This window comes from Arachis hypogaea, chromosome 3 (genome assembly GCF_003086295.3).
Source record: "Arachis hypogaea cultivar Tifrunner chromosome 3, arahy.Tifrunner.gnm2.J5K5, whole genome shotgun sequence".
Lineage (NCBI taxonomy): Eukaryota > Viridiplantae > Streptophyta > Magnoliopsida > Fabales > Fabaceae > Arachis > Arachis hypogaea.
In genome coordinates this window covers 105384262-105456350 of record NC_092038.1, presented here as the reverse complement: position 1 = coordinate 105456350, position 72089 = coordinate 105384262, and the positions used below count along the sequence as shown (strand labels likewise).

Sequence of the window (72089 nt, the reverse complement as noted above, 5' to 3'; positions counted from 1 at the left end):
AAATAGAAAATAAAGATAATTAAAATAGGATAGAAATACTTATGTAAATTAATGGTGGGAATTTCAGATAAGTGTATGGAGATACTGTGCCCTTTCTTTTTCTACTTTCCTACTTCTTCCTTCAATCCTTCTTACTCCTTTCCATGGCAAGGTGTATGTAGGGCATCACCATTGTCAATGGCTACATCCCATCCTCTCAGTGAAAAAGGTCCAAATGCTCTGTCACAGCATGGCTAATCATCTGTCGGTTCTCAATCAGGTTGGAATAGAATCCCTTGATTCTTTTGCGTCTGTCACTAACGCCCAGCCTGCAGGAGTTTGAAGCTCGTCACAGTCATTCAATCCCGGAATCCTACTCGGAATACCACAGACAAGGTTAGACTTTCCGGATTCCCATGAATGCCGCCATCAATTCTAGCTTATACCACGAGGATTCTGATTAAGGAATCCAAGAGATATGCGCCCGGTCTAAGGTAGAACGGAAATGGTTGTCAATCACGCACGTTCATAGGTGAGAATGATGATGAGTGTCACGGATCATCACATTCATCAAGTTGAAGTGCAACGAATATCTTAGAACAGGAATAAAGAGAATTGAATAGAAACAATAGTAATTGTATTAAAACTTGAGGTACAGCAGAGCTCCACACCCTTAATCTATGGTGTGTAGAAACTCCACCGTTGAAAATACATAAGTGAAAGGTTCAGGCATGGCCGAATGGCCAGCCCCCAAAATGTGATCAATAGCCTCCTAAGATGAAGAATAAAACAAAACTGAGACCAAAGATGTCTAATACAATAGTAAATTATCCTATTTATACTAGACTAGCTACTAGGGTTTACATGAGTAAGTAATTGATGCATAAATCCACTTTCGGGGCCCACTTGGTGTGTGTTTGGGCTGAGCTTGATCTATCCACGAGCTGAGACTTCTTTTGGAGTTGAACGCCAAGTTGTAACGTGTACAACCTGGCGTTCAACTCCAGAAACAGCCCAAGCACGTGAGAGGCTTAAGTCTCAGCCCCAGCACACACCAAGTGGGCCCCAGAAGTGGATTTCTACACTAATTATCTTAGTCTACTCATTTTCTATAAACCTAGGTTACTAGTTTAGTATTTAAACAATTTTTAGAGGCTTGTTTTGTATCTCATGACATTTTTAGATCTGAATTTTATACTCTTTGATGGCATGAGTCTCTAAACTCCATTGTTGGGGGTGAGGAGCTCTGCAGCGTCTCGATGAATTAATGCCATTACTTCTGTTTTCCATTCAAACACGCTTGTTCTTATCTAAGATGTTCATTCGCGCTTAACTATGAAGAAGGTGATGATCCGTGATGCTCATCACCTTCCTCAATCCATGAACGTGTGCCTGACAAACCACCTCCGTTCTACATCAGATTGAATGAGTATCTCTTAGATTCCTTAATCAGAATCTTCGTGGTATAAGCTGGAATTGATGGCGGCATTCATGAGAATCCAGAAAGTCTAAACCTTGTCTGTGGTATTCCGAGTAGGATTCTGGGATTGGATGACTGTGACGAGCTTCAAACTCACGAGTGTTGGGCGTGATGACAAACGCAAAAGAATCAATGGATTCTATTCCGACATGATCGAGAACCAACAGCTGATTAGCCGTGCTGTGACAGAGCATTTGGACCATTTTCACTGAGAGGATGGGAAGTAGCCATTGACAACGGTGACACCCTACATATAACTTTCCATGGAAGGAGCCTTGCGTGTGGGAAGAGGAATACAAGAGGAAAGCTTAAATGAGAAGGACAAAGCATCTCCAAAACTCCAAAATATTCTCCATTATTGCATAATAAGTAATTATTTCTCGCTCTTTTATTTTTCTAATAATTCAAACTGATAATTATAATTGATATCCTGACTAAGAATAATAAAATAAACATAGCTTGATTCAAACCAATAATCTCCGTGGGATCGACCCTTACTCACGTAAGGTATTACTTGGACGACCCAGTGCACTTGCTGGTTAGTTGTGCGAAGTTGTGTTAAATAGTCCATTAATATTGGCATACACAATTTCGTGCACCAACTCCCTACAGTGCCTACAACTCCTTATTCAATCAAAAATCATACAATTCCCAAAAATGCAACTTGATTTTAGGATTTATTCATCTACTAATAAGCACAACATACATGTCAAAATGCTAACAATCAATTTATTAAGGCGACTAAAAATGAAATGGAAAACTACCTACAATGGTAACTCAATTCACTTATTAATGAAATATACATGAGGGTGGAAAGAGTATACCATGGTGGGGTGTCTCCCACCTAGCATTTTTAGTTTAAGTCCTTAAGTTGGACATTTGGGAAGCTCATTGTCATGGCGGCTTATGCTTGTACTCATCCTTGAATCTCTAAGGATCTTTACTTCTCAATTGGTTGATAGAATTTCCAACCATCTTCGCCAATCTAGGATAGAGTTCTACCCAAGATATGAGTCCCCATAGTTGGTCTTCACATAGCGAATCAGGATCCCATATCTTATCTTCACACCCATTTGCAAGTTGAATTTCGTGATTTTTCCGTACGGGTGGTTGACATAAGGGCGGTCGACACATAGAATTCTCTTTAGTCCACCAATTCTTCCTTCTAGACCCATACAAAGTGGTTCTTGTCCCATCATAATTCCTATACCTTAAAGCTTTGACCTTAGTGAGCTTTATACCAAATTTCCAACCACTACACAGCTCGTTCTTACTTTTAATTCCACAAAGAGCTCTAAGTTGTTCATCCATTTCAATCAAACCATATTCAAGTGAGAGGGTGAAGCTTAGGGGTAAGGATTTTACCCACTTGAATATTGTGTTGGATGGTGTCTTAAGGAAGGGAGCCTCCCCACACTTAGACAATGCAAGGTTGACTTCCTCATGCTCTTTTTTGGATATCCCCACCTCTTGACAAGTTTCTTCACTTTCAACCTTTTCCCCTTTGTCATTTAGCTTGGTGTTGTCTTCAAGAATTTCGAATTCTTGCTCAATGGGAGGTGATTCAATTTTGGATAGGAATTCATTGATGAAGAAATCCATCTTTTGATCAACCTCTTCATATTCTTCAATTTCGATATACACCATGCCAAATTTTCCTCCTTGGTAGCTCTCTTTCGGTTCATTCTCTTCTTCATTGTTCACCCAGGGTATGGGAGGTTGTGCACACTCTTCTATTATTCTAACTCCATGTCCAATAGGGAGAGATTCAATTGTAGATAGAAACTCATCCATAATTGAATCTATTTCTTGATCAACCTTCTCATATTCTTCAATCTTGATATGCTCCAGAGGTTGTTGAGAATCACATGGTAGTTTCGCATCTCCTAAATCTTGGACCACTTCCTCCTTTGTTTCAATAACCGTAGGCTTCTCCAATTGCTCCACTACTACTACCGATTCTTCCTTTTTCACCGGATTTTCCGATATCTTCTCCATGCTTTGCTCTTCCTTTGGCTTTTCACGTGGGGCTATGGAAACAACTTGAGTATTCAAACATTGGTGGGCTAAAGCGTGCACCACCTTGGTCAACTTGGTCATAAACTCAAGTGTATCCCGCTTCATGGCTTCTTGTCCTTGAAGTAACAAAGTGAGAGAATCATCTATTGGGGCTTGGGGTGAATAGGAAGGTTCATTATTTTGGAGAGAGGGTTTATGGTAGGAAGGTGGCTCCTCTTGGTAAAATTGTGGAGAAGATGTGCATTGAGGTGGTTCTTGGTAGTATCTTGATAGGGTTGTGGTGGTTCTAAGGGTTCTTGCTCATAATGATCACAAGGATGTGGTACGAGTGATTGGTTATATGATGGATAAGGGTCACATAAAGGTACATGGTGGAAAGGAGCTTGTGAGTATGGTTGAGCATCATGTTGAGGATAAGATTCATAGGCATATGGTGGTGGTTGATTATCACAAAAGGAGTCACCATAGCCATTGAATTGGCATGCATTAGGATGGAAATTATACCTATAAGTGTCAGAGGGTTGTTGCCAATAGGAGTGATTAATTCCTTGAGGCTCCTCCCATCTTTGTTGATTCCATCCTTGGTACATGTTATCATTGAAGTTCACATTTCCTACAACACAATTAGAGCCAAACTCATAGCCAAAGTGAGAATTCATTATGAAAGGACAAAATAAAACTAACTAAACTAGTAATCAAACAAAAGCAACCTATTCACAATATTCACATATGTACAATAACCAATAACATAACACCATTGCAAATCCCCGGCAACGGCGCCATTTTGATGATTGGATTTTTGACGATTTAGAATTTCACCAATGAAGTCTCGTTGTAAAGTATAGTCTCTAAACCAACAATAATCCTTTCATACAAAAATTTGTTTGTCACATGTACAAACCCCTAAAATCTATAAACCGAAGTATTTAAACCTCGGGTCGTCTCTCAAATGACTTGCAGGGTAGTGTTCTTATTATTGGTTACGGACTTGTTTATTTTGGGGTTTTAGGTGAGAAACATGAATAGTAAATGGTAATGAAATTCTATTAACAAAATGGTTTTGGCAAGGTTTGGTGGTCAAGGATCTCTATCATTATTACTAGCCACAATTATGATAGTTGCAAGGATCAATCCCACTAAATCATCCTCTAACAAGTAGCAAAGGAAAGTCAAATGAGTTATATCAATCCAAATCCATAAATCCTAGCTTTCCAATAATTGAATTAATGAAGGCTAGAGTCAATGGCTATCAACTATCAATCACTTGGATATTAGTAACTCAAGAGTTCCTAAGTTACCTTTCCAAGCCAAGAACATAAAATTCTACTCTAAAATCCAACCAAGCATTTCATCAAACACTTGGAAGGTACAAAAGAAAAGTATAGTAAATCACAACAAGAATGAATTCTAACAACAATTGAATGCATAGAATTAACAACAACAATAAAGGAAATCACAATTATCATGAATTACCTCAAATTGCATTATTAAAAGAAAACAAAAGAACAAAGAATAGATCCACAACAAAGTAAAGAATTACAAGAATTAAAGTACAAAACTAGAAAGAGGGAGAGTAGAGGAGTAAGAATTGATAAAGGACTAGTAAATCAAAGTATGAATTAAACCTAGATCTAAGAGGAGAGATTAACCTAAACCTAATCCTAATCCTAGAGAGAAGTGAGAGCTTCTCTCTCTAGAAACTAACTAATCCTAATGAGTGTGAATTAACTAAAGATGCTAGAATGATAGAATGATGATGCCTTCCCCTTTAATTCTTGGTCCTTTAAAGCACTTTGGCGCCAAAATTGGTTGTAACTAGGCCCCACAGTTTCCCAGAAATTGCTGGGCATGTTTTCTATTTAAAAATCACGTGCGGCCATCGTGCGCGTGCGCGTCCATGAGTTAGTTGCAATCCGTGCGGAGCCGTACAGTGCGCGCGCGCGCCCATGGCGTTTTTCAATTCTTTGGCTTTTCATGATTTCTCCACTTTGCATGCTTTCCTCTCCACTCTTTTGGTCCATTTCTTGCCTTTCAATTCTAAGATCACTAACAAACACATCACGGCATCCAGTGGAATCAAAGGAAGATAGAATTCATCAAGTTAAGGGCCTAAAAAGCATGTTTTCACATTCAAGAACAAATAGGGAGATAATCACAAAACTATGCTAATTCATTGAATAAATGTAAGAAAAGGTTATCAAAATGCTCTAAATTCAACACAAGATAAACCCTAAAAACGGGGTTTATCAAGTAGCATTATTCAAATCTCAAAAATCGATGCATACTCGTAACTTCCCATTCTTCTTCGTAACATGGACAATATTCGACACCCATTCAACATAACCTGCAATTCGAATAAATTTTGCTTTGATCAAGCGTTCTATTTCTTCTTTAATCTTTGTATTAATTTCAGGAGCAAAACGTCTTGGAGTTTGTTTCACAGTTCGAGCATTGGGTTTCAATGCTAATCGATGTTCCACTAACGAACGATTGAGACCAGGCATCTCATGATAATCCCAAGCAAAACAATCTTTAAACTTATGTAAAAGATTAAAGAGTTCAGTTCGAAAAGGATCAACAAGATCTTTATAAATATATGTAATTCGACATCATCAGGAGTCCCCAGATTAATTTCTTCTAAGGGATTTTGAGATTCAAACCCTTTATAATAATCATCATCTTTTATTGAATGTTTTTCAAAACCCAATGGTTCTAAATCATAGATGCAATCAAAAGTGAAATCAATAGAATCATCAGAAACAGAAAAAACTTGATCATTGATTAAATCTTCATTACTTCTATTTTCTACACAATGAGCCTTTGCTATTAAATCGGCAGACCGGCTTGCATCATTATTTTCATTACAAGAAATAGGGAAATCATAACTAAATTCGACTGAGGATGTCGAATCGAACATATTACAACTAACAAGATTATCAACCCTATCTGATTCAACTTCATCAGAAGAATCATCTTTATTTTCTAAAAACTGAAAATTATTTAAATAATTATGCAATGTTACCAGGTAATCAAAAACCTCCTCAACCTGGTCCATAGAGCAGTTTCTTCAAGATCTTCAAGAAAGACAATCCCAACCAGTTGGCTCGAAACCCAAGTCTGGGTAACATAACTTCACCGAAAGGCCTTCCGAAGTCAAATAGCACCCTTCACAATTATAAGGATTCAGTGGTTGATCAACATTTAAGGCCTTTAACTTACGATTATATATCCTAAAATCGACATGCATTTGTTCGACATACAAACTCGAATCTGCTTTGACAATTTCAGGTTTACCCTCTTTAGTCCACAGAAGCACGCTCTGATGCATAGTAGAAGGTACGGCTCCCACACCGTGGATCCAATCTCTCTCCAACAAGGCATTGTAGCTGGCCTTCAATGGTACCACCACAAACACGGAATGTCTTTCCGATGACCCCACCTTTACAGTCAAGGTGACCAGCCCTTTCACTGGTGTAGAAGTTCCACTAAAATCAATCACATCAATGTTTGTAGGAACCAGATCATCGTGATACTTTCCTACTTTTCCCAACATTCTCTCAGGCAGAAGACTAATTGCTGTCCCACCATCAATCAATACCTTGTTTATCTTAAACCCATTTAGAATGGCGATAATATGAAGTGGGCGAAAATGAGACATTTGTCTTTCAGTGGGCCGAGGAAAGTACCCTGGCTCATCTTCAATTTGGATAAAGGAGAAAGCCCTCTCATCTTCCTGATCATAGTCCTCATTTTGACTACTTTCACATTCTCCAAGATATTCAGTTGGAATGATTGAAATCGTCCCTATCATATCATCATCCCTTTCATCAAAATACTCCTCATCGACATCGTCATCTTTATTTTTGTCGATTCCTGAGGATTGAGCCACTGCTTTGCCTTTTTCGATCTTTGCAGGTGATGGAATTTCTTTGGGATAAGTCTCTACATCAGAAGGAAAGACAATTCGAGAGTGAACAGAAGGCGTTGCCCCCTTGCTTATCTCTTTGCTCGTCTCTATTTGAAGTTTCCTACTCTGATTGAAACTTCTCCTTCTACCTCTTCCTCTTGGATATCCCCTGGCCCGGCCTCGATAGTAGGCATATTGATTTCGGGAAGGTGTTCGATGCCCCCCATTGAGGATTACATCGATATAGATGATTGCGCCTCTAAAATTCCTAACAATTTATAATCCACTGAACACCTATAGCCTGAGATCTGCTTAAAGGTGCAGTCACCTCATGTTGAAATATCTTTGAACTAGAACCCTCCACTCGTCAAATTGGCTGCCTCTGGCATGCTTGCTCTTCCCTATGAGCCAATTCTTTCTTCATTCTTTCCTTTTCAAAGATGGCTGCCGCTTTAGCATCAAAAATAGCATTGTACCTTGGACACAGAGATACGTCCCAGTCTTTGATCTTTTGATGAACCAAGAAATCCAACAAGCCATCCCCTGTTCTAGGGTATACAGATCTCACTTGTGACTCGAAATTATCAAGAGCCACATCAAAATCATAGGACATGCCAACCATATTCACCCCTAGGCAAGGTTCGACATAACTGGCATCAACTTCAAAGGGATCTACATCAACCTTCATCTCTTTATTGCCATCGTCGAATTTCAACCGTCCTTCCACGATTGCTTTTTGAATAAAGTCCCTGAATAGACACAACTGTTAGTCAAATGACTTGTTGCTTGATGAAATTTACAATAAGGCTTTCCTTTTAAATCTTTCACGGAAAGTAAAGTTCTACCCTCAAGCAAAACTAATTGTTTATCTTTAAGCAACACATTGAAAATCTGATCAGATTTCAAAATATCAAAAATATACTTCTTTCCACTTTTTAGTTTTGAATCATTCGACTTTTCACTACTAGGAAGTTTCTTCAATAAAGAGCAAACATATGGAGGACCTTTTTTAAGTTCAACCAAATCGACTTCTTTTTCGAAATCGAATTCCTCCTCTGAGGACTCCATGGTCACATAAGCAACCTTTTCTTTTTGAGTAAAAGGTTTACTCTTTGACCTCTGCTCATTTCCATATTTTTCTTTCTCTTTTTTCATGAGTTCAGTTTGTCGAACCTTCTCATCCAAATGAGCCAAATCAAGAATATGCACATTAAGCAGTTTTCTGTGCATATAGAATCCTAACCCCATAGTCGCTATTTTCACTATCTCACTTTCGGGTAATGACATATACCACCTACTTCTAGCGTTTTTAAAACGTATTAAATAATCATCGATGGTTTCACCATCTTCGTGTTTCAAAGCCACTAGGTCAGTAACTGCTACATTCATCTCCCCTCGATAAAACTGAGCGTGAAAAGAAGTTTTTAACTGATTCCATGTTGTGATCGAATTTGGTCTGAGATTCGAAAACCAAGTAAATGCATTCTTCGTCAATGACGAAGGAAAAAACTTCATTTTCAAATTTTCATCATTAGCTAAATTCCCAATCTCGACCAAATAGCGAGCAACATGTTCAGTAGTTGATTCTCCCACTTCACCAGCAAATTTTGTGACTATCTTGGGATTCTTTACCCCTCTTGGCACTCCAGCCATCTGAACAACTTGGAAAAAAGCGGACACAAAATGTGGTTGATTCATAAAACCAACATTCAGCCAACTCAATTTAATACTTCTTCCACAATTCTAATGACTTGATAACGTTCACCGCCACGTAATCTGGCTAAAAGGTCATCAACATTTTGACCCGGGGAACTACATAAGGATTTTCTTGATTCAAAACATTATTTTCATTTTGAAAAATATTTTTTGCTTCTTCGTTATTTTCCCGGCATTATGCCTTTCACCTTCATCATAATCGACAATTCAGACAATCCTTTCGACTTGTCTAGCAAGACGCTCGAATTTCGTTTCATGATCAGTCATCATAGGATTCAGAATTGTAGTCATTTGTTGGATCAATAGATTGACCAAATCATGATGACTTTCCTCCACTTGTTGTCGACATACTGCCATTAAATTAGCGGCATTCGAAGTGGAGCCCACATTATAATCACGAGAATACTCGGAATGCTGTTGTGGGTTTTGAGTATTATTTACTCCATTTGTATTCCCAAAGCGGATCGGCGGAATAAAGCCACCCACCGGTGGGGTATAACTAGGAGGAAGACCTTAAGGAGGCCAACCAGTAGTTAATGGAGGTTGATATGGTGGCACAGGGCCACGTGGACGAATGTTACGTCCAACTTTCCAGTCTGAACAGTCGTAACTGTTATACTCTCAGTTTCAATTGCACCTTCCGAACGTGAAGACACGTCAGCCTATTGCACCGATACTGGTATGCTTTCATTAGTGGATGAACCACCATTTACAATCGATATTTCATTAGCCATATGAATGATTTTCCCACTGCGTAATCGCATACACCAAGTATTATTGGAAAAAAGTTATTTGACACACTTTGATTTAAAAACTGTCCCACCGGGCGTGCCAATTTATTTTGTCTATTTTTAGCAAATCGATGGTGGTTCGATTCTAATGGTCTGAGAGCGAAACCTACTCCTCTTTGCAGGTACCAGTTCTTCTAAAAGTGCATCAAAGTATTTTCCATTAGATGAATTTTGGAAATAAAAATAAATTAAACTCTATGAATTGGAAAAGAAATAAAGAAAAGACAAAGTTTTCAAAAGGGAAATCATTCACAAATAAAAATAAGTGCATTGAAATTAAAAGAAAGCAATAAAAAGCCTTAGATTGAATCAAAGGACTTCAGCGTAAAAGATTAAAGTGCAAAAAGGATAAATTGAACAAAGAAAGTAAAGAACAATTGAGAAATAAAATTACTTGAAAGGTTAAATTTACAGAAAAGTAAATTGAGAATATTAAAAGATGGAAGGAACCTTACAGAAAAGTTACTCGATTGCAAACTCAGAAATTTGCTAGGGATGTGAGTGTGCTTGAGTGTTTTCTGAGTAAAAGTTTCAACCCCTATTCCCTAATGCTTCCTAGTATTTATAATCTATCTAAATGTAACTGACAATCAATTATAATCAATTACGAGATTACAGCTTTGAATGAAATTACTCTTGGTAACCGTTCTCGCCGCTTGATTATAGACGTTTCCCATAATTTCTTCACGTGATGAAAATCACTAACTGTTCCATTATCATGACTCTTCGACTCACCTATCGAATGTCTTATTTGATTACTTATCTTGAATTTCTTACTCGATTAGGCTTATCCGATTACAAAGTCAATCGAAATTCAAACTGCGCCAATCACTTCCAACCTCATGTTTACGTGTATACCTTCTCGAGAAATTATCTCTGACTTGCTCCAAATCAATTTACTCTTATCGAATATATTTTTTGATCAAACACATTGGGAAACCAAGTATGCTGTTGGGATTGTAGAATCTTTAAAGAAAGAAGAAAATTCAATTAAATAATATTTGGAAAATCAATTTATCAGCGTAAGTTAAACGGGTAGTCTCCTTAATTACTTGAATAATTTCCATGCACTACTTTCCTATAATTCTGCAATGTTCACAGTTTAAAAAAGAAAATTAATCTCTACAATTCACTTATTATATTTCGAGTTAACAACTGTTATTTGGTATTGTATGCATAAGTCTTCGTGACTTGTGGGAAACACGTGGTTGCGATTCTTGAATTATTATTAGAAACAACAATTAGGTAGAGAGATCACATAATGACAAACTCACTTCCTATTTGTCTTTGACATTCTGAGACGCATGGAAGAACAAAAGTCTTAGTACATGCAACGAAAACCAATTATTCCATGAAAATTAAACATCTATATATCTATACGAATATATTCGTGAAGACCCGAATTGAACGTGTGGACTAGGGTGAAGATCAATGACTTATATTTCTCATTCATTCTCCGATCCATTAATTTAAGAGCAGCGTCAAGGTCAATACAACTTGTAAAATACTGCATGCGCAGTTCTCAGTTCGTTATATATCTTCCCATAGTGTATTTGCTTTCCCACACCCATTTTCCTTAAAGAAAAGAGAAAGGATAAGAAAAGAAAGAGACCAAACATTATTAATATTTGAATATTCATTGAAGGCCTGGAACCACAAAATAAAAAGGGGGAGAGAAGAAAAGCCTTTATACTATATTTGCTCCTTGCATTTACATATGATACTATATAATATATAATAATATATTTAATTAGCAGATTTTGGTGCTTCAAAAAATAATGCTTTTTCATGGTTCACAATGTATGTGAGGAATGCAAAACCTGAATTATTTTATATATTAAGTGATGTCTATTTCCACCGTTCCGTGATATCGTAAAACAACACCACCTGTGTATGCCATTTTGTTTAATTCAATTATAATAATGATGAATGGGTTTTCTAATAATAACGAATGGTTCAGTCTATTCCTCGCTTCTTTCCTGCCATCCACAGTGTGCAGTTTTTGCACAATAACACACACACCAACCCTCAATTCTTTATAACTTAGCATTGTAAACTTGTTCACACTTAACTACTAACTAATAATATTAATTGAATCCAAACATTGTATTTCTCCGTATATAACTAAGTACATACATTAAACATAGAAGAAGTTGACTACTAAATAATTTACAGTGCGATGTTTCCCTGGATTAAAATAAATGGCATTCTAGAAATTGAGTTACAAATAATTATCGATGATCGGTTACTAAAGTGAAAGATTTACGTAATGAACAAGGATTCTATCAATTTTTGTCTATTTTTATTTATAATTATATTTAATAAAAGCATATTTATGGATGTGTTTAATAAAAATATTTTTTTTATAAATATGTCTAATAAAAATATCTTTATAAATATATCTTTTAAATATATTTCTTTATACATATATTTTCTGAAGTCTTTATAATAATTAATTATTATTTATAATAAATTAGCAGATAATATATTAATACTCTATGCTTTTTCATAATTATTATAAGAATGAGAATTTATTCACAACCAAATTATAACATAAATAAGTTAATAAATTATAATTTAAATAGTATAGTCTCTCTTTATTATTCACCTAAAAGTCGTAGATTCGAGTCTCGCTCCTAATTTTAAAAAAAAAAATATAACGTAAATAATGCATTTATATCCGATTTATTCATCAAATGAAAAAAAAAATACTAAAATGCATGAATAATCTGATTTTGGCATATATAGTAGGTACACATTTTTCTGGTATAATCTCTCGCTGGTAATGCCGAGAAAGGAGGTTATATCACGGTGCGTGTATAATAAATTAAAGTATTTGCTACGATACAATAATAAATTCATACGTATTGATACGTTTAAAATATGAATAAGTAGTAATAAGTCATGTAAAATTTATTTTTTACATCAGTATTTAATTTTTTTTTTAAATATATATTATATCACCACTTTTACCAAAACATTCTTTTAATTAAATAAAAAATATTTATTTATTTAATTTTATAAAAAAACTTAAATATCCTTTTTTATATATATTAGACAAAAATTATTCTTTTAGATTAATTAAAGTGTTTAATTTTATAATTTTAAAATTTAAATAATAAAAAAACAAACACAAAAATTCATTTAATAAAATCATTTGTCTCTTCATAAATCCTAATCAAACATTCATACCAAAAAAAAATAAATAAATTTAAAAAGTACTAAAAAAATCACTTTGTTCTTTGTTTACTGGATTCTCAGGTAACTTTCATCTCTAATTGTTCATACAAAAAAAATGTCATCTAAAAAACTGAGAAAAAAAATAAAAGAACAGAGCTTTATGTCTTCGTCTTTTTGGGTTTCTCACCAGCACACTCTCAACGAACGTCTCTCTCATTCCCAATTCTGAAACTCAAACTCTCTCTTCTCTCTCACTGTCACTAGAGTCTCTCTTAGTCTCACCAGATTCTCTACTCGCTCACACTCACCGGCGTCTCGTTGCTCCTCTCGTCTCGTCGCCGGCGTTTCAACGTCTCGCAGCCTTCTCTGGGCTCCTCCTCGCCTGCGACAGAAGTACTCATCGGATCGTCGTCGCGAGTCGCCGTGGATCGTGGACCGTCGTAGGGTCGTCACTTGCTTCGTCGCATGATTTATCTCTACAGTTTTCGTATTGTACATTGTTTCATGATTTCAGTTTGTTTTTGCATGATATACTTCCACTGATAGCTTATTTTTTCTAAATGAATTAAAATAAAAAACTGTAAACTGAACCATATACCCCATTCGAGTATTTGGATCAAATAAAAGCAAACAAGCTAAACCCCCAATTGACAAAAGGAAAATACAGCCAGTCTTATTTCCATTCACATTTCACAGATCTCTAAATTTTATAATATAGATAGAAGATGACTCCAACCGTTGGAAGGAAAATATAACTTGAATGCAAATGGACATTCAGAATCGTAATGGTTCATATAACTTTAAGGAAGCCAGTAAATAACAACAAATTCAGAAATTAATAAATATGATAATGATAAAAGTAACAGTTAAGAGAATATATGAATATGTAAACTTTTAACATTAAAAATGCAAAGAGATATTTTTTCTTATTATGTTGTCAACATAATGCTATCGGATTATCAAATGTTCAAGCATTAAATACTAACTAAAGATTAATGTTTCTCATTTGTATGGTCTAACTTCCCTGCTCACAACATACATGTTCATATTGTACATTATTTCATGATTTCAGTTTATTTTTGCATGATATACTTCAACTGATAGCTTATTTCTACTAAGGTAGTTGGTGATATCAGTGCAGTAAGGAGATTGTATTATAATATGTATAAATTTTCTTATTTCACAAAAATAGTTTTGCACTTGGTTGACTCGGTTAAGTAACAATAGAAGAAGGAAGTATGTAATGCATGAATCGTAATAAAATAATGGCCTAATTAAACAACAAGATCCATTAGTTTGTCTTAGGTTTCTTCAAATTTATTACCATGATAATATTCTGGGGTAAAACGTAAGTGAAAGATTATCGTTCGATTTTATGTTCATCTGTCCTGTATTAGTGGTTTTTTTTCCTTGGTACTGTTCACTAATTTAGACAAGTGCCTTTCTCTAATATGCCTTCATTTTCAGGATTGTCACGATACACATATTTCATAACAATTTGATCACCGGTGAAAACTCATACAGTGAACTCTCTCTTGTTGATTTGAGGAGCTGTTTAATTTAGCCAACTTAGATTCAAGTGCCACTTCTTAGTACTAATTTAGCATTATTGGTTTTGAGCTCTATAATGAACAGGTCCTATTCTCTTTTACTTACTGTATACAATTTTTCTGGTATCCACTGTTTGCTTCCTGGTTTTGGTTGGCAATTTTCTTGTATACAACTCTTAAAGTTGTTTATTTAAAAAAAGCCAAATTCCTAGTTTTTTATAAGTTATCTTGGAAGTGATTATACTCCCTGTACAAATTGCATAGAATATAAGAACTCAAGTAAGATTTTATGTCACTATCTAGCTATTCTTTGTAAAATGAGTGGAGGAACTTTAATTTGCTTTTAAAATAATAAAAATAATTTCTAGCTATATAAAGCAGACAAAAAATACTTAATATGCTAATCTAATTCTTTTGAATAAACTAGGGTCCTTGAGCTTGAAAATTTTTCGTTTGGTGTTAATCGACTTAGACTTAATTATTTAAGTTTCATTCTCTGTTCTTGCATGTGTTTTTTTTCTTTCTTTTTATCCGTGCCTATATTGTGAGTTTTAACACTGTATGATAGGACCATAGATTTTTGTGAAGAGTATATAATAGAGAGAAGCCAGTTGATGTATAGTGTAACTCATTGTAGAGAGAAAGTTATGATTTTGATTTCTTCTTTTATGATCAATAACAAATCACAAAACTGAATTCTTTTTTTCTATTGTTTATTGCTTTCTATCTTTCTTATTCAAGATAGTTTCACTTAGTTTTCTTGCCAAAATTGATAAGCAACAGCTCAATGACCTACCAGTTGTAATGAATTTCATTTATAATACCTAGCAACCTCTTGAGTATTTTTCTGACTTTTTTTATGTTGGTGCATTGGTTCTTTTAATCAACATTACAACTTGAAAGTGAGTCTGGCATTTTTTTATCAGATAAAGAGGTACTTATTTATTTGCTACTCTATTAAACTTAAAAGTATCATGTGTAATTTAAACCTATGCTTGCAAATGAATCAATTTCTTAGAGGTGGTATCCTTGACTCTTTAGGATCATTGCCATTTGGACTTCACAATCATATAGAACTCCTTTCAAACAAAATTTTTTATCACAAACACACATCTAATGCTTTCTTGACTTTGATTCTAGCAGAAATCGTGAAGCAATAATAATGGCTATGATGAGTGATACGTCACCCTTATCCTCGGTTGCACAGTAAGCTCGGCACGTGCATCATAAAGCTCGGTCCCGTATCAGCCGTCCGAAAAGCTCGGCACGTGATCAAGACCGAAGCAGCACCACCCAGCTGAAAATAAGAAACGTGCTCAGCTGGTTTATAGCACCTAAACAGAATATCATAACCAACCTATAAACTAGGACTTATCCACATGAAAACGGTAAAACAATCCCTATAAATCCGGACTAATGGTCTCGGCTAAAGGCATATTTTTCACTATCAGTTATCAGATTCACTTATTCACTCTCACCTAATTACTCTCTCTCTCTCTCTCTTCTCTGAGATTATTACTAACTTGAGCGTCGGAGCATCTTTTGCAGGCCCCCGCCGCGGTGTTTGACCAGTGGCCAACGTGAAACTCTTCCTCTCAGTTGACGAATCACTCGGAAGTGCTTAAGCTCGGCCTACCCAGTGTTCGGACGAATCACTTGGCGCCCACCGTGGGGCCGGATACTTCTAACCCCACTTTTTCCTTTGTTTAGTCTTCTACCCTATTTTGCAGGATTCCCGATCCTCGAACATGGCTGACAAGGAAAGTCCACAACTTTCACAGGATGACCTCCTGGCTCGAATCGCCGAGCTGCAGGCGGAAGTACGAAGAATAGCCGAGTTGTCTACGCAGAACAATGGAAAAAGCTCCAAAAACTCGGCTCAAGGTGCCACAGACCCTTTGAACATTGCCCCGCCAAAGGAGAAGCTCACTCTCGACAACCCCTTCTCCGAAGAGATCACAAATTATCAGATGCCAAAAAACTTTACTCTCCCCACCGCACTGAAGCCATACAAAGGGTTCGGCGACCCCCGAGCCCACGTAAAGAAGTTTCAATCAATGATGTTTTTCAACGGCCCTAAGAATGAGCCCATCCTCTGCCGAGCATTCCCTACCTACCTCGACGGCGCTGCATTACTCTGGTTTTCTAAACTCCCTGAAGGTTCAATTTCCTCCTTCGAAGATCTTGCCAGATCATTCATTGATTACTTTTCCGCGTCAAGAATCTACGTGCATAGATCGGACTATCTCGGCACCATCAAACAAGGCCAGCACGAGAGCCTAAAAGACTACATGACCAGATTCGCGGATGCCACTATAGAGATCCAGGACTTGGACTCGGCCGTCCACCTACACGCTCTGAAGGCCGGTCTCAGGCCTGGCAAATTTTGGGAGACCATCGCTATAACAAAGCCAAAAACGCTAGAGGAGTTCCGAGAAAGGGCAGCAGGACAAATGGAGATCGAAGAACTCCGAGAAGCCCAAAAACCAGACAAACAACCACATCGGAGAGATGAAGAAAGAACTTTCAGATCACCAGGCAACAGGGACAGTAAGAAACCTTCCAAGCCCGCTTCAAAGTATAACACATACACCAGATTCAATACCAGAAGAGAAAACATCATCAGAGAAATCCTCAACGCCAAAATCATAAAGCCACCAGCCCGAGCAGGGAACTACCAGGACCAAAGGTTCGTAGACAAGACAAAACATTGTGCTTTCCATCGGAAGTTCGGCCACACCACGGATGACTGCATCATTGCAAAGGACCTCCTGGAAAGGCTAGCACGCCAAGGGCTCCTGGACAAATATATCGAGACCCGGAAGGGCAGAAGAGGAAACTCAGACAGGGTAGAGCATAAGCAAGCAATGGCCGACGACAAAAAAGAGAGGCCGACTCCTGATCCGCCAAGAGGAGTCATCAACCACATATCATGGGAATTCGCAGGCGGAGGAGAAACAAGCTCGGCCAGGAAGCGAAGCTATAGAGCAATGCTAGCAATCGAAGGAACCATACAACCAAAGAAGGACAAAGACCCAGATGTCACAATATCCTTCAACCAAGCAGACTTTAGATCGGCAAGCCCTAACCTCGACGACCCCGTGGTAATTTCAATCCAAGTCGGAGAACTGTTGGTAAGAAAGACATTATTAGATCCAGGTAGTAGTGCTGATGTTTTATTTTACTCTACCTTTACAAAAATGAAATTATCTGACAAATTGATACAACCTTCCTCCGGAGAGCTAATTGGGTTCTCCGGAGAGAGAGTCCCCATCATGGGACACATATGGCTAAAGACCACAATGGGAGAAATCCCTATGTCAAAGTCAATTGATATTCAATTCCTAATAGTAAACTGTTACAGCCCTTACAATATTATACTTGGGAGACCCGCCCTGAATATATTCAGAGCAGTGGTGTCCACATTACATCTGTGTGTCAAGTTTCCAGTGCAGGAAAACAAAATCGCTACGGTGTACGCCGATCATCAAGAAGCTCGGCAATGCTACAACGCTGGTCTAAAACCAGTCCAAACAAAACAGGAAGCTCAGCCTCAGGTTCAAGCAATCCACACGTCTGCCAGCCCAGTGACACTAGCCGACCTAGACCCTAGGGAAGATCTTGGCGAAAGACCTCGGCCGATGGGCAACCTCCAACAAGTAACACTAACGGCAGACGAGAAACAATGCACATATGTTGGAGAAGTGTTAGAAGGGGTAGACCGAGCAAGACTCATCTACCTACTGCGTCAGAACGCCGACCTTTTCGAATGGACACCAGATGACATGCCCGGAATAAACCCAGAGGTCATCTGCCACAAGCTAGCAATTGACAAAACAGTCCGACCAGTTGCACAGAAGAAAAGGAACCTCGGAGAGGAGAAAAAACAAGCAGCACTCGAAGAAACCCAGAAGCTCCTCAACGCAGGTTTTATCAGAGAAATTCGCTTCACCACATGGTTGTCCAATGTGGTCATGGTAAGGAAGAGCTCAGGTAAATGGCGCATGTGCGTCGACTTTACAAACTTAAATAAAGCTTGCCCTAAAGATGCATACCCATTGCCTTGCATTGATAAATTAGTTGATAACGCCTCTGGTTTCAAAGCTTTGAGTTTTATGGATGCATACTCTGGCTATAACCAGATTCTAATGCACCCAGAAGACCAGAGCAAAACAGCTTTTATAACAGAACATGGGAATTTTTGTTACAAGGTAATGCCCTTTGGCCTAAAGAATGCAGGTGCAACATATCAAAGGCTAATGGACAAAGTATTCCAGCACCAGATAGGCCGCAATATGGAGGTCTACGTAGACGATATGGTAGCAAAAACACCTATGCAGGGGTCACACTGCGACGACTTAGTAGAAGTCTTCAAACAACTCCGAGCATATAACATAAGACTCAACCCTGACAAGTGTGCGTTCGGAGTGCAAGGAGGGAAGTTCCTCGGATTCATGTTAACATCTCGAGGCATTGAGGCCAACCCAGAAAAGTGCAAGGCCGTACTGAACATGACAAGCCCAAAGACACTGAAAGAAGTCCAGCAACTAGCAGGGCGAATTGCCACCCTGTCACGTTTTCGCCCTGTCACGTTTTCTACCGGCAGTGGCAAAACGATCTTATCATTTTTTCCAAACATTCTCCAAAGGCAAGAAATTTGCATGGACAGACGAATGTGAGAACTCCTTTACTCAACTCAAGCAGCTCTTAACATCACCACCAATTCTCCAAAGGCCTGAGACAGGTAAACCATTGTACTTATATTTATCAGTATCTAACCATGCTATAAGCTCGGCTTTAGTAACAGAAACAGGAAGAAAGCAAAGCCCAGTATACTTCATCAGTAGGGTGCTACAACGAACAGAAACACGGTACCTGTGGATAGAAGCACAACCACTAGCACACATAACAGCAGAAAAAGTGCGATCTTTTCTATGGAAAAATATCATATGTAGATTCGGTATCCCAAGAGAAATAATCTCGGATAACGGAAGACAATTTACAGACCATAAGCTCGCCACCTTTCTGACAAATTTTAACATCAAACATCACTTCAGCTCAGTAGAGCACCCACAAACTAATGGACAAGTTGAATCAGCTAACAGAAATATCTTGCAGGGGTTAAAGAAAAAGCTCGGCGAAGCTAAAGGAGAGTGGGCCGATCTCATTCCAGAAATTCTATGGAGTTACAATACCAGCATTCAATCTGCCACAGGAGAGACTCCTTTCAAACTGGTATATGGTGCAGAAGCACTTATCCCAGTAGAGGTCAGCGTCCCAACATTAAGGACCGAGCTCTATGATCAAACGAATAACCTACAAGCTCGGACAGCCGAGTTGGACCTTGTAGAAGAAGAAAGAGACATTTCTGCCATAAAGCAACGAGCCAGAAAACAATACCTAGAGCAAAGACACAACAGAAAAGTAGTTCACAGGTCTTTCAACAATGGAGACCTCGTACTCAGACGCACAGAAGAAGCCCGGAAACCTCCGGCACACGGCAAATTGGCGGCAAACTCGGAAGGACCTTTCCGAGTACTCCAAAATCTCGGAAAGGGGGCTTACAAGCTCGAGACCCTTCAAGGAGATCAACTTCCAGGGACATGGAACATCTCCTCCCTAAGGAAATATCAGTCATGATGCAGTCTGTAATTTGCGAATGATGGTACTCTTTTTCCCATCCGAAGGTTTTCTCCCAAAGTACATGGGTTTTACTCGGAGAGGGTTTTAACGAGGCCGGACGCAACAAATCATTGTACCCATACAACTCAATGTGCAACCAAAACGGTTCTCATTTTGACAAGTTAGCATACATTTCAGTTAGTAAACACTTCAAATAATCCGAGCATAATCCTCGGAACCCTAACATCACGAGCCGAGCTTATTCCTCGGAAAACCTCCACCACAAAAGCTTTTCCCAATGAACATACTAATCCGAGCTTCATACTCGGAATTCAACATGCGCATGCCGAGCATAATACTCGGACAAGTACATACTAACAATTTCTACATCGGTCACCACGCATTCTAACAAATGAACATTTAAAATTAATCCAAGCTTTATACTCGGAGAACAACGCGCACATTCCGATAATAATACTCGGAGAAGCACATGTAAATACAACAAACAAGTTATCTCGAGCGAATCCTAAGGGATCATCAAAACAGTACATTAAAGCCTCTACTATCCTAATCAACAGATCAATCAAACAAAGAGTGGTTTCAACCACCGTCAGTAAACACAAAACAGTCGTTTTCCCATAACGACACACCATTATAGTCTAACCAAAATATATATCACATTAATCAAAGCTATTTGTTTCAAACCGAGCTATATACTCGGAACACAAAACATCACTGTCAAACATTCAGAAAAAAGTTCAAAAACAAAATATCAACAAGCTCCAAAGATACTACAAGCATTAACAAGACAAATACTAAAAAACTACTCTATCTTATCACCTATGCTGGATCCCTCACTCTCACTTCCAGCAGCACCCTCATCTTCAATAAGTTCTCCATTAACAACAACCTTCATAACATCGAGCTTTGAAGGATCGGCCTCGGGATACAACACCTTGACTTGAGAAACAGCGCGGTCAAACCCGTGGGCAAAGGCCTCATAAACCCCGCCTTCTAACTCTTTGACCCGAGCAAACAACTGATCGACCTCAGATTTCGTGTTCTTCAAAGAAGCCTCGTGCAGTTTCCGCTCCTCAGCAAATTCAAGCTCTCTCTTCTTAATGAAGGAAGACAGCTCAGCAATTTTATCATCTTTTTTCTGGATAATTTCAGACAACTCCTCCAGATGTGTAGCTTCTTTTTTCTCCCGCTCTAAGGCGAGCTCCTGAGACCGACCAATGGCGACGACCCGAGCACCAATAACCTAGAGGAAAAACAACTCAGTAAGCAAGCAACATCATAAAGGAACACTCAGCAAACACATACAATTAAGTCACACCTGAAGAAATCGACTGACGCCAGCACGGCCCACCTCGTCAATCATTTTCATATCGCCCGAAAAATAGCAAAGTTCATCAGCCATAACACCAAAAGGATAGAGCTTCACCCATAAGGATCGGCCATGCTCACTCTCATCATACCCATGAAGTCTCTTCTGCGATTCATACGCAGACTCAACCGCTTGAAGTATCAGCGATGACTCTCCCTTACCATCCAATACCTCGGCAAGACTACCCTTAGCTTGACCTCTCTTTCGTTTAGACCTCGGCCCAGGACCATACTGGGCTACCACGGCAGCAGGCCCTTTCCCCACGTTAGATGAAACTTCTCTCTCGCTTTTCCTACGCTGATTGAAATAAGACTTCAACCCGGCAGTGGTAATCGCAGGAGCCCTCTCAGCTGCAACATTGCAAACAACCAGCTCAGATAAAACAAAGAAAGACAGAGACACAAAAACAAACATAACAAAACACAATTACCTATATGATCATAAACAGCCTGCCTATTGGTATCCCACTTCAACATCTCGGCAACTGACAACAAACCCTTTGGACCCAGAGACTTAAACAAGAAATCCATAACAATGTCATCTTCTAGTAACCTATCATCTACATCCAGGGCCTGGTAAGGCTCGGCACACCAAAACAAAGGAAACCTTTCAACTAAATGCTCGTTCAGGTAAAAAGGAAACTCCTCAGGCACACTTCTAACTTTAACAAACATCGATTTGAAGTCCTTAAATGAAGATTTGTATAGACGAAACACTGCCCGACGAGGATAACTACTCATATTCACCCACAAACCCCTATTCACCCCTTTCGCCTGAAATAAAGAGAAAAACAGCCTAAGAGATGGCGGACGGTCTAACAGCTCCATCAATACCTCAAACGCCCGAACAAAGCCCCAAGAGTTAGGGTGAAGTTGCGTTGGGGCACAATTCAGCCAGTACAGAACCCCACACTCAAACTCAGTGAAAGGAAGCTTCACCCCCAGTTCAGTAAAAAGGCAACTATACATATAAAAATAAGACCAATCATCTAGTCGGTCACAAACACGCTCCTCCCTACCGCAAGGTAACAACTCAACCCTAATATTACTACCAGGCCTAACCCAAAAACCCGACCCCAATAGCTTCACAGATTCTTCATCATCAAATTGGGACTTGCGTTCTCTTACTCTAACGTCAACCCAGTCATACAAACTACCCACATCACATTTCTCCATCAGAAACAAGGAAAGAAAAAAGGCAAGAAGATAAAGACAAAAGAAGAAAAGAGTCAACACTGACCGTGCTTGCTCATTTTTTCAGAAACAGAGAAGAAAATGACCTTAATCCCACAATACAGCAGTTGGAAAAGAAAAAGAATGTACAAGTAACATAAGTCACACAGAAGAAACGGTTACTCACCCTATACATTTAATTCAGAGTGGCAAAAAAGAGGGAGACATTAAATCCACTGCAGAATCCAACGGACAGGGGTACCTAGAGAAGCGGAGCGGTTTTCACATCAATCACATCAATGGCGCAAAATTCGAAGTCATTTAAAAACGTTCTGCATTCTCAGCAGAACTAAGCCGAGCTCGGGGGCTACAAGGACCATAGGCGATAAACGAAACTCGGCAACCGAGGATTGCGGTATTCTTGGTCCGAAAGCTCGCCTTAGTCCTGTCCACACCAAGGCAAGCTTGGGGGTTATGATACGTCACCCTTATCCTCGGTTGCACAGTAAGCTCGGCACGTGCATCATAAAGCTCGGTCCCGTATCAGCCGTCCGAAAAGCTCGGCACGTGATCAGGACCGAAGCAGCACCACCCAGCTGAAAATAAGAAACGTGCTCAGCTGGTTTATAGCACCTAAACAGAATATCATAACCGACCTATAAACTATGACTTATCCACATGAAAACGGTAAAACAATCCCTATAAATCCGGACTAATGGTCTCGGCTAAAGGCAGATTTTTCACTATCAGTTTTCAGATTCATTTATTCACTCTCACCTAATTACTCTCTCTCTCTTCTCTGAGATTATTACTGACTTGAGCGTCGGAGTATCTTTTGCAGGTATTCCCGCCGCGGTGTTTGACCAGTGGCCGACGTGAAGCTCTTCCTCTCAGTTGACGACTCACTCGGAAGTGCTTAAGCTCGGCCTACCCAGTGTTCGGACGAATCAATGAGTATGAATTTATAATGGTTTTCTGCTTGAAATCCAACAATGTTAACAAGCTAAGAAAAAGTGAATAGTTTCTTAGTCTTGGTTGAGGCCAAGGTAACTCGGAATTAAAGATAGAAGGGACTTGTTATATTGGAGACCATGCCTTTGGATTCAAGGAAACTGGAAATCAAAGATAAGAAGAAATCTTTGCATGGGGATTTCATTTGACTTATCTAAATTTCAATAGTTATGGTTTTATTTTATTTGAGACTTTTAATTTGGTCATATTACATGTAATAATTCTATAATTGTTCTGTAGTCTAATGAAATTTTAAATTCGATGACACTCCAAGTTTTGGTTCCTAGTTCCTACAAGGGGTTTTGTAGCATGAAAATGCATGACTTTTATTTAAGAATTAAGAGGAATATTATTTAGGACGAAATTGTTTTAGAAATTTTGTTTACTCTTCAAAATTTTCACTAAATTTGTTATTTCCTCGCCATAGGGGGTTTAAGTATTCCTTTATCATTTTCTTTCCTTTGCCCTTCTTCACATTTCACAAAGAATAATTAAACTTACTTAGAATGAAGTTAGTTTAAACTATAATCATACATGAAGTTAAGTGATCGTGGATATTTTTTTTGTTGTCTATTTTCTTGTAGGTGCTAGAGCAACTTGAAGGCAACCACCTCTCCTCTGCAGCAATCCTCAGCCAAGACAGCAGTGTTTGGGTTCAGCTCTAATTTCCCTCAGGTTATCTTTAATACTTCTCAATTTCTCTCTCCAAATCTCTCCTTCTTTTTTAGTATTTTGTTTTTCAGAATCATCTCGTTCTTTTTTTCTTTAATTTTCTCCGATTTATCATGAAATTACCTTATTTTCAATTTGGCTCATTTTCTTTTGAATTTGTGCACTTCTGCAATTCTGAATTTGTTGATTCTATTCTTGTATAAAACCCTACACAACACCCAATCTTCCTGTATGGACAAAAAAAAGAGTTAATTAGATGCTATCATAGTTAATTTGAACTGCCATATCCATAATGTCTGGCCAATCCTAGTTTCAATTGTAAAAATAATTCATTGCAATGCTAACTGGAAAATAAGAGGCGCCCTTTTTTACCCTTGTAGAATTTCAAAAAAGATATGTTGACATCTTTGTCTTTAAGAGCCTCCAACCACATCCTCATATGTTTGTCTGTTGCATAGTATATGCCTTTTCTCAACTGAAATTTTAGTGTAAAACAAATTCACGAAATGTTATAGATTTAAGAGGGTAAACTTTTGCAAGTTCTTCACTCAGGTTTTGAAATGGATATTTAGCCTTCTTTTAATTCAGAAAGAACTATGCAACATAAGCTTTAATTCACAATTGGAAAATATAGTTACTTCATTTTTTAAATCTATTATATTTTTTACTTCATTTTTTAATTCTAATTTATTTTTTCTTTGTTGCTAACTATTTTTCACATCAAAATTTATGATGCTTGGGAATTGAGGCCATCTCTTATCTATGCAGCCATTAAGAAGTGCAATTGCTTCAAAATTTAATCGTGATCTTGACAATGAAAGTGATGACATATTTGTGTCAGATGGAGCAAAGTGTGATATATCTCGCCTTCAGGTTTGTTTTATTTCCTTCCCCCCAAATCCAAAACATAATCTCTCCAACTTAAAATCATATTTTATGCCATGTCTTTTGCCTTGACCACTTACTCTGATTGGTTTTGAAACTTCTTCCTTCAAAGAATGGGGCAGGGCCACAGGGGTTAGGGGTTGCATGCTAATTAGTATTTGAAGTTTTCTTCAAAGCAATCAATGAGCTCTTCTTTAATCTAACTAATTTATTTCTTGTACTTTAATTCTGTGGCAGATTGTCTTAATCAAAGGCTTTGTGTGGAGAATAAGTTGGAACACTAGCTGACCAAACTAGATCAATAAGCTAACATTTAATTCAACCAAATTCAGTTATATTAGTTAGCAAGCTGGAGACGTTAAGTTGAGCACCGTGATGGATGCCTCGAGAAGAAAATATAAAAAAGACCAAACAATTTCAAAGTGCATGGTGCAATCAATGGAAACTGTGTTTTGGAGATGAAATCTCCAGTTCCCTATCCCTAGAATTTGAGATGGTGTTATATTTAAGTATGTATTTCTGTAGGAAAAAAAAGAAAAGAAAAGAATGCTTGTGTATATCATCCCTACATAAATTGTACTGTAGTATAGTAGTAGTAGTAGTAGTAGTAGTAGTAGTAGTAGTAGTAGTAGTAGTAGTAATAGTAGTAGTAGTAGTAGGCTTCTTTTGTTAATAAATATAAACATATTTGGAGTAATTTAATTCAAAATCCAATTTTATTATTTGCAAGTCATTATGGATGGTAAAATCTTTAGTCAAAAGTATTAGCATATATTTGGGTACTCATTATTTGTAATTTGAAAATTATGTGATATCTGAGCATGCCTGCCTTCATGATAGCTCATCATAAAACTGCATGATTTCGAAGTTGAGAATGAAAGATTGAAAATAGTTTCGATGAAGTTGCATCTAAGCTTAGTGGTTTCAATAAAAAAGTACTGAAAGAAACATAGTTAATGAATCAATATCTCTAAATTACACAAGAACCTAATGCATTCTACCATTTTCGATCGGTTATATCTAAAAAACTACTGATAAAAAATTAATTCTAAAGCCCAAACTCATTTTTAAACAATGAAATTCCACAAAGCTCTCAAATTTTATAAAGAACACTTAACACCAATAAGCAAGATGTGGTGAGACAATGCCACAGGAAGAGAAAACCGCGAACATCCTTTAATGGTTTACAATCAACAGCAACAAGTAAACCACAAACTCCCACTATATATTTGAAGTATACGAGACACAAATACAAAGTCCAGCAATAACAATCATAGCATACTAACACTATATAACAACATTCTCTCCAAAACGTATAGGGAAAATAGGAGAATGGAGACCAACAATTCAAACTACCAAGACCTTAAAAGAGAAAAATGAATTAAGCATTATAAAATAAAATTGCATGAACCCCACTATTTCAACAGACATTCTCCAACAAGAAAGCTTTCAGCTACTGCATAAATCATAATAGATAAACTTCTACTGCTGCTTGCACTCTGGAGGTCGCTCACCCTGTTGACCTTCACCAGTCGGTGCTTTTCCACCCTTCTGAAAATTTCTAGCCAACGTTGAAACAAGTTAGAAAGAAGAAACTTATGGGCCTCAGCATCAAGCCCTATTTCATTTATAATTTAGATTACAAAATTGACCATCTTACCTTATGTGATGGCTGAAATGACATTCCAAACAAAATCATCGCCACAGCGGAGGTGATGGTAGAAACAAAATACTTTGGATACAGAACTAACTAAAGAAATACAAGTGTTTCAGCATTTCAAAGCAATTAACATGAAATACCTTCTTTTTGGTCTTGGTTTCTTCATTCTCATCCTCATCATCCTTATCCTCATCTTCCTCATCATCATCATCATCATCATCATCTTCATCATCCTCTTCAATGTTGTCTTCATCATCATCTTCCAGGTCTCCAAACTCCTATCCCCGAATGGCCTCACCAGTAAACCAAGACACAGCATGAGGTATAATCTTATCCCTTATTGTTGACTTGAACAAGTGTCATATGAGAATTCATGAATCCTGGATTCAGAAAACAACATCGAAAAATATTAGAGGGAATGGAGGGAAAAAAGTAAGCTCACCCAATGTCATAGTCTTGCTCCATCTGATTCTGAAGTTCCTCGGCTTGTTAAAAAGAACATTAATTAGCTCTGGCAAATAATCTGGTCATATCTAACAGCTAAACAACAGCTTGTGTTCCTCTTAAAGATTCAAACTAAAGACTTTCATAACAAATTACTGTAAAAAGTAAATAAAATAAAACAAAAAGATTTACCATATCTTCATCAATATCTTCATCATCTTCAGGAACTTGTGGTGGATTAAAGAAATTGAAGAAACTCTCACAGTTTTCAGTCTTTGTAATAGGTTTTATGTTCTTTGAACCCTTCTTAGGCTTTTTCTTAAGAATCTTCTACGTCAAGCATTTCCGTTGGTGCCATTGAATTTCAGTCCTACAGAAAAAAGTAACCACCAAATTTATTTAAGAAAAAGCCAACCCATTGTGACACAATATAAAGTTGTGGATAGCAAATAGCGCAATAAGCATAACAATAGCTCACCCTGTTTGTTCGAATGTCAATATTTGTTAATATTTGTTCAAATTAGTTCATTTGCTATAGTTATGGTGTTAGTATAAGCATAACAAAGCAAAAGGTAAAATATAATAATTATCACATAATTTCAGAGAGAAAAAGTGTAGTTTACTCTTACAGAATGAAAATTACACATAGAATTATCGAAAAGAAGTAAATCTAAAATGAAAAAGCTTTCTTCGAGGCCGGACTTAGAGATGAGCAGAAAGAAAGACAATCAAAAGTAACAATAGAAAGATAAAATCACTCAACAACAGGAAATTGAAGAAATCGAAGAGTCATCCAATAAATCTAAGAAGTGACATTGTTGATGATAACGATGATAAAGATCAAATAATCATTCAACAATCCAATAATTACAACACAGCAACAAACATTACAACAACATTTGAACAAAAAGTTTAGAAATTAAAAAGAAGAAGAAAAAATCGAGCATTCAGCAACCAGAGAAGCCAACGAGGATGGGGAGGGCGTGCCGAGCTACCTGGGTTCCGGACAGAGGAAAGAGGAAGAAGCGGAAGCGCTGAGCTTAGGGACGGCAGTAGCAAAGAACCTAGGGCTAAGGTTTTGCCGTTTTGCTTTGGAACTTTCACTGCTTTGCTTGAGAGGGGGAACGAATGATTAGGGGAATTAGAGAAGATAAAGAACGATTGATTTTTTGTTTTTTTGATATGTTTTGCTTTGTTTCAGAGGGGGCATGAATGATTAGGGGGATTGGAGATGATGAATAACGATTGATTTTTGTTTTTTTATATATTTTTGTTTTGTTGTTTAAATTATTTGAAACTATAAAATTATGATTAATTAAATTCTAAAATTTGATTAATTTAAAAAGGTATTTTTGTCTAATCAAATAAAGCAAGGATGTTTAAGAATTTTTATAAAATTAAATAAAAAAATTTATTTTTATTTAATTAAAGGGATGTTTTAGTAACAGTGGTAATATAATATATATAAAAAAATTAAATACTAATGTAGAAAATAAATTTCACGTGGCTTGTTACTACGTGTCCATATTTTAAACGTATCGCTATGTATGAATTTATCATCGTACCGTAGCAAACACCATAAATTAATGGGCGAATGTGTTACTAATTTTTCTTCATATATTTTTCTTGTTTAAAAATGTTTTGATTATTCATGTTATTTATAAAAAAATAAATGATTTATTCTTTCAAATAATTATATTTACAGTAATATTAATAAATATTTAACTTTTCTTAACTATTATCAGTCAATTTTGTAAAATTATTTCATTTATTTTAAATTTTTAATCTTAAATTTTAAATTCTAAAATTAATTAATAGTACCATAGTAAAAATTAGTGTTCTATACTTTCTCTGGTATTTATCATGTATAGCAAGTAGTATTATGTTTGTGTTTTATATCAATTGTACATACATATGCATGGTAATTCAGAAAAACTAAAATGTTACGAGGAAGCTAATTAAGGAACGAATTATATATTATTAGCCCGTGGTAGCAAAAGAATCAAGAAGAAAAAGGATGGGACAAATGGAAAGTATGGGAAAATGATAGAGATTATTAGGGAAGTAACGAAAATGCGTCTTATCTAACTAAGTGGGTGCCAATATAATGCAAACCACTTGATCAGCTTTACAGCACATACACTAATCCTTCATCATAGGAGAAAGTTGCATCATGAATTCATGATCCAAGAGAAAGCGAAAGTGAAAATAGAGACCTCAACTACAACAATTAACAAACCTAATGTAGCATTAAGGAATTATATTCTGCTTTATTAAGGATAGGAGTTGGTGAGTATTTGACTTTGGAGGGTTTCGGTGGGCCCCTGTAATGTTCTCTGGGCTTTATACGTAACCTAATGATCTTCTAGAAGCTAGAAGCCCAGCATTTTGTGTCTTTTCTTTACCCTTAAAATATTTTTAGGATCAGCAACGATTTTTATAAACAATATGAACATTCAATCATGATTAATTTTATATGAGTAAATTAAATTAAAAAAAATAATTATTTAATTAAAATTAATTAACATAATTATCTATATACTTATTAAATTGAATATTTAATATATTTATTATTTATATTATTTAATATTTTTATTATCTCTCTGTATTTTTTTCTTCTTATATATATATAGTAAAGACTAATTGAATTATAAATGTTGTCCGGGCCTAATTTATTCCCTTTCAAGTTTAATTAAAATTTGAGTAAAACCATTACTTAAATTAGGAACCTCTCAGGCTCTCGCATTACTTCATTAGGCGACATTCACACTGATCATGCAAAAGAATCTTGTGTAACTAACTATGCGCTCAAATTATTAACATTAATTAGTTAAATAAATTTCAGAACAAAAGTCTTACAGAGCCGGCAGGATCAATATTATAGAATTAAAAATCATCTCGATCGATGTTTTCTTAAAAAATTCCTTAAATGCTTAGTTACATTTTGTTAAATCCCATACTCTGTTCAAACAATAGAATTTGACGTTGTCTAACAATTTTTTGATGATTTACATAATCAGGTAGAATCAATCAAGGCATTTGAACATTACAGATCAGAATCATTCAACGACAATTTACTTTAAAAAGAAAAAAAAAACTCTTGGAATAAAAAAAGGAAGCACAAGTGAAAAGAGGAAAAAGAATGGAAAACGGCGGACGACGGAGGTATGATAACATCAAGATAATTCTATTTCTAATTCAAAAACATAATTTCGTATCAGTAAATACGTTTAATTATGGTGAGGAAATTAGCCTACGATGTTAGCAATTCAACCTTTTGGCAAAAAAGCATAAAATATAATAATAATATTACTTGTACCCTAAAATTAATTATAAAAATCAGTTATCAATGTAGAATAAATATCCGAAAAATAAAATACACATTAAAAAAAAAAGTTAAACTACATATTTATCTATACATAAATATATAGTAACGGATTTCAATTCCGTTGAGTAACTAACTAGCAATTTTTTTTTGTTAAAATTTTTTTAGAGAGAATACAAATTCAAACTATCATGAAAAACATCCAAAACTTAATGAAAAAAAAAACATTTAAACTCTAAGAAAAAATTTAAATTCATTTTAAAATTTCAAAATTTATTTTAAAAATTCCTAATAAAAAAATATTCGAAACGTAACAAAAAGAAACATTTAAAACCTAACAAAAAAAGATATGCAAAATCATTTAAAAATTTTAAAACCTAACAAAATGAATCATTCAAAAAATATTGAAAAAAAATATTCGAAAAATAAGTAAAAAAATCTAAAACTATTAATTAAAAAATCACCTAAAACAAAAAAAATTCAAAATAATATAAAAAAATATTCCAAACGTAAAAAGAAAAAATTCCACAACTAGTAAAAAGAATAATCCAAAACCAAGAAGAAAAACGACACAGCCAAAGCATCCGTTTGGATGTGGCGGAACACAATGTCCTTCTTCGCTGGCCTTTCCGTTGCGAGTCTCGGTGGCTAGACGCACGTGCGTGCGTTTGCGGAGGGAGGGTATTGTGGTTGTGGAAAAAGGGCATTGCGTGTGTGCATGCAGCGGCAGAGGGAGGGGCCACTGCGTGCGTGCGATGGAGTGCAACGGCAGTAACAGCAGCGCGCACGTGGTTATGAAAAGAGGAATAAGGATTGTGATTGTTTCTTTTACTATATATTGTCAATGGAGTGAGAATGAAATTAGGGTTTGCGACTCATTTCGGTATTTTTTTCTCCTTATTAAACATTTTTTTCCTAATTAACTGTAGTTAGATACATCATTAGTTCGTTCTCTAAACTTTCTCTTTTGCTTATTTTTCATAGAGTAAACTACTATTTTTACCCACGAAAGTTGAAAACAGTGACACATCAGCTCATAGAAGAAGGAAATTACAATCTGTGTCCATGAAATATGGGTTCCGCACAACAAAATTATCCACACACTAAAAAATCACCTAAAAATCTCAAATTACCCTTATCATCATCTGCATCATTATTACATTACTCTCTCTCTCTCTCTCTCTCTCTCTCTCTCTCTCTCTCTCTCTCTCTCTCTCTCTCTCTCTCTCTCTCTCTCTCTCTCTCTCTCTAAAACATTCGTGTTGTTACAACAGAGGCTCCAATAATAGTAGCAGAACACATCAAATGGAGAAGAACCAGAAACCAATTAATCCGGCACAACCACATCATCGCAGAAGAAATAGATCCAAAGCCACAAATTCGATTCGCAAGGTGTAAGTCCATCATTTCGTCTATATTCCTTTCCATATTCTCCAACAATAACAACAGCACTAGCGACAATGATGAAGAGGTAACAAAAAATGAGAGAAGAGATTAAGGGTCTAAAGGGTACCATTGCAGAATTAGACATTGAATTCATCGGTGATGATCCTCAACAAACTTCTCGCTCTTTGGTTCTCCAACAACAACAACCACCGGTGAATGAAATTCTCTTCCAATCTTCTTACAAAGTCACGGAGTCCAGTCCTCGTCGGAGACCATGCCCTCGCGCTCTGCAACATCAATTCATCGTGGCTGATGAAGAGGTCGTGCGGCGATGCTGATGATTGGTGAATTGAAGTCACTGTGGCTGATGGAGGTCGTGCAACAGTGCTTCAGGGAGTCCAGCAAGTTTAAGACTTTTGGAGGCAGACATAGGATTTGCTTCTTAGCAAAATAGATCGGGAGTGAAAGAATGTCGGAGGCCTTGGAAGGTGGAAGAAAAGTTGTAATGGTGGTAATTATTGTAGGTCCTTTGGCCACTGCGATAATATTAGAGAAAGTTGTAGGTGGAAGTCCATTGTAAAAAAGGATAGGAATGAAAAAAATGAAAAATGAGAAAAATAAAGAAAGAGAATGCGAAAGGAGAGAGCGAGGGGATGATAGTAATAAAGGTTAAGGGAAGGATAATTTAGAATTTTTAAATAATTTTTTAGTATTTGAATAATTTTATTGTGCAGAACTTATATTTTATAAATACAAATAATAATTTTTTTTTATAAATAAATATATCAATAATTTTAACTTTTACAAATAAAATAATAATTTTTTCAAACGGCTAAATAACAAGTTCTAGTTATTTACAAGTAAAGTATAGATAAATAATAACTTTTTTTTCTATTTTTTAATGTTAGATATTTTTATCATTTTGCAACCATTTAGAATGTTGACCATTTATTAAAATAGTCGCAATTCAAAGGTTTTTATGGTTCTCAAACTAATGGCCAACAATGTCAATCTCAAGAATCTGAATTTATTTCTATATTTTCAAAAAATTTTATTTTCTTATTTTTTGGTCCTATATCTTGTCTTTCATATCATTAACTTAATTATCTAATCAGTAAAACTAAAACTTTAGAAGTTTAAATATTTAATTGTTCAACTGAAATTTAATTGAAATGATTAAATATATAATAAGTTAATAATATTTAAAAAAAATAACTTTTTTTTTCAGTAAAAAACTAACTAATTCATTGATTTTAGTCAATTTACCGATTTTTAACTGATTTTTAGAATAAACTGGATCGGGTGACTGTTTCCCCAAGTTAACCCTATTCTCAAAGCCATGCCTATCATTGGTTAGTTCAACTTTTATTTGACTTATGATATTTGACCAATAATTACTTGTAGCCCACTTCTGTGAAGTCCATAGCTTAATTAATTCCTCTGGTAATTCTTCAAACGTAAATGCCTCATTATTACAACTAACATACAGTTTGATTGATTCTTTGTGACATATAAAGCAAGGTCATTTTTTGAGTTATATGTTCGTCTGTTAAATATATTTTTGTTACGATATTTATTGATATTTATTTAATATATATATTTGTTAAAATTCTAAAAGTTGGATTAATTATTAAATTATTTTAATTATTGATTTATTAATTTATTAGTTCAATCAAAATAATTATTTTATAATAAAATAATAAATAATAAATAAAAATATAAATAAATACAGTTATGTACAATTTTAATAAAAAATATAGATAAATAATTTTTAATTAAATAATTTTAAATAATTATAATTAATAATTATTTATTTTATATTTTTGAAAAATAAAATTATAATAATTACTAAATAAAGACAATTAATTAGTATGAAATACAATTTAAAAATACTTATTAACTTGTTGTCAATTAGATCCTTATTGGTTATTTAATGGGATTGATTTTAATAATAAGGCCATGGACAGAAATATAAATAGATATACCAATGTCCCATAACAAAATCGGTAAAGGTCTCTATTACATGACCAGCTGCGAAATATTACACTGTAAGCTAGGATTGCAGTGAAATCTTCAACTATGGAATTCAACATAAGGAACAATTCGAACACGTTCTTCATAATAAATGATTTTCAGTTTAGACAGCTTTGATATAACAAGTTTTAAAATCAACCTCAAGAAGACCAGTCTTTGCCCATGAAAAAACCAAAAATAAAAACACATTTTGTTGTTTCACCATTATATCATCTCATAGAGGCTATGCAATTGATACTGTTGGGAACCAAAATTTTCCAAAAAATAAGGTTAAAAAAATGCAACTTATTCATTTTTAGTCCTAAACTTCTTTGAATTTATCATGGTCACCAACTTAAAAAATATCAACTATTTGACAAAAAAATTCATAGTTCAGTAACAATTTTTTGTTAGCATTTATGTTAGGCTTGATAATAAGATAAATTCACAGCTTAGATATTTTGAATACATGAAAATATATCGATGGTGTAGATTATATAACCCTCCTCACCCTGAGGCGTCGATGGCGAACCCTCCTCACCCTTCTCCTGAGCTATGGCAGCCTTCAACCTCGCCAAGTTGGTCAACCTGCCGACCATCTAAACTGAAAAAGGAAATAGAAGAAAGCATAAGTCTCAAACCCAAAAAGGAAACAGGTCCCAAAAAAAGATGCTAAACACACACCAATGTAAGATCAATAAGTCGCCGGATCACCCATGATGTTTCGAGAATTCAACGGTTGTTGCTCAAAAAGCAACCACAAAATATCGCTGATATCCTTGTTCTTGGAGACAACCCTTCGTAGGTGACGCACGTCAAGTACGACGCATCGGCTCCGAAATTTCAGTATGTAGCAAACTGACGCTCACCCTTCAAGGACAACCAAAAGGGATGGTGCCCCCGAGTAGGATGCACTTTAAACCACTCCCCTTTAAACTCATGAAAAGAATATTCAAAAAATCCAAATATTTGCCAGTTCGGTTGAGCACGGAACGATACATAATCCTTTTTGTGTTTTCGCTCCTTGGTTGGAAGGGTACACAAAAAAAAGAACAAAAACACCTCCACTCGAGCAGGAAGTTCCAGGTATTCACAAACCAACTCAAAAGTCTGAATGACCGCCCAACTATTATGATGCAGTTGAGATGGCGCCACCAATCATCGGTTAAGCAGTGCCTGCACAAAATTCGAGAAAGGAAGCCGTACCCCCAATCATGTGAACATGAATTCGTTGACCCACATCCAATTGGCAACTTGGGAGAGTCAGAGTTTATATAGCAAACCCTCTCATCCAACTCGGAAAGCACAAGCTCCTAATGACGTTCCGCCTCACCGCCCCACAAATAGCCCCTTCATCTCGGAGCCTCTGGAGGTCCACCTCCATCACTCGCGATAGCGTTCTCACACACATTAGAGGTCACCCAATAATATGCGTTCGGAACGCCATCGGCTGGAACAACGAGAGCCCTAGGACCGTCACTTTACCGCTGCATTATACCTAAAAAAGAAGAGGGAAGGTACCATTGTCAACCCCGTGGATCAAACGAGAAGATCATGAACTAAAACGCACCCAAAAAGAAACCCAAAAGATAACCTCTTCTCCTCCTACTTATCATAGGATCACACCAAAAACAATGGCACACACCGTCTAATCTTCTATCACTAGCACTCGGAAAAGAAATTCAAAATGGAGAAACAAAAAAAGAGAGCAATCCAAAGCAAAACATAGAAAAAATAAAGTAGGCAAACAAATAGAAGAAGGGAAACACATATTTAATTGTCTGAAGCAGAGAAGAAAACACAGCACAAAAGATAGAAAGGCAAACGCGCGGATAGAACCAGCAAAAAATGCAAGCAACAAGAATGAAGTACGCAATAAGAGAAAATGGAGAAGCAGAGAGAGTTATGAAGCAAAAAGGCATGGTTACAAACAAAAAAATCCCAACGTTTCAAATGAAATACAAAAAGTTAGAAGAAAAAATTGGAAAATCCCCCTTTTGACATTAAATGTTATTATGGCATTTGGAAAACTGCAACTAGTGAAAACTCCCTTTGGAAAAAACAACGGACAGGCCACGAAATGGCCAGGAACTCCTTGAATTCCCGAACTCGACCGAAGAATCGGAACGACGAACTCCTTGCCAAGCGACACAATGGCATTTAAAATCTCCTTCAATGATGACAACTGTTACGAATCTGGTTCGCAGATCCCTAGTCGGAACAACCTCCGACCCGGTTATCCAGGACTTGACCCCTTTTCACGGTCTAAACCGGCTCTACAGTTTCTAACCAACATTTGAAATCAAATATTCATTTTATCTTAGTCGATAAGATAAGATAACTACCTGAAGTTATATAAAGGGGAGTCAGAGACCCCCTCAATTACGTTACTTATTTCAGACATCTTATATTATACCTTCTAAATTTATTTTGATTTGAGCGTTAGAGTATCTTTATAGACATCCATTTCCATCGTTTCGGTTAGATAATCCGACAATTGCTTCGACTCACAAGCCTCCTATCCATCTCATAACTCATACAAGAGATTTTTAGTATAGAAATTATCCTTTGGTTGGATCTATATAATTATATTTGAATACTAGACTTTGTTAGAGGTATGATTTCGCCGTGCAAAAGACCAAGCCAGAATGGTATCATTGGTATCTATTCTAAGGTGAAAGAATCTTTGAAACATACCCGCCCGTAAGGTACCTACTAGCTAGCACGTACATGACTACATGGCACTATGAAGGAAAAGTTACATGTATGTAGTTATAAATATTTAATTTTATAACAATATTTGAAAACAAAAAAATCAATTTAAAATATATTAGTATTATTTTGTTTTATATGTTTTAATTATTATTTATTTTATTTTACATTCTTTAATTATTAGAGTAGTTAAATAATATTAAATATTATAAAGGTATAATTATAAATATTACACGCATAATCTTATAAATATTAAATTAAATAAAATAATTTTAAATTATTATCTCTCTAATATCATCGTAATTTTATATTAGTGATGTAGTTTTGACTTTTGATATAGGTAACAATTGAGGCAGCGCATTCAGACAAAGGGATTTGTTTGTCACAGAAAACATTGCTTATAATTTTTAAAAAATGTTGCAATAACAGATGCTATAGCTTCCTTTGTTCCAGTAGAAATAATGCTAACTTGCACCAAGACTCTAGTCCTTTGCTAGCTGATGCTACCGTTTATCACGAATTGGTTGGTTGCATGATATGCTTAACCAACACTCATCTTGATATTATTGCCTATGCAACACAACAACGCAGTCAATTTATGGGAAAGCCCACTAAAACTCATACGAAGGCAGCAATCAAGATCTTTAAATATTTGAAAAGCTCTCCTAAGCGTGGCATTTTAATTTTTCTGCCTTGATCTTCTCCTATCCAAGTTTTTGGTTTTAGCAATCCTGATTGGATGCCTTAACACACTACCTATCGCTCAATCACTGGGTATTGTTTCTTTATTGACAATTCTTTGGTTTTTCGAAAGACAAGAAACAAGATACTCTATCTTGTTCTTCGTCTAAAGCTGAATATAGAGCTTTATCTTATACCACGTGTTACCTAGATTATTTTTTTATCAATAATAGGTTTACCATTGTAATTATTTTTTAGTGAGAGTACATAAAAAAAAAGTACATAGTATATAAGGTGTAATAACTCAACAAATATTTTTTAAGGGGGATTTTTCATTCTCTCCAATAATGAGAAGAACCTATCTCTCTCCCTCTCTTAATCCCTTCTGATTTATCAAACCATCAACATCACAGCTTGAACAGCTTAGGGCATGAGATTTTCTTCATGGTGCGGTGAGCGTGGAGAGCAACCAAGCTGTGAATCAAAAAAAAAAAGTTGTGAATTGAGATCAATCCAATTTTGCCATTCTCTTTCTATCCCTAATTTTTCTTTCGACATTTTCTTTCCCCCATTCTTACCTCTTCCTTCAAACTCATCCAATAGAGTTTGATGAGAGGCTATTTCGCAAGATTTTTTCTTGGTGAACATAGCTGTTCCGATCAACGAGTTGGAAGGAAGAAGATCTGAATCCCTATTACTCTGTGATTCATTGATTTCTCAAAATGGCAAACATGGCAAACAGATCCTCCCATTGCAGAGGTCGTGGAGCTACATTGGCTTGCTCTCATTGCAACAAGCAAGGCCACACAGAAGATGTATGCTATAAGAAGCATGGGTACTCCTCCCACTTCTACCAATGGCAGCAACATAACACCACCATCAATCACGTGATCACTGAGGGGCATGATGATATACTCAGTGACAAACAATTTCAGCTCAATTGTCTCCAAGAGAACATTGGAATATCAAGATCTGGATTCACTCCAGAGCAAAGATTTGCCTTGTTAGAGTTGATCAAAGACAAAAGTGTGCAGCAACAACCTCATAATGCAAATCAAATTTTGACTAATTCCATTCACACTTCCACTCCAGGTAAAACCATTGCATTACATTTTAATGCGAGAATTATGAGCATTATCACTCCAAAATCTGCATTATGGATCATTGATTCCGGTGCAACAGATCATGTGACTTTTGACTTAAAAGATTTTGCAAGTTTTCAAAATATTGATCCAATCAATGTGATATTGCCAAATGGAACCAAAACTGTTAGCACCATCATTGGCACAATCACATTCTCTAAAATTTTTTTTCTCAAAAATGTTTTATACATTCCTTCTTTTGATTTTAAATTGATATCTGTGTCAAAGTTAACCTTAAACTTACATTGTCAATTGTTAATCAATGATAAGTGTTGTGAGATACAAGATAGATCCACATCAAAAATGATTGGCATTGCTGAGTGTATAGAAGGGTTATATACAATGAGTAGAGAACCAGAATTCTCTCATTTTCCCCCTCTTCCAACAAAGCAAGCTTCATTGGCGGTAACTACTACTACTACTCATCCCACCACACCTTCACACAGTGAGCACAACAACATTTGGCATCTTAGATTAGGACACATACCCATGCATAAATTGATTTTTCTGAAGAAGTATTATCCTTTTATAGATAGTATTGCTTCAAATTTTTCTTGTGATTCATGTCATTTTGCAAAACAAAAGAAATTATCTTTTAATCTTAGTACAACTAAAATAAAAGATTGTTTTGATTTAGTTCATATGGATATCTGGGGTCCTATTTCTGTCCCTTCCAATGAAGGACATAGGTATTTTTTGACTGTGGTGGATGGTAAGAGCAAATTCACTTGGATTTTTTTTATGAAAACCAAATCTGAAGCATCACAATTGGTTATTAATTTTGTGAATTTTGTCAGAGTACATTTTGAAAAACAAGTTAAGTGTATAAGGACCGACAATGGGCCAGAATTCACTCTAAAATCCTTTTTTGCATCAACTGGAATTTTACACCAAACTTCTTGTGTAGAAACACCAGAGCAAAACGGGATTGTAGAGAGAAAACACCAGCATATTTTAGGTGTTGCTAGAGCACTGCTATTTCAATCAGGAATTCCACATTGTTTTTGGCAATACGCAGTTGCTCACGCCATTCACCTAATTAATAGGCTGCCCAGCACTAACCTGAATAATGCTAGTCCTTATAAGCTTTTGTATGGCAACTTACCTGACCTTTCATATTTAAGAGTATTTGGTTCTCTTGCATATGCCTCCACATTAACAAATTCAAGAACAAAATTAGACCCAAGAGCCAGAAAAACAGCTTTTCTTGGTTTTAAATTAGGAACAAAGGGTTTTCGACTTATTGATTTAAAATCAAAGGAAATTTTCATATCCAGAAATGTAATTTTTTATGAAACTCATTTTCCATTTTTACATTCCACTAGCACTGACATTTCTGAAGTGCCCATTCGTACTCCACAATGCATTGATCTTTTTCAATATGATACACCATTCACACATCATTTGCAATCACCCACACATACCACACTCATAGATTCAAATGAACATTTCTCAAGCTCAATGCACTCACCAATTTCCTCACACACCATTGCACCCATTACCACACCACACACTAATAATGCACCTGCATCACAACACTCTGACATCACACATGACTGCATTACTAGAAAGTCTGAAAGAGTCAAGAAACCGCCTGCTTATTTGAAGGACTATCATTGTTTGACAACCCACACAGCTCACTCTAGCAATGTTTCCAACTCTAACTCTTTATATCCTATCTCACAACACTTGTCATATGATAAACTAACCCCGAAATATAAGTCACTTTCTCTAGCCATCACCTCAAATCAAGAACCTAGCACTTATGAGGAAGCGGCTGCACATGAATGTTGGAGAAAGGCAATACAAGATGAATTGACAGCTCTAGATCAGAACAGAACTTGGTGTCTCACTGAACTCCCAAAAGACAAGAAGGCTGTGGGTTGCAAATGGGTTTTTCGGGTAAAATTCAATCCCGATGGCACCATAGAAAGGCACAAAGCGAGGCTAGTTGCAAAAGGATTCACTCAAGTGCAAGGAGTAGATTATGGTGATACTTTTAGTCCAGTTGTCAAAATGACTACCCTACGAGTAATGTTAGCATTAGCAGCGGCAAAGAAATGGCATTTGAAACAACTGGATGTCAACACTGCCTTCCTTCATGGAGATTTGGACAAAGAAGTTTATATGAAGATACCACCCGGTTTGGCTGTGTCACAACCAGGTTTGGTTTGTAAATTGCAAAAATCTCTATATGGGCTTAAGCAAGCAAGCAGGCAATGGAACATTAAACTCACTCAGACTCTTGTGGATGCTGGTTATAAGCAGTTTTTTGATGATCATTCACTCTTCATTAAGAAACAATCTCAAAGCTTCACTGCCATTCTAGTATATGTTGATGACTTGGTTTTAACCGGGAATGACATTGGTGAAATCAATTCCATCAAGCAAGATTTGGATGACAAATTCAAAATAAAGGATCTTGGTGATCTCAAATACTTCTTGGGAATGGAAGTAGCACGCTCTAGCTCTGGAATTCACATTTATCAGCGGAAGTACACCATGAACCTTCTCAGATATTTTGGTTATCTAGATTGCAAGCCTCTCTCTACTCCATTTGATTATAGTCAGAAACTTTCAAAGGAATCAGGTACCATTTTAACAGACAACACTGTTTACAGGCAGCTCATCGGCCGACTCCTTTACCTCACAAATACTAGACCCGATATCTCTTATGCTGTGGGACGTTTGAGCCAATTTTTGGACTGTGCAACAACTTTTCACCTACAGGCTGCTTTTCGTGTACTCCGATATTTAAAAGGCCGACCTGCAACTGGTCACTTCTTCTCCTCTACTTCTAATCTGCATCTCACTGGATTTGCCGATGCTGACTGGGCTACCTGTGCCGATACTCGTCGCTCCATTTCCGGTTATTGCTTCATGCTTGGGAACTCGCTCATTAGCTGGAAGAGTAAAAAGCAAACCACAGTTGCCAAGTCCTCTGCAGAAGCTGAATATAGGTCTCTTGCTGTTGCCACTTGTGAAGCTAGTTGGTTATCTTTCTTAATGGATTTCATTGGCTTGCCGCTTCAAAAGTCTATCACTCTATTCTGTGACAACCAGTCAGCCATTCACATTGCCAATAATCCCATTTTTCATGAAAGAACTAAACACATTGAAGTGGACTGCCACATTGTTCGTGAAAAGCATTTGTATGGTCTCATTCATCTTATGTCAGTTCGTTCCAAGGATCAACTTGCTGATTTTCTTACCAAAGCTCTGCCACCGGGTCCTTTTCTTGCCAATGTTTCCAAGCTAGGATTGTTAGATTTACACAATTCTAGCTTGCGGGAGGGTGTTACCTAGATTATTTCTTTATCAATAATAGGTTTACCATTGTAATTATTTTTTAGTGAGAGTACATAAAAAAAAAAGTACATAGTATATAAGGTGTAATAACTCAACAAATATTTTCTAAGGGAAATTTTTCATTCTCTCCAATAATGAGAAGAACCTATCTCTCTCCCTCTCTTAATTCCTTCTGATTCATCAAACCATCAACATCACAGCTTGAACAGCTTAGGGCATGAGATTTTCTTCACCACGAGAGAGTTATATTACAATGGCTCATGAATTTGTTCCATGATGTACATACATGTAGCTTTCCTTTCATATATGTCACAACAAAGGGGAAATTTTTGTTATAATGAGCTGCACATACACAATATCTTCTTTAGATTATCCTTCCTAGGACCTTATATATTCCTTCTTTTTCAGCAATATAAATTGTAACTTTTTGTGTATTGAATGAATAACAAGAAATATAGAAATTCTCCACTGTGTTTATTCTTTGCCATAGCAATGCTGCTATTAATTTATACTAGTTAAGATTTGCTAGTAGTAAATTAAGAATTAAGATGGCGTAATTTTTTTTTCCAAAATCATATGTTAAATATAGTTTAAAAATATGTAAGAATTTTTCTAACGCCATAGCTTATATTTCTACCCTGGCCTTGAATATGTTCAGTCACACATAGAAAAAAATGTGAAAAAAATTCAGCAGGTTGGTAAGCTTCCTTATGAAGTGTTGGTGCAAGTTGCCCACAACCTATAATAAGAAATACATCATTAGAATTTATTATTTTTATCTGTTATTTTTTGTTATTTATTTTAATTTCTTTAATTTGGTAATATAACAATATATTTTAACACATATTTTTAAATATTAGTGGCTAAAAATAATAAATTCTGATGAATTTCTTCACCTATAATATGTATACATTATAGATATATAAAAAATTAATTATTCATATAAAATATATATTAAAAATAAATTTAATAACACATGTATCTATATATAAATATATAGTATTTGGTGACTAATTTTTTATGTACCCTTAATATTATACATATATATCCGATAGAAAATTAATTAGATGGATGAGCCTATTAGGATCGGATTTCTTTTGCTTCATTTTTTGTTTTCTTTTGTTTGGGGAGTTCTTTTTCTTTCACTACTCATTTTACGTCTAGTGCAACGTATAGCTAGAGTATTAGCAAAGTCAACAGTTAATAATTAAGTTAGGTGAACTTAAAGTGCGTGTTTGATTCTTCTGGGGGTAGAAATTAAAGTAAAACTCATGTATCCTACATACTATGGCGCTAAACATAGCTATAGAAGACTATGTTTTAAATAAACTTGTTCATTATTAATGTGGTTGGTAGGTGAAATTTGTCAAAGAAAAAATGAACTCTGCCTTTGTTCTTTTCATTTCATTAATTCATTTTTGCTAGTCTCCGATCCATATATTATAGGGGAAATTCTTTGGTGTCTATAATTTTTGTGTCTAAATTGCCTAAAAGTAGAAATAGATAGAAAAAAATGAGACCTACTCTTTTATTTTTAAATTATATATCTAAAATTTAAACACTATAAAAAAGCACCATATTAATTTTCTGCTTGAGAAAAAGGGATGCCTTGTGGAACAAGTTAGCTACTTTATTTCGGAGGCTTCACAATTTCACATTGTATTTCAAAGTCAATAGGAAGCACATCTGGTGAAAAAATTGGTACACTTGTACTTCCAATGCCTTATGTGAACAAAATGGCAAAATTGTTGGAATCTAACCTTTCAAATTAATCGATAGAGTGTGCTGAAGTTTCCTTGCTTCCTTCAGCATTACATAATGTGTACTTCGTTTCCGGTGGATCTACATTAAGATTTAAGATTTTTAAAATCTTTTTTATTTACGGATTTAAAAAGAAAAAAGTGGAGTTTGGATTATTTATTTCATAATTTTTTTTCATTTTAATAATAAATCTAATTAAAATAAAATGAAAACCCTTTAATTTGAAAGAATTGAAAACGAAGAATTTCAAGAGTTGAAGAGAACTAACAAAAGTTCTCACAATTTTCGCCTTTCGAGAAATCATATGGTTTAATAAAAATAATATTTATATATTAAAATTAATTATTAAAATTATTCGATCACTATATATTTGTGTATAAAATATATTTATAATTTAATTTATTTTTAATATATATTTTATATTAGTAACTAATTTTAGTGACTAATTTTAATATACATCTAATATGGTTTATATTTAATTTTATAAAACATTTTTATTTATTTTGTTCACAACGACTAGAGTTAATATTAAATTTAGTATCTGAAATTTGAGATGAATTAAAATTGACCCCCTAAAATAACAATTAACCCAAATTAGACTCTCCAAATTTACAGTTGTAATTTATATTAGTCATTGATTTTATCTTTGTCAATAACATGCTAATTTGGCACGTTAATTTGTCATAATGTATAAAATAAAACATCATTTTATATTAGCGTTCAACCTTCAATGAAATGACGTCGTATGCATCTCATTTTATAATCTTTACTCATGATAAGAAAGGGATGCATTTTAACATTATTCTAGTAAAATGACATTATTTTATTAAAAATTAGATACTAATATACTACAGCAATGTTTTGTTTTGTTTTGTTTTGTCTAACGTAGGAGTAAAGCTAGGGAACCAAAAGTATATCAGCCAAAATCCACCAAATACCTTTGGATGAATTTAAAATTTTTACGAGTTAATATATATGGATGTTTCTTCTACTAAGTATTAGAATATTTCTTTTTCATATTAAATGGATGTTCTTTTATATATTTTTTGAATTTGTGATTATTAGAAGTGAATAGATTAATGTGAGAAAAAAGAGGAAGATTTTTATAGGTTTTAATTATGTTTACTTATTCAATTTAAAATTTTTTAAATTTTAAATTTAAAAAATTTAAAATTAATTAATTATTGATATAAATTAATATAATTTTGTTTAGTTTTTGGCTGATAAGCTTTTGGTTCCTTATACTTTTCCTACCTTAAATCTATTATTTCAAAATTAAAGTATTGCAAACAATAATACATGATCGGTTATGTGCATGTTTTTCTTTATAAGTTAAAACTTTATATTTATGTAAATTAATCAAAGGTTAATAGTTTTGCTGTGTAATTAAGTGTCCTATCCGGCGGCTCAAAAGAAACTACTAAAGCTTTAATTTATTACCCTACCCAATGCATCATGCATGGGACAATCAGTGACGAGTGACCACGACCATGTCTTCCCAGACCACAATCACATCCCTGTCATGAAAGATGCTAATTTAATTTGACCGCTTCCTATAAGACATAGCTCTATGCTATGCTCATCAAACCACTTTGCTTTGCTGCAACCGCAATTCACAGTATTCCTATATATTCCCTAGCAGATTAATTATCAATTAAGCATTAGTGTTTTTTAATTTATGAATGAAGTTCCCATCCCCCTTTCAATTGACATTGTAACTATCCCCTGTCGGCAACTAGGTGAAATAGAAAAGTCAATTTATGGTAAACACATTCCACCCAACACCTTTTTATTTAATTTCTATATATTTTATATTTTCTCTACTGAACACAGCTGATGTAAATATAGTAACAAATTAATCTCATGGGGTATTTCTTTTTTCAAATTACATGGTTTTTATAATTTTCCACGAAAATAGAAATTTGAGAAATTACCAAAAAAAAAGGGGGGGGGGGTTAAAAGGAGGAGACAAAAATCGTGGGTGGAGTTGACTTGCAATCGTTGCCGTCGGCTCTGAAACTCTGGAATGAGCGGTCCCACTGGCGTAAAAGAGAGATATTCCATTTCGTTTTCCGACCCACCACTCAACACTCCCCCTCCGTCCTCTCTGCAATGATAATCCATATCATATCTCACTCCAACCGCGTCATGCAACCCTATATCATTCCTCTCTCGCATTTCATCTCCTCCACCTTCGCTCATTTCTCTCTCTTTGTCTCTTCTCTCATCCCAGCTGCTACATTACCTAGTACCTATACGGTATACTCCAGCACCAATTACTACTATTCTACTGTTACCTTTTTTTCTTATACATAATCATTTTCTGTTACGACTTAATTATTCCACGAATCTTTGTATTTCCTCTTATATTATATAGGTCCCCCACCCCCTGCTATTACTAAAGCAAAACCCATTGTCATTTTCTTAATTAATTAATTATATTTCTTCTTTCTCCACCCTTTCTCGATCTTCTTTAATTTATCAACCTCTTTAGTCTCTACGCGTTCATGTCTCTGTCTCATAGATTCTGAATGAAACGCGTTCTACCCTCTCAGTTTTTTTCATCTCTGATCTCTTCCAACGCTTAAATCAACAACAACCACCAAAACCTGGTCCTACACTCCGATCCATCATCACTCCAAGCTTCCTTAGCTTCTCCAAATCGTCCTTCATGCTTGTTCAACCACCCGGTGCACGTTAGCAAAGCACGCACCATTGCATTACCTTCCAAACTCACTTACATTCTTTTATTTTTTCCAAGAAAGAAAAACACAAGTTGGAGGAAAATATAAATAATTAAATAAATACAAACAAGAAAAGGAAGTTATATATATATATATAGAGAGAGAGAGAGAGAGAGGCCAACTATATATTCTTCTGTTTTGGACCTTTCGCTTTGATTTGATACATATAATGAACGGTCATCCGAAGCACCAGCGCAGGTGGGCATCCGACACCGTTCCCGCCAGAGCAACCGTCAGTGCAGGAACTTCGCCGGGAACAGAGTCAACCTCCGCCGGCGGAGAAGAGTTTGTGGAGGTCACTCTCGATCTTCAAGACGATGACACTATCGTCCTTCGGAGCGTTGAACCAGCCACTGTCATTAACGTTGTTGTTGACAGTGGTACCACTGGTGGCAGTGGACACGAAACTCCGGCGTCTATTTCTAGGTCGCCGACGATCCGGCGGACCTCGTCGAGAGGCTTGCGGCAGTTCTCGCAGGAGCTGAAGGCGGAGGCGGTTGCAAAGGCAAAGCAGTTCTCGCATGAGCTTAAGGCAGAGCTGCGACGGTTCTCGTGGAGCCGTTCGTCTTCGTCAGCTCAAAATGTTGGCGGAAGCAATGCCGGCGGCGGATTTGAGACGGCGCTGGCAGCTCGCGCTCTAAGAAAGCAGCGGGCTCAGCTAGATCGCACTCGTTCCGGTGCTCACAAAGCACTGCGCGGTCTGCGATTCATCAGCAGCAAATCAAATAATGGCGTTGATGCGTGGAACGAGGTGCAGAGCAACTTCAATAGGCTCGCCAAGGACGGTTATCTCCATCGCTCCGATTTTGCTCAGTGCATAGGTTCGTATCTTTTTCAAAATTCTGTTCAGGTTATTGCAAATTTGTAATGTTCCTTTAACAGTTTGATTCGTTATCCTCAAGTGTTTTCCCTCAACGTTTATTGTATTAAGTTTTTTTTTTATTATTTATTTACGGTTGCAACTTGCAATTATTTAGATCTCACATCCTCTGTCATTTGAATTTTGATATTGTGCGCTTCAAGGTTGTTATGCTTTTCTATGCAGGAATGAGAGATTCCAAGGAATTCGCTCTGGAATTATTTGATGCTCTAAGCCGGAAGCGAAGGTTGACGGTTGAGAAGATAAGCAGGGATGAACTTTTTGAATATTGGACGCAAATTACCGATCAAAGCTTTGATTCGCGACTTCAGATCTTCTTCGACATGTAATCATTGAGTGATTATTGCAGTCCAACTTAATTAATAATGATTACTAATATTAATATTTCAATGCTTTTCAATTACTTTCCTTTCTTTAATGAAAAGTTTGCAAGTCCTAATTAATTTATGTCATAATAAACACATTGTTAAATATTAGCATGTCACCATATATTTGCATTGACACTTAAATATTCGTAAAAAATCTTTGATGCTTTCTTAGCTTGTAATTCAATTACTTTTTTAGATCATCAATTGTTTTGCTTTCTTTTTTTTTTTGGGCATCAAACGTTTACTTCAATTATTATGGTTTTATATAACGTGACTTAGTATTTTAAAAATTTTATTAATCAAACAGGGTGGATAAAAACGAAGATGGAAGAATCACCGAAGAAGAAGTAAAAGAGGTATAGAAGACTTTTATTTTATATTACAAACCAAAATGTTCTCTCTCATTTTTGTATTAAACTGAATTTATTTTCTTTTCTGTCTATTTAATTTAGCAATAATCATTCTTCAATATTCAGAGTTTAAAATTCAAGGTTTAAACTTATAACTCTATTTTATATTATGAAGTGTGATTCCAAATTATGAATTCAACTGTGTCACTGCTTAATTGTTTATCCATTTAATAACCATGTATTCTACGAGTATAACATAAGTATTCTCTTTTCGTTGTAGATTATTTATTTTGTTATATTATTAATTCGTCTCTAGCATGGCGTCCACTTGATCTTCAATTAATCAACGTTAGGCAGGATTGGGTAAACTTAATCGCATGATTATTAAATGAACTACTTCTAATATTCAGTATTTCCACTCATGACGTTTTCCATATTCTAGAAACTCAAGCATAATAATATTAGTTGGTATATTTCAAGAGTCAGTGAACTATATACGTCTTACTTTTTCGGCTTTGGTTATACAGATGGCGCTTTCATTTTTCTTATTTTACCAAATTCATAGAATTTATAATGGAGACGTTTTCAGTGGAGTAGTTGGTGGGGGCGTAGTCGTCATTTTGTGCTGAACTTTTCTTTTGGCCTTTTTTTTTTTAATCAAACATGTAATACTCAATTAAAGCTTTTACATTAAGCTTTTTCGTTGGCCAATTCCTTTTTTTTTCTTATTAATTTCCAGATCATCATGTTGAGTGCTTCAGCAAATAAGTTATCGAGATTAAAAGAGCAGGCTGAAGAATATGCCGCTCTGATCATGGAAGAATTAGACCCAGAAGGGCTTGGTTACATCGAGGTAGGAAATCGCACTATATTAGATAGATAATATTATTTCTGACTTTATCAACCCGCACTACTCTAATATAGCCGTACATATTTTACAGTTATCTACATAGATACTCTACCTTTAGTAGTGTTAGCGTGTTAGTACGACGTGAATTACGATAATGCAGCTTAGATTAGTCAGTTTCGAATTAGGACAACCACACCTGTCTTCGGTCAAAATTTGGCCCAAATAGTGTTATTTGAAAATAATTCAGAATATTTTTAATGCTGTTCAACCATGCAGGAAAGAAGGGAGATGAAGAAAGAAAATAAACTGTGATAATTAATAATACAAATTATCTTGCCTTCAAAGAAAAATGATTTGATGTCATAGCAACTCATTGCATCATATATTGAATAATTTAATAGTGTATATAATAAGATCTTGTTTCTATCCTTTTGCTGCGTCAAACTTACCTAAAATCAGGTAGAGAAAACTTGGTCATAGTGTACGTGACACAATCGCAATTAACTTGTTATTCCTATTAAGGTAGTTCCTCGCCGCAGGTAGTGATGCCGTATAATGTGACTTATTACCATAGCTTAGAGTAACCTTATTTCTTTATCACTTGACTTTTCTTCATAAGATATTCACACTTTTTTTTGTCTTTTAATAAAGAATCATTTATATGTTTTGAATAGAGGTCATTGAATAATTATTAATTTTCTGCTAATTATTTGTCAAATGTTGAATTAAGATTAGAAGTTTAACTAGGAAGCTAATACTTAGAGGACCAACAATTAGCTCTTTTTTTTAATTTCATGAAGTATGTTTTTGAAGGTGCATGTGAGGAAGAGAAATGTCATTTTTAGAAGAAATAAAAGAAGAAAAATGACCCAAGTTGACTACTAAATAATTTGGTTCTATATACCTTTTCATAATTATTGTGCATCTTGGTGTTTTTCTTTTTATATGTTTTTGGAAGAAGATTTACTTTAAATAGAAACTTACTATCAAAGCTCAAAAGTTCCAACGGATTATACTAAATGTTTTTTAATTATCAAAACTCAAAAGGTTATTATTATTTTTTAAAATTTAACAATATTAAACATATTGTTTAGTATATTTAAGATAATATTCAAAAGGATTTTTAATTTGTTGGTTGATGTCTCTGCATTATTGAATATGGGCACTATGCTTCTTTTCTCAAGTGGCTTTTCTGCTGCTTGGCCAGTTACGCGTACACATTACTCAAAGTGTAAGTGCGCGTGCTGCATCCTTTTGCTGTTGTGATGCTGATAATGAAGGGAATGTAGGAATCACTGGCATTATTTCTTTTGCATGATTGAATCTCTAATTGTTTTGGGGCAACTTGGATTGTCATCATCTGTCCCCGCAGCTATGGCAATTGGAGACGCTTCTTTTGCAGAAGGACACGTACCTTAACTACAGCCAAGCCCTAAGCTACACAAGCCAAGCTTTGAGCCAGAACCTTCAGGGACTAAGGGCAAGAAGTCCTATTCGTAGGGCGAGCCGCAGGTTGGTCTACTATTTGCAAGAGAATTGGAGGAGACTTTGGCTCTTAACATTGTGGGTTTGCATAATGATTGGGCTGTTCACATGGAAGTTCTTTCAGTATAAGCAGAAAGATGCCTTTCAAATAATGGGTTACTGTCTTCTAACGGCCAAAGGTGCCGCTGAGACTTTAAAGTTCAACATGGCAATTATACTATTGCCCGTATGTAGAAATACCATTACTTGGCTTAGGTCTACCAAGCTGGCTTATGCTGTACCTTTTGACGACAACATTAACTTTCATAAGGTACGCATTGTATATATGATCGCCTTTAGAATTTCCAACACTTAATTCCAGGAATTCAAAACAAAACAACTAGACATGATATGTATATTGGGGTCCGCTATTTTTCTTCAAATTCATTTATCTATACTTGCAGACAATTGCTGCGGCCATTGTGGTTGGTGTTATACTTCATGCCGGGGATCACCTTGCATGCGATTTTCCAAGACTTGTAAGAGCTTCTGAGGCTGATTACGAGAAGTATTTGAAGGGTGTATTTGGTGATCATAAACCCAGTTACCTAGACATTGTGAAAGGGATTGAGGGTGTGACTGGAATATTGATGGTGATTTTAATGTCAATAGCATTTACACTTGCAACTAAATGGTTCAGGAGAAATCTGATTAAGCTGCCTAAACCATTTAGTAGGCTTACTGGCTTTAATGCCTTCTGGTATTCACACCATCTGTTTGTCATTGTTTATGTCCTGCTCATCATCCATGGTATAAAGCTTTACCTTGTGCACAAATGGTACCTCAAAACGGTATGCAAATCAGATTTCGGTTATTAGGAATCTTAGTTAAATAAATTGTTCTTCGGCGATTGCTAACTTGACGCATCAATTTCTTTGTGCAGACATGGATGTATCTTTCAATTCCAGTTTTACTTTATGCGGCAGAAAGAACAATCAGATTCTTCCGTTCTGGTTTCTATACTGTCCGTCTTATAAAGGTGAGTACAGAGCAGATGAGGTGGAAACATGTGCAAGGCGCTTAAAATGGGCTTTTAACTTCATCATAAACATAGCTTTATTGAGTAGCTCTCAGCTTATATTACCTTTTTGACATTGTGAAAAACTTCTATTTAGGTCGCCATATATCCTGGAAATGTTCTAACATTGCAAATGTCTAAGCCTCCCCAATTCCGATACAAGAGTGGACAATACATGTTTGTACAATGTCCCGCTGTTTCTCCGTTTGAATGGTAAGTTGCATTTCAGTTTTTCTTGCTTCTTTTTCTTATATTTAAGTATATATAAAACAGAGCGCAACAGGGTATTGATTGAATTATGAAAGGCAGTGAAAGTGAACCACTAAAGTGATATGGCATTTTTATGAGTAGTTAGTTACAGTCTTGGTTATGCTTCTTTGCGTGATGTGACGGTAACATGGATCAATATATGTATGACAGGCATCCATTTTCTATTACCTCATCCCCTGGCGATGACTACCTGAGTGTTCACATTCGGCAATTGGGTGATTGGACACAGGAGCTTAAAAGGGTATTTGCTGAAGCATGTGAGCCCCCTGTATCCGGAAAAAGTGGCCTTCTCAGGGCTGATGAAACAACCAAGAAAAGGTAAGTGTTGCACTTGCCATTTATTTTTGCCTTCTCGTTTTGATTCTCAGGACAAATAATTTATGTTTGTTTGTTATTAACAATGGATACAGTCTTCCAAAGCTAAAGATAGATGGACCTTATGGTGCGCCAGCTCAAGATTATAGAAAATACGATGTTTTGTTACTTGTCGGTCTCGGAATAGGGGCAACACCTTTCATCAGCATTCTGAAAGATCTTCTAAACAACATCATCAAAATGGAGGAGCAGGCGGTGAGTGTTTGTGCTACACAGGAAAATAGTTACGGTGTTTATTTATGTAGTCATTTTATATTTTATATAAAACAAATTGAACTGTTATGCCATCCGTTTGCAATTGTCTGGAAATTCATTTCTGACTAAACTGACTATCATGATTACTTCTGTCCAGGATTCAGTCTCTGATATAAGTAGAGGTTCAGACCAAAGTGTTGGGAGTACAGATTCACCATCTCTAAACAAAATTGCTCCAAAACGGAAGAAAACATTGAAGACTACCAACGCTTATTTCTACTGGGTTACAAGAGAGCAGGGTTCTTTTGATTGGTTTAAAGGAGTCATGAATGAAGTAGCTGAACTTGATCAACGGGTAATGATTAATGCAGAGGATTTATTTATTCTACCGAGGAATTATCTTTATCAGAATTTGTTTCCTTGGCGCCACATGATTAAGAACTAGTGATGTTGAACTACAGGGTGTCATTGAGATGCACAATTACTTGACTAGTGTATACGAGGAAGGTGATGCAAGATCTGCCCTCATTACCATGGTGCAAGCACTCAACCATGCCAAAAACGGTGTTGATATCGTCTCAGGGACTAGGGTAAGCCTTCTAAATTTTATTATTTGTTCTCTTGTTGCCGTTCAATTTCTTTATTGGGAGTGAGTAATTCTAAAACATCGATTCGCTTCTTCAAATTTCTATCGTCAGGTGCGAACCCATTTTGCTAGGCCAAACTGGAAGAAGGTTTTCTCCAAAATGTGTTCCAAGCACTATGGCGGACGAATAGGTCAGTTTGTCTCCAACAAGCATGCATTGCAAATGCACTTTGTTTATTCTTTTCTCTTTTACTGATATTATGCTTATCTTAATTCTGATCTCTATCAGGGGTATTTTATTGCGGTGCACCAGTTTTGGCAAAAGAACTTAACAAGCTCTGCTTCGAGTTCAATGAAAAAGGTCCAACAAAATTTGAGTTTCATAAGGAACACTTCTAAGGAATTCCGGGGAGCTCTTAAATAGGTTTCTTTTAGCAACTTGGAGTGGCCAGATTATATGATTATGTTCAATAAGATAAGAAACATTTTGTATAGAATTTGAAACATTGTATATAAGTACCTGCCGGCATGATTGCTAGCAATTTATCATACAAGTTGCCGCAGAGAAAGGGATATGCGCAACAAATGTATCATGCACCACCTGAAGTGCGGTACAGCTACGTTAGAGAAGATGATGACCTATTGATCTTTCCCAAATATTCAGCAGATACATCCACATTTTATTGGATATGGACAATTTTGCAGAAAGGTCGAGAGATTGGATGCCTTTTTACTAAAATAACTACCTCATTTTACAAGTGGATCCCAGGAATTTCTTCTAGAAAATAGAGGGTGAATTCCCGGACTCAGCTCTGCCTATTCATGAAGTTCTTATGCAAGAAGAGGGTGGGATATATCTCTGTAAATGAGAGTGGTACAGTTTTTTTTCTTTTTTTTTTTCTAAAGTGATCACTATTTTTTTTACCTTCTATTTTTCTTATCATATACATGAGGGACAATATTACACAAATGACATGGTGGAATGCTAATGTCCTCAAGTCAATATTATCTCTTATGTCATTTTCTAGCCCAGAATGATTCCTAGCTAGGGCCTAGGGATATGCTGATGAATATATCAGACATAAAGTGTATTATATTGACTAATGAGAATCGAGTTTTTCACTAGCTTTTTTATGATCATGAACCTGCTCTGCTTAAACGACTGTCCCTTCGCTTACTGATCACATTCCATTTCGCATGATACTAGTATATGTACGAAAAATTTTTAATTTATATCTGAAGTAGAGTTAATAAAAAGTATTTTTTTATATTTTCAAATTAAGATCATATTTATTTATACCAATATTAAACAAAAATACATAATAAAATTCGAATAAAAAATGATCTCAGAGCTTTTTTTCGTGCTCTGCTAAGGTTAGCAAAGTATAATCCTAATTTTTTCAAAGTCGTCTGAAGTCGTTGACTTTCTAAGAAAATTGGTAAATTCATGGGAAGCAATTCGAATTCTGTTAGAATCAGAGGTGTAACCTAGCTAAAGAAAATGAGGTAGTGGTATTTAATGATGGAGACATTCAATTTGAATTGAATAAGTGTGCTAAAAGTTTAATCGGAAGGCTTCTGCCTGATCGCCCGTTCAGTTCAGGAACAATGAAGGCTATCATGTTTGCTGTAACATCCTACCACGCAGGGATTTATGCTTAAGCCGTAAAATAGAGGTGGTATAGTATTACGACATCTAAAATAATATATATATATATATATATATATATATATATATATATATATATATATATATATATATATATATAATGAAAAGGATACAGTATACGAGGAGTTTTGAAAAACGGATAAATCAAAACACAAAATAAAAAGAACAAAACGTTTCAAAAACAAGATTACTTGCATGCGAAGAAATCTAAGGTTAACAAAAATAAGATAATAGAAACTAGGAATAGAGAGCCAAAAGGTATAAAATAACAAGCTCCTAACTCAGCATGCGAAGCTAAGGCTGGCCGGAGAATATTTATGTAAGAACCAGAATTTTCACGAATAAAATCATTTAAATGCCCAAATTAAATTCCGGAAAGTTAGGATGAGAATTTGGGGATTTAAATATGATTTTTGGACTCAGTAGGTCCTTTCGAGTCAGAAAATGTGTTTTATGCAAAAACTGTGAAAAACCGCAAACCGGCAGTTGAACCAGTTCAAGTCTGCTTGGTACCGCACGAGAAAAGGAAAAACAGTCAAAAACCTTAGAAAAACATTAGAAATGAAAAACCGGACGTTAATTTTAAAGGTTTGGCCCAGAGTTGGACCAAACGGGCTAAAAAAAACGCTAACGGGTTGGGCTGGAGTCAAGTTGGGCCCAAGTCTAACATATACAAAGGTTCATTAATGAACCATTCACCCATAAACACACACACACAGCTGCAAATAGGAGAGGAGAAAAGAGAAGAATACTATTCACCTCTCCATTCAATCTGTGATATCTTGAGCTACGGTGCTCCGATTTGCGTGCCGTCAGCGGCTACGCGAAGCTCTTGCTGAGCCCCTGCTTTCTATCTAAGCTTTGTGGTAAGTCTCTCAAGTTTTCCTGCCCAGTTTTTGTGTCCTTGTGCATTTTGAGTTTTAGGGTTTGGTTTTGAGAGAAATCTTGTGTCTTGGGTGTTTTAGGTACACTCTAGCACTTGATTGTTGGTGGTTTTGGTTTTCAAAACTATTGGGCAAGATAAGAGCTCTTGAAACCCTTGTGAGATTATGTTCATGTTGAGCTCTAGTTTGATTAGTGATGTTTGGTATGTATATAGCTTGTTTGTTGTGAGTTTGGAGCTTGTTGGTGATTGTTAGAAGCTTTTTTTTTTACAGAAGAAAACATATCATTCAAAGGAAAGCCAAACGGCACTTACAGATAATAGAGATAAATTAGATCTAAAATTAGAGAAGATGATTAGATAAATTATATGCTGAACTATAAATTGAAAGTAAGCCCAACGTTCGATTACAAAGAATCTTAACAAGTAGAAACATAGACAGATCTGAATCTCTATGATTTCTAAATCAACACTAAAAGTGATGCAACATATTGAAAAATCTGTTCTTCTTCTCTGCTTAAAGCCGAATCCTCCTCTAGTCTGAAGATATTTCCATGAACAACAAGTGAACTTCAGTGTATACTCCAAGATCTGATAGATCTGTACCAACGTACCCACACTACCCAGAAAGGGAGGACAATAAACCACCACAAAAGAGGAGAAAATACACCACATAGGGATATTAAAAAACAAAAATTAAAACAAAATAAAAGATAAACAGAAAGGTGTAGGGGAAGAAACAAAGGAGATAAAGAAAGGAGAAAAGGATTGGGGGAGGAAAAAGAAAGTAAGGAGAGAAACAGAGTTAAACAAAGAAAATTGAAAGAAACCAAAAGAAGAAAAAAAGAGAGAGAATAGAGTAAGAAGAAGGAGAAGGGAGAGGGAAAGGGGTGAGGGAGGCCACCACCCTACCAAGATAGCGGTGGCGGCGGCAGCCTTCCTCTTGGATGCCACAAGGATAAAAAGGCTTCAACCCTAGCAGAGAGAAGAGAGACGGACTTTTTTTAATGTGATATGCTTTCCAATCTTAAAGAACACTTGTGCTGTGATTGTTGGAAGCTTGGATTGTGGTTAGAAAGCTCATTTGGTGCTCAATTTTGAGTTTTGGACATATTGGGAATCGGCCAAGGTATGGTTTCGGTTTTCTCTATGTAGTATATAATATTGTGGACACTTAGACTAGTGACTCATAGGATAGGTTTAGATTTGAATGGTTGTTAAGTTGTTGAATAATATTATATGATGATTTTTGATGATTTGATGAATGTTGAGTTTAATTGTAATGATTGATGTGGATATGATGAGGATGAAGGATTGTGAAGTTGAGGAGTGAGTTGTGTTGGTAAATGTGATATTGATGTGGATTGGTTGGTAATGTAGTTGGAAATTGTTAATAAAGTTTGATATATGTAATATATTGATGTGATGTTATGAATGAGGAAAGATGAAGGAAAAATGTGGTAAGTTTGGTGTGATATGTTATACAGGGTTGATTTTGGTGAAAAGTGGAGTTTGGATTAGGTTGTTTTGGTTTTGGTTGTGTTTTGCAAAGAAATTGTGGAAATTGTGATTTTGGGCAAAAGTTGGTTTTTGGTGAAATTTGTTTGATCATAACTTTTGCCTCGATTTTCAAAATTGATTAAAAATTGTCTAGAATGAAAGCTTATTGAAAACCCTTTAATTTGATATAAATTTTTCCAAATTTGAAATTTTGTAGAGGAAGTTATGATCATTCAAAGTTGGTGTTGAAAACTTGAAATTATGCAAAGTTATAGAATTTTGAGTTTTCTGGTATGTGCGCAGGCACACTCTATGAAAATTGTGACCTGTGCGCACGCACAGACCTGTGCGTCCGCACACGCAGAGGCAGGCAATCTGCTTGCAGCGCTCGCACAGCTTGTGCACGTGCACACCAATGAAAAATTGCAACCTGTGTGTATGCATAGACCTGTGCGCACACACACGCTGGGAGGCCAGTCTGTTGGGGACGCTGGCACAGGTTGTGCGAGTAAACAGACTTTGTAAACTTTGACACCTGTGCATACGCACACTTTCAAAACTTCCTGGGCGTGCGCACGCACATCCTGTGCGAACGCACACGCCCTGTTTAATAATTTTAACCTTTGTTTTCAACTATTTCCCCTTCCCAGCAAGGTTGTAAGCTTCTTTAACACCATTTTAAGGTTTTTGAGCTTTATTTTGAGTATGGGAATATGAGAGATAGGTAAAGGGTTTTAGTTAATGATTATTATGCAAGTTAGAGAATGGAGGCTTAGGTTTCTGGTGTACTGGGATGGGTTTGGTGTAGTGTGAAAGAAAAATGGTGGATGAATTGAGAAGTTGACGAACTAGTGAGTTTGGAATGGGATTGCTGAAGATGAGCTTGAGAAATACGAATGTTTAAGGGTGTTGCTGGGAGAGATGATGGTTATGATGAGTTGAGGACTCTTATAATTCAAATGAGGATTTTGATGAATGTTGAGAGTGTGCCAAGCACTATATCCTTGGAGTGATAGTGTGCCAGGCACTATATCCTTGGACTGATTTGTGATGGGCTATATGTGTTGTTGTTTTCCTTCTCTGCCACAAGAGTGTGCTTGGCATTATATCCTCGGATTGAGCATGCAAGTGGGCCAGGCACTATATCCTCATAATGATAGTGTGCCAGGTACTATATCCTCGGAACAAGAGCGGGCCAGGCGCTATATCCTCGGAAGTGGCAGAAAGATGACATCCAAAAGGATATGTCGGGTTGGCATTCATAGACTAACAAGTGATATCACGAGCCAATAGGATAGACATTCATCATATGCATCTTTTATATTCTTTCTTGCTTTGTTTACTTGAGTTTACCTAATTGTATAGCATGTTTACTTGCTTCTTGAATTACTTGTTGTATATGAATATTATCTGTGTTTTACTTGCTTGCATTAATTGTGATTGTCCGGTGTTGAGGAGGTTAGGTAGGCAGTGGCGATGGGATCGCACGGAGGGTTGGTTGGAGAGGGCTGTGGGGGTACAACAGTGTTTGACTAGATTAGAAATCCCTAAGATAGATTACCCTTTTATGGTGCTATGGTTTAGTTATGTTAAGATTTATATAATTATGCTTATTTAGTTTAGAATGCTTTAAGCTTGAATCTTGTGATGGATATGGAGTCTAGGATTGTCTTTGGCGTCCTGGGGTCTTATATCCTACATCACTGGACACTGTTACCATACTGAGAACCTCCGGTTCTCATACCATATTTCTGTTGTGTTTTTCAGATGCAAGTCGCAACCCACCTCGGTGAGTTATCTGGTTGGTGATAGGAGCGGAAGATCCGGATACCTTTTGAGTCTCTTTGATTTATTTTGTTTATTTATATATATTTCTCACTTTTGTATTTTTATTTGGCCTAGAGGCTTGTATTGGAGAGAGAACAAAACTTGTATAAGCCATTTTAAAATTTCAGTTTCCTCTTATCTGTATATTCGGCTAGCCGGCTTAAACTCCGCGAGCCGTGACTAGTTTTCTATGGTATTACACTATTATACTATTATTTTGTTTATATCACATCTGTTCCTTGTGCTTTAAGTTAGATGCTTCGTTAGTTCGTTTTGCGCTTTTACATCCTGTTTTTGAATTATATCCTTCATCAAACTTTTAGATAATATTAATCCTTCTATATATCATATGTATGAGCTTAGAACTGTCGTAATTCTTGATTAATCTTTGCTTTACGACGCGTGGTAAAGTTTAGGCTAATTGGGATGTTATAATTTACATATAAAATATACAACCCTTAGCCTAAAAAGTACATGTTGTAAAAGTCCTAGTTCTCCATAAAACCTCTAAGAGGTACAAAAATAAAGTAGTTATATACACAAGAGGATAAGCCATATATATATATATATATATATATATATATATATATATATATATATATATCAAAACATGAAAAGGAAAACCCCAAAGTAAACCACTTCACTGCGGAAACTCCAGATGCCTACCTAGGTGCCTCTCGACCTACATCTGAAAAAACAACATAGTATGGAATGAAAATCGGAGGTTCTTAACATGGTAAAGGTGCCACGCACATAAGATATAAGGTCTTCGGAATGCCGGAGGCAATCCTAGAACGCCGACACTCAGATTATAAAGCTTAAAGAAGCTAAGACAGAAAACATAAATCAGGGTGGTTCTCTAAGGCTTTCTAAACTTAACCATATCCTTGAATCTAACTAAAACTTAACTAGAATCCTAAATATCTCTGTCTTTCCTCCATTCCTCTATCTCCGATGAAGTTACAAAGACAAACAAGCAGACAATGCAAAACACAGGTAGAATACAAGTAATACAGATAGCAAATACAACAAATAGCATATTATAATCACCTAGGCAATCCCAATTAATGCACAATCAAACAAAGAACACATATGCATATGATGAATGTCTATCCTATTGGTCGTGAGCTCACGTGTCGGTTACTTTGCCAGAACCCGACACATCTGGTAGATAACCCAGACATTGGTCTCAAGGTTCTGCATCTCCAGGAGGATCATAAACGAAGGAGAGTGCCTTTCTACCTTCTCATGGAGGTTTCATGAAGGAGAGTGCCTTTCCACATCGAAGGAGTGTGTCTTTTCACCTTGCAACCAGAGAAGAATGTGGGAGAAATAATACGAAGGAGAGTGCCTTTCAACCTTCCCCATATCCCCATTACGACAAGAGAGGAAACTTCCGTCCACAACGTGTCATTTGAACACATTTTCAAAATAACACGCAAGCAGGCTCACACCTAGACCTTGCCATCTCAACTATTTTGCCCATAAACACATCTTGACCATTTAGGTCACACATAGTCATCCCCAATCTCATCATTAACATCTCAATTCAGTTACTCTAGACCTTCCTTTACTTCCAAGTAACCTTCCTTTCCGTAGTTTAATCTCATCACTACACTTAAAACTAATCTTTAGCGGCTAAAAGAATAAAAATAGAGGTTTAGAGGTTTAAAATCACGCTTAAAACACAAAAATCCCATTGGCTGAAAACAGGGATCACGCGTATGCATGAGCCACGCGTACGTGTGGGAGTGCATTTCTGAAAGGTCGCACGTACGCGTGGGCCACGCATACACGTGAGAGTACAATTTTCTATGCTCGCGTATGCAAGATACCCAATCTAAAAAGGTTGGTCGCGTTGCGTGTAGGTGGTCGCGTACGCGAGTTATGCAGAACAACAAAAATGCTTAATGCTGCAGAATTTTCAGCTTTGCACTCCAAACTTCCGACATGCATAACTTTTTCGTTTTAAAATATTTTTCATCCGTTTTTTGAACGGTGTAAACTTCAAGGATCCAATTTTCATTTGAAATAAGTTTGAAATAATTTGGGGATCTGGAAGCCTAGTTATGGCTCACCAAAATTTGGCCAAAAATTAGTTTTTCACAAACACCTCAAACCTCAATTTTCATAAAAACCAAACCCAATTCCCACTTCCTTAACACATATCCAACACAACAATATACCAATTTAAATGCCAAAACCTCCATTTTCTTTAAAACCCAACTTCAATTCAACTTACCATATCTATAACCATCAACACAACATATCTTTATCAATACTACATCAATCTTCACATCCTACCATTTCTCAATTCAACAATATCATGCATCAACCTCTCAAATACATCAACAAGATTCTCATTTTACCTATTCAACATATATACATACATATATCATCATCAAATCATCATTCATCATTCATCCAAAAAACACCAAATCCATATCATAATCCCTATCAAGGTTACTAAGCATTAAACATATTTATACGTTCCAACCTATCCTATGGTCATCTAGCCTAAGTTTTCACAGAATATTATATATTAAATACGTGAAACCTAAACCATACCTTGGCCGATTTCTATGTATTAGCCAAGGCAACCCACTAATGCACCGAACACAGCCCCAAGAGGTCCCAAATCACCAAGGCAACATCACCTAACCTCCACCAAGTTCCAAAGCTCACAATTCAAGCTCAAATATATATATATATATATATATATATATATATATATATATATATATATATATTGGAGCTTGAATATATATATCACACACATATACCCAAATTCAATACCCAATACACCAATTCAAAAAATTAGCTAGAGTTCTAGTATCCTCACCTTATCCAAGCGTCATATAAGCAAGAGTGAATGTTTTCTTCAAGCTAATCGGGTCCTATAACATCAAGGAAGCAAAATCTCACCACCAATTTAATAAATTTCAAAAATAGAAAGGGGTAGAGAAACTAGGGTGATAGAGTAGCTTACCTATGAAATTATTTCGATGGATTCGTAGAGCTCGACGCGGTGGTCGCGTGGCCGCAAATAGTGCGGCGATCGGAGCTTGGAGTGGAGAGATTTGGTGGTTTGAAATGGAGGTTAGGGTTTGGAACCCTTCTATTCCCCTTGGCTGTTTTAACATCCATCTTTGTTGAATGGGGAAGAAGGGGCTCTCCCTTCATTAAGTATTGGGTCAATGGGTTGGGCCTTGGGCCCATTTTGGGTTCGGTTCGACCGGTTTGGTCCAATCTCGGACCAAATTCTTTAAAATTACGGTCAAAATTCTTATTTTAATTTTCTCTATCATGTCAAACTACAAAATTTCATTTTCTAATTTTTTCGAGTAATAATTAATTTATTTGCTAATTATTTACTAATCTCTTGGGTTTTACATTTGCAATTTGGGGACAACCAGCAGGTTTCAAGGTACAAAACCATGGAATTAATGTTTTTCAATTTTTTTATGATGAAATAAATGTACTGAGGATTGAAATTAAAGGGGTTCTTCTTGGCTATTCAAAAATTACATACTCAATCTAAGGAGATGGGAACAAAGGAAACAAATAGATGAGAGTGAATTTGCAAATGTGCCAATTTGGATACAACTATGAGGACTTCTTTATTACTGCAAAACTAGGGAGCTTGGAAGAGAAGTGGGAAGAGCATTAGGAGAGGTTCTTAATGTTGATATTTTTCATCTGAGAGGCAGGCACAAGAAGTTTGTCAAAATTCAAGTGAACCTGGATATACCTAAATCCTTGTGCAGAATTCTGAAGATCGCCGGGTCTGATTAGAAAATCATGGAGGTAAATCTAAAATATGAAAAAAATTGGCAATTTTTGCAACTATTGTGGTCACATTGGGCATAAAGCTAAAACTTATGGTGTTCAACTACGGGATGCAATGAATGAAGGGGTAGTGGAGCAAAGGTGGGGAGGGTGGATAAGGGCGGATCAATTCGGGAGAAGGGAGAAAATATCAAAAGAGAATGCAAATCCTAATAATCTGAGCAATAAAACAGGGATATGAGTGAGGCCAAAACCTCTAACACCAGTTAACTTGCTCAAAGGATTGGTTTCTTTATCAATGGTGGATACAAGAGGAATAAGTAATAAGGATGAAGAAGAGGTTTAGAGCAGTCCCCATACAACTACAATTCTAAAAGAAAAACCAGCAATTCAGGAGGGAACAGGGGTTGATATTTCAATGGATATCTTTGGCAAGAATGGGGTAAAAATGCTTCGGTAGTGAAAGAGATTCCTAGCCAAAAACAAACCAGCTCCTCAAGTGTAAAGAGCTTTACAGAGGACTTAGGTAAACATAAAATTTCGCTGAAAAGATGATGAGGAAAGGCCAGCAAGCGAGGAAAATATTAGGAGTTAAGAGGAGAACCGAGGAAGCAAAGAAAGAAGTCAGTAGTAAGAAGATATGCCATCCATAATTAATTCTTGCTATTATGAAGGAGGGTGTCACCCAACAAATAGCACCCAAGAATCCATGAAGATTATGATATGAAATTGTCAGGGTATGAAAAAATCTTTGAAGATTCATAGCATTAAAGAGATGTGTAAGGCTCATTTCTCTGAGGTGGTATTCCTTTGCAAAACTAAAAACACCACCTCAAAGGTAGAGAAGGTGTTCAAGAAAGCAAGTTTTGGGCACTCGTATTGTCTGGAATCAAATGGAATTGCTGGCTGGTTGGTAGTTGGTTGGAAGGAGAGTGTAATGCTACAAGTAATCAACTACAAAGACTATTTTATTCAATCCAAGTTGGAAGTACCAAGAGATAAGAGGAGGTGGAAGTTGATGGGGGTACATCTCAACACGAATAAAAGATAAAGGAAACTTCAATTTAGGGAGCTAATTGAGGTCATGAGGAATGGAGAGTAACTTAAGATCATCATTGGGAATTTTAATGCTATTAAAGCCCAACATGAACCTGGTTTCTCAATTCAAAAATTTCAAAACTTTATCAATGAGGCTGGTTTGATAGATCTGCATTATGAGGGACTAAAATTTATGTAGACCAACCGTCAATATGGCATCAACCACATCAAAGAAAGATTGGATAGAGCATTTGCGTCAGAATCATGGAGGAATTCCTATCCAAGTGCCTTGGTTTCTCATTTAACTAACATGAGATCGAATCATAGACCGATTCCACTCACCTTGGATACACTCGCAACAAAGCTAAAGAGACGATTCTAATTCCAAGAAAGATGGCGTGATAAAAAAGTGATCATGAATTTGATCAAAGAGGTATGAAGGGATGATTTTGAAGTATCCCCAATGTTTAAACTTCATTGAAAGCTAAAGAAATGTAGACATGAAATTGTAGATTGGCAGAAGACTCATAGCTCTAACTCCTAGGCCCAAATCACCCTAATTAATAATTGGTTCATGGAGGAAAAGGAAAAGAGAGGTTCGGCAAATGGTAAGACTATCAAAATCTTAAAGGCTGAGCTAGAAGAAGCTTATGACATGGAGGAACGATATTGAAGGGAGAAATCTTGTATCCAGTGGCTTAATTGGGGTGACAAGAACACCATGTTCTTTCATACCAAATTACAAGCTAGGAATAGGAAGAATTGTATCTCTTGTCTTGTTGCAGAATATGGTGCAGAAAAATCATATCTGAATGGTATTGCAGAAATAGCTCAAGCTTATTTTGAGGATTTGTTTAGATCTTCTAATCTGGCAGACCCAATTGAAACTATTTCTAACATTCCAAGAAAAATTGATGACAACATTAATAGAAGATTAATGACGGCACCCAATCGTACGAGTTGGGATTTCTCAAAATAGGACTAACGTTGCAAGTATAGACCCAAACCCAACAATCAGTCACTGACCAATTTGGAAATTCACAAGATGTGTCACAACTCAAAACCAATTTAAAAACCGAGAGTAATTGACTCTCGGGTCATCTCCCAAGGAATCACTTAAGAGGCAATGAGTGTGCAAATTCCGGTTGTAGCGATCAAGGGGTTGTCAATGAAGAAATGAACATATAAAGCAATAAAAGAACATGCAAAATTATAATGATTGAACTAATGAAGAAATTAAAGAACCGACTATGTAATATAAACAAATAAAGTATAAAAGAGATTAACATAGCAATGTATGAAAAATTGAAAGCATGTAAAGGGGTCTTGGCTTGGAGTGAGCTAAGGGTCCGTTCCTTGTTGGAACCACAACTATGACAACTATGTTGGATTAGTCTCACTTGATCAACCCTCACATCGGAAGATAAGTTAAATGAGCATAAGTGTTCTTAACCCACAAATCCTAAATTGCTTGCTAATTGCCTTAGCAACAACTTAGCGTTAGTGGGAACAAGAACAATTAACAATCCAAGAATTGACACTAAATGTTGGACATTCCAACTCTAGGAACCCAATTGCTCACTTTACCCAAGCCAAGAGACAAAAATTTAGCCTAAAACCATGTTTGACATTTTGTCAAACACTTGGTGGGCAAAAAGCTTAAACATGAGAAAAATTAGAAAAGACTTAAAATTAAAAGCAACAATTGATCTCAATCAACAAGAATAGAATAAGAAAGCATAGAACAAACACCAAACATCAAACTCATCAACGAGAAAGTGAAATTGCAAAAGAGAAGCACAAAATTGAACTATAACTTGAATGAGAAGAAAGAGCAATGACAATGTAACTATAAAGAGTAATAACAAGAGAATACTTACAATGAGATTAGCAAAATCCAAAGATCAAAAATGGAAATGGCACTTGGAATGTAAAATCCTAATGAAACCCTAATAGAGAAGATGAGAAAATTTAGAGAAAACTAAAACTAAAAACCTTCTATTCCACTCCTAAAACTATACTAATGCTATGCTATGTTCTATCTTTGCTTTCCCCTCCAATATGAGCTAAAAGACTTCAGAAATAGGCCTCCAAAGCCCCCAAATCACGAGTCACATGCCTTTCTAATGAAGTCATGCGCGGACACCTGTGCGGACGCACAGGCTTGTGCGTCCGCACACTCAAAAATTCCCTTCTATGCGTACGCACGAGTGTCTGTGCACACGCATACTAGGCCATACTTGGTGGGACGCGCGACGCGCTCGAATTGATCCATGCGCTCTGCTTGGGCTCCTGTGCAGATGCATAAGAGGCTGTGCACACGCACGCATCTCTGAGCTCACCTCCTTTGATTCTTCATGTTTTCTCCACTTTGCAAGCTCTTCTTCCATTTTCTCTAGTCCATTTCTACCTTATACACCTGAAATCACTCACAAACACATCAAGGCATCAAATGGAAGGCAAATGGAATAAAAATAGATAAAACTAAGCACAAAAAAGCATATTTTCATAATCAAGCACAATTTGGGAGGAAAGTTCAAAAGCATGCTATTCAAGGGAATAAGTTTGAGTTTATGTGATAAAATTCATTCAATTCTAACAAAAAATCATCGTCAAATATAGATTCATCAATTTTCCCACACTTAAACACTAGCATGTCCTCATGCTAAACATACTTAAAGGAGATAGATGAAAAGGGAAAATGACTTATGCTAAATACTATTTAAATGTATGCAGCTATCCTAAGGCTAATAGCCAACATGTACTATGATGAGAGTTAGTAAAAACAAACCATGAAATTCTAATCCATCACAAGAAGGCTTAAGGGTCAATGCAAAGAGTTCATGTATTAAGACCAATGTCCAAAGAACTGAATTGAAATTTTCAAAATTACTCAATCAAACAACTTGCAAGAAGATACAATGTAAGGCGTAAGAACATAGAATTGAGCGGTCGAACCCCTCACCGGATGTGTATCCACTCAATTCGCTCAGTGTTTAGGGCTTAACCACTCAATTCTCTTTTTATCATGCTTTTCAAAGATTTGTAAGTCATCTAACAATCAACTAGTATTTAATGCATGAATAACAAATATCATGAGGTCTTTAAAGGGATGTAATGGGGCTAGGGTTCAGGTAGGATGAAATATGGCTAAGTGGACTTAAAGAATTAGCTCTTTGAGTAGCTTGAGTGTCCACCTATTCCTATATCACCTACATACACATAACAATATAACCTATCTACCCATTTCCTTTTCTTTTTTTCATCTCACCTCACTCATGCATTTTCGTTTCAAACATGGCATATGCATCCTTTATTTTACTCTTTATTTCATACTTTGTTATGTACAATTTTTTTTTCGAACTACAAAATTGGACTATGAATGCATACGTCTTCATTAATGAAATGCATGAGCATTACCTAATTGCCAAAAAATTTTCACAATAAGCTTATGCCTTCATCACCAATGTTTCCCAAAATTCCCCCACACTTAGAAGTTACACACTAATCCACTGGTGCACGAAATTGCAATCACACTTTTGCAATTCCGCACAACTAACCAGCAAGTGCACTGGGTCGTCCAAGTAATACCTTACGTGAGTAAGGGTCGATCCCACGGAGATTGTCGGCTTGAAGCAAGCTATGGTTATCTTGTAAATCTTAGTCAGGATATCAGAAATTATCAGGATTGATTGTGAAAAGTAAAAGAACATGAAATAGGTACTTATTTTGCAGTGATAGAGAATAGGTTGAGGTTTTGGAGATACTCCATCTTCTGAATCTCTGCTTTCCTACTGTCTTCTTCTTCAAGCACGCAAGGCTCCTTCCATGGCAAGCTGTATGCAAGGGTTTCACCGTTGTCAATGGCTACCTCCCATCCTCTCAGTGGAAATGTTCAACGCACCCTGTCACGGCACGGCTATCCATCTGTCGGTTCTCAATCAGGCCGGAATAGAATCCAGTGATTCTTTTGCGTCTGTCACTAACGCCCCGCCTTCAGGAGTTTGAAGCTCGTCACAGTCATTCAATCATTGAATCCTACCCAGAATACCACAGACAAGGTTTAGACCTTCCGGATTCTCTTGAATGCCGCCATCAGTTCTAGCTTATACCACGAAGATTCCGGTTAAAGAATCCAAGAGATATCTACTTAATCTAAGGTAGAACGGAGGTGGTTGTCAGGCACACGTTCATAGTTGAGAATGATGATGATTGTCACGGATCATCACATTCATCCGGTTTAAGAACAAGTAATATCTTGGAATGGAAGCAAGCATGATTGAATGAAAAACAGTAGTAATTGCATTAATCCATCAAGACACAGCAGAGCTCCTCACCCCCAACCATGGGTTTTAGAGACTCATGCTGTAGAAGATACAATGAGAAACGTGTAAAGTGTCATGAGGTACAGATACAATGTCAAAAGATCCTATTAATAGTAAGCTAGTAACCTAGGGTATACAGAAATGAGTAAATGACGTAAAAATCCACTTCTGGGTCCACTTAGTGTGTGCTTGGGCTGAGCATTGAAGCTTTTATGTGTAGAGACGTTTTCTGGAGTTAAACGCCAGTTCTCATGCCAGTTTGGGCGTTTAACTCCAAGTTTTATGCCAGTTCCAGCGTTAAACGCTGGAAATTCTGAGGCTGATTTGCCACGCCGGTTTGGGCCATCAAATCTCGGGCAAAGTATGGACTATTATACATTTCTGGAAAGCCCAGGATGTCTACTTTCCAATGCCGTTGAGAGCGAGCCAATTGGGCTTCTGTAGCTCCAGAAAATCCACTTCGAGTGCAGGGAGGTCAGAATCCAACAGCATCTGCAGTCCTTTTCAGTCTCTGAATCAGATTTTTGCTCAGGACCCTCAATTTCAGCCAGAAAATACCTGAAATCACAGAAAAACACACAAACTCATAGTAAAGTCCAAAAAAGTGAATTTTAACTAAAAACTAATAAAAATACACTAAAAACTAACTAGATCATACCAAAACATACTAAAAACAATGCCAAAAAGCGTATAAATTATCCGCTCATCACAACACCAAACTTAAATTGTTGCTTGTCCCCAAGCAACTGAAAATCAAAATAGGATAAAAAGAAGAGAATATACTATAGACTCCAAAATATCAAGGAAACTTAGCTCCAATTAGATGAGCGGGACTAGTAGCTTTTTGCCTTCGAACAGTTTTGGCATCTCACTCTATCCTTTGAAGTTCAGAATGATTAGCATCTATAGGAAATCAGAACTCAGATAGTGTTATTGATTCTTCTAGTTAAGTATAATGATTCTCGAACATAGCTAGTGTATGAGTCTTGGCTGTGGCCCAAAGCACTCTGTCTTCCAGTATTACCACCGGATACATACATGCCACAGACACATAATTGGGTGAACCTTTTCAGATTGTGACCCAGCTTTGCTAGAGTCCCCAATTAGAGGTGTCCAGGGTTCTTAAGCACACTCTTTTTGCCTTGGATCACAACTTTATTTCTTTCTTTTCCTTTCTTTCTTTTTCGAAATTTTTTTTTGTATCCACTGCTTTTTCTTGCTTCAAGAATCAATTAGATGATTTTTTTAGATCCTCAATAACAGTTCTCTTTTTCCTCATTCTTTCAAGAGCCAACAATTTTTAACATTCTCAAAACAACAAATTCAAGAGACATATGCACTGTTCAAGCATTCATTCGGAAAACAAAAATTATTGTCACCACATCAAACTAATTCAACTAGTTTCAAGGATAAATTTCGAAATCCTGTACTTCTTGTTCTTTTGTGATTAAAGCACTTTTCTTTTAAGAGAGGTGATGGATTCATAGGACATTCATAGCTTTAAGAAATGAATTTTAAATTTTATTGATTATGAATTAAGAACAAGACTCAAAAATAGATATAAGATGAGACTAAAAAAATAAAATTAGAAAACAAAAATTTAAACTAGGCTCCTAATGATAGAGGTTTTCACAGAGTTAGGACTCAACAACCTTGATTTTGAGAAGTGGATGCTCCCTCAGCTTGAGAGGAGAGCTTTTGGCGTTTCAACTCTTGGAGTTCACGCCCCTACTTCTCTTGTTCCTTCAGCAATTTGCAGAGCATGCAGTTCTGATTCTGCTGTTCTTCCTTCAGTTGCTCCATAGTCTCTTGCAACTTGTTGATAGATGCTTCTAGGCTGGTCCAGTAGTCAATTTTAGGAAATTCAGGGAGGAACTCCTGCGCCCTCCTTTTGATAGAGTTGTCTTGCATTTGTCCTTCCATTGACTTCTTGGTGATTGGATGTTCAATGGGTATGAATTCATCTACTCCCATCTTTACCCCAGCCTCTTTACAGAGCAAGGAGATCAAGCTTGGGTAAGCCAATTTGGCTTCAGTTGAATTTTTATTTGCAATTGTGTAGATCTCACAAGCAATCACATGATGAACCTCCACTTCTTTTCCAAGCATAATGCAATGAATCATCACTGCTCTCTTGATAGTGACCTCAGAACGGTTGCTAGTGGGCAATATGGAACGCCCAATAAAGTCTAGCCAACCTCTTGCAATTGGTTTGATGTCTCCCCTCTTGAGTTGGTTTGGGACACCCTTAGAATTGGTTATCCACTTAGTTCCAGGGAGGCATATTTCCTCTAGAACTTGATCCAACCCTTTATCTGCTCTCACCATTCTCCTATTAAAGGATTCAGGATCATCTTGAGTTGAGGTAATTTGAAGATTTCCCTTATTTTGTCCAGTTGGAAGTACAAAACTTTCCCTCTGACCATGGTTCTGTAGGTATGGTAAGCAGTTCCAGTCATTCTCTGCTTATCTGTTAGCCACATATTTGAGTAGAATTCCTAAACCATATTCCTTCCAACCTTTATTTCAGGATTGGTTAGAACTTCCCATCCTCTGTTTCGAATTTGCTCTTGGATCCCCGGATACTCATCTTCTTTCAGATCAAATTTTACTTCCGGGATCACTGACCTCAGACCCATTATTTTGTGATAATGGTCTTCATGTTCTTTGGTTAAGAACTTCTCTTGATTCCAAAGATTCTTTGGATTATTCTCTTTCTTTCCTCTTGAATTGGTTTGTTTTCCTTTAGGAGCCATGATCTTGATGAATCTTGGCTTAGTGATCACGGAAAAGCACACCAAACTTAGAGGTTTGCTTGTCCTCAAGCAAAAGAAAGGAAAGAAGAGAGAGAGGAAGAGTAAATTCGAATGGTGTGGTGGAATGAGGGGGGCCAAACGTGTATTTATAAAGTGGGGAGGAGAGATTTCGAAAAAAAAGAAAAATTCGAAAGGAGATTTGAGAAGATATGGAAAGAAATTGAGAGAAGAGTGAGTTTTTTGAACAAAATTTGGGAATGATTTGAGAGATTTGAAGAATGATTTTAGATTTTTGAAGATTTGAAAGTGAATGATGAGAGATTGAAATGTGTTTTTGTAGAAAAGTATGGGTAAGAAAAGGAAAATTTGAAAAAATTTGATTTGAAAACAAAATTGTGGTCCCCCCACCTTTCTGGCGTTAAACGCCCAGAATGGCACCCATTCTGGCGTTTAACGCCCATTTGTTGCCCCTTTTGGGCGTTTAACGCCCAGCCAGGTGCCCTGGCTGGCGTTAAACGCCAGAATTCCTTTATCACTGGGCGTTTTTCTAAACGCCCAGGATGCTGCACACCTGGCGTTAAACGCCCAGAATGGTGCCCATTCTGGCGTTTAACGCCCAAAATGGCACCATTCCTGGCGTTAAACGCCTAGAATGGTACCCATTCTGGCGTTTAACGCCCAAAATGCCCCTTACTGGCATTTTTTTCGCCAGTAAGCTCTTTTTCTCTGCTTTTTGAGCTGAATCCTTCTGTAACTCTGTGAATTCCTTCATTTTTGATACTTGCCTCTGTAAGAACAAATCATATAACCTCCTAATGACTGGGTTGCCTCCCAGCAAGCGCTTCTTTACTGTCTTTAGCTGGACCTTTACTGAGAATCACTCAAGTCTCAGTTTTGAGCATTCCTGCTTAAAATTGCCTTCAAGATAATGCTTGATTCTCTGTCCATTAACAATGAACTTTTTGTCAGAATCAATATCCTGAAGCTCAACATATCCATATGGTGATACTCCTGTAATCACATACGGACCCCTCCACCGGGATTTAAGTTTTCCTGGAAACAGTCTGAGCCTAGAGTTGAAGAGCAGAACTTTTTGTCCTGGCTCAAAGACTCTGGTTGACAACTTCTTGTCATGCCATTTCTTTGCCTTTTCCTTATAAATTTTTGCATTCTCAAAGGCATTGAGTCTGAACTCCTCTAGCTCATTTAGCTGGAGTAATCTTTTTTCACCAGCTAACTGAGCATCCATGTTTAGAAATCTGGTTGCCCAGTAGGCTTTATGTTCCAGTTTCACGGGCAGATGACAGGCCTTCCCATACACCAGTTGGTATGGAG

General features: G+C 36.3%; 2 protein-coding genes and 1 pseudogene across 2 annotated transcripts; 2 read left to right on the top strand and 1 right to left on the bottom strand.

Moving 5' to 3' along the window:
* Positions 1-16370: 16370 nt before the first annotated feature.
* Positions 16371-19301, top strand: LOC140183539 (uncharacterized). The gene has a single exon (XM_072231985.1). It carries the CDS (start codon positions 16371-16373, stop codon positions 19299-19301), a length of 2931 nt encoding a protein of 976 aa, XP_072088086.1.
* Positions 19302-26578: 7277 nt separating this feature from the next.
* On the bottom strand, positions 26579-32210 carry LOC112770985 (nucleosome assembly protein 1;3-like; annotated as a pseudogene).
* Positions 32211-45921: 13711 nt separating this feature from the next.
* LOC112790839 (respiratory burst oxidase homolog protein A) lies at positions 45922-54107 on the top strand. Its single transcript, XM_025833425.3, has 14 exons — positions 45922-47372; positions 47597-47756; positions 48107-48155; positions 48889-49002; positions 50372-50794; positions 50928-51314; positions 51407-51502; positions 51639-51754; positions 51962-52129; positions 52222-52381; positions 52539-52736; positions 52843-52971; positions 53080-53158; positions 53257-54107. Exons 1-14 carry the CDS (start codon positions 46721-46723, stop codon positions 53364-53366), a joined length of 2841 nt encoding a protein of 946 aa, XP_025689210.1. The 5' UTR covers positions 45922-46720; the 3' UTR covers positions 53367-54107.
* Positions 54108-72089: the final 17982 nt, after the last annotated feature.

Bases quoted from the DNA above. Each gene is read 5' to 3' on its own strand.
- LOC140183539 (XM_072231985.1), top strand. From the start codon at position 16,371: ATGGCTGACAAGGAAAGTCCACAACTTTCACAGGATGACCTCCTGGCT.
- LOC112790839 (XM_025833425.3), top strand. From the start codon at position 46,721: ATGAACGGTCATCCGAAGCACCAGCGCAGGTGGGCATCCGACACCGTT. The intron at 49,003-50,371 runs GTAGGAAATCGC...CTGTCCCCGCAG, and splicing joins AAGGGCTTGGTTACATCGAG to CTATGGCAATTGGAGACGCT. The intron at 52,130-52,221 runs GTAAGTGTTGCA...CAATGGATACAG, and splicing joins GATGAAACAACCAAGAAAAG to TCTTCCAAAGCTAAAGATAG.